This window comes from Manis javanica, chromosome X (genome assembly GCF_040802235.1).
Source record: "Manis javanica isolate MJ-LG chromosome X, MJ_LKY, whole genome shotgun sequence".
Taxonomy (NCBI): domain Eukaryota; kingdom Metazoa; phylum Chordata; class Mammalia; order Pholidota; family Manidae; genus Manis; species Manis javanica.
The window spans coordinates 111,972,999-112,033,946 of NC_133174.1; the positions used below are offsets into that span (position 1 = coordinate 111,972,999).

The 60,948-nt window shown below is 40.8% G+C and overlaps 1 protein-coding gene and 1 long non-coding RNA gene across 12 annotated transcripts; one reads left to right on the forward strand and one right to left on the reverse strand.

Moving 5' to 3' along the window:
- Positions 1-6,610: 6,610 nt before the first annotated feature.
- On the forward strand, positions 6,611-59,658 carry LOC118972139 (fibrous sheath-interacting protein 2-like). 11 transcript variants are annotated; one of them, XR_012127276.1, is made up of 14 exons: positions 6,611-6,749; positions 7,164-7,288; positions 7,588-7,650; positions 13,933-14,094; positions 15,284-15,423; positions 17,546-17,591; positions 18,725-18,816; positions 20,700-20,758; positions 24,219-24,255; positions 41,743-41,827; positions 42,911-42,957; positions 45,525-45,565; positions 48,256-48,322; positions 54,756-57,692. XR_012127276.1 is itself a non-coding variant. In XM_073227428.1 (7 exons), the coding sequence occupies exons 1-7, from the start codon at positions 20,927-20,929 to the stop codon at positions 59,570-59,572; spliced, it is 345 nt and encodes a 114-aa protein (XP_073083529.1). In that variant the 5' UTR covers positions 20,772-20,926; the 3' UTR covers positions 59,573-59,658. The 11 variants fall into 11 exon arrangements, 3 of the variants coding, with proteins under 3 accessions (XP_073083529.1, XP_073083528.1, XP_073083527.1); XR_012127275.1 differs by lacking the exons at positions 7,588-7,650; positions 20,700-20,758 and adding an exon at positions 38,597-38,658; XR_012127274.1 differs by lacking the exons at positions 7,588-7,650; positions 20,700-20,758.
- LOC140847321 (uncharacterized) lies at positions 16,234-23,564 on the reverse strand. The gene is made up of 3 exons (XR_012127282.1): positions 22,736-23,564; positions 18,738-18,837; positions 16,234-16,391 (listed from the first exon to the last, which is right to left on the reverse strand). It is a non-coding gene; the product is annotated as an uncharacterized lncRNA (long non-coding RNA).
- Positions 59,659-60,948: the final 1,290 nt, after the last annotated feature.

Here is a 60,948-nt window from a genome sequence, read left to right on the forward strand (position 1 = left end):
GATTGTCAAAGGAGGCTTGAGAGACGGTGTGTACAATGGCCCATGTGTCACAACAAGAGGCAAGGCACTCTAACTGTGTCGCTGAGTATGGAGTTATGATAATAGAGGGCACTATTCCAAAGGTTTTGACTGCCACCTTGATTCCCTTGAGGATTAAGTCCGCTATAGACTGTGGGTACCAAATCAACGTTTTTCCTGGTGAATGAGCTAAATACGCCCACAGAAGGGGTCCCTCTTGCCAGAGCACGCCTGTGGGGCTATGATTGCTGGGAAGAGTAATAAAGGAAAGAGGTTCCTGATAATTTATTCTATCCACTTGAGCAAGTTCTAAACGGGATTGGACGAGTTCCAATGCCCTTCTTGCCTGATCAGTGAGCGAGCGGGGTGATGTTAGATCTGGGTCACCTCTCAGTATAGCATAGAGAGGTCGGAGCTCTTCATCAGTAAGCTTTAGGTAGGGTCGCACCCAATTTATATCACCAAGCAGTTTCTGGAAATCATTAAGATTTTTTAGGTGATCTGTCCTTATAACTATTTTCAAGGGTCTGGCCAGGGTGCTTTCTAATCTCATTCCTAAATAACTCTTGGCACTAGTCTTCTGGATTTTTTCTGGGGCTATAGCCAGGCCCCATTTTTGGAAGTGCAACTGCAAGAAACAGAGACCTTGCTCTAGCTCCCTGCTGCTCTCATGACACAAAAGGATGTCATCCATATAATGATAGATGATCATGTTAGGAAACTTTCCTCTGACAACTGACAAAGCCTTACTCACATATAGTTGACACATAGTGGGACTATTGGCCATTCCCTGCGGTAATACTCTCCATTCATAGCGCTCATCTGGGTGGTCATGGTTAATGGCAGGTATGGTAAAGGCAAATTTGGCACAATCTTCAGGGTAAAGGGGGATAGAAAAGAAACAGTCTTTGATATCCACAACTATCATTTCCCAATCCTTAGGCAGGGCCATGGGCAGTGGCAAACCCAGTTGTATTGAGCCCATAAGCACCATCTGCTTATTTACAGCTCTAAGGTCATGTAAAAGCCTCCACTTCCCTGTTTTCTTTCTTATCACAAAAATAGGTGTGTTCCAGGGGGAGGTAGAGGCCTGAATATGTTTGGCAGCAAGCTGCTCCTGTACTAAAGTGTGGGCTGCTTCCTTCTTCTCTTTAGTAAGGGGCCACTGAGGAATCCACACAGGATTCTCAGATCGCCACTGAATCTTTATTTGCTGTTCTCCTTCAGTGGCCCCAAGGAAAAACCCAGCCCGGGCCCTCCAAATCGACTGGGCGTAATGTTAGACAAAGGAATGGGCTTTTCTCAACCCGACAAGTTCTTCCCAAGTCCACCTGTCCCGGGGTAGCCCTGTCTTTTCATAATGCAGTTAAACTGTTTGCTGTAGAAAGTTTCCGTGGTCAATTTGAGATTCATTTGGGTTAGTACATCTCTTCCCCAGAGGGACACGGGTATGTTTAGCATGAAGGGTTGAATTATCCCCTCGTGCCCTTCTTGGTCTATCCAAGACAGTGAAGCAGCACTACATAGGGGCGCTTGGGCTATCCCAAGTCCTCTTAAGGTTTGTGCAGCTCGATTTAAAGGCCATTCCTTCGGCCATTCATCTTCCTTTATGATACTACGGTCTGCTCCTGTGTCCAGCAATCCTGAGAAATGCCTACCTCTGATCTCTAAGGTGTGCATAGGCCTGGTTCCCAAATCCAATGTAAGACAAGCCAGCGGAGCCCCAGAAGACCCAAACCCTTGCTGTCCTCAAACAGCATTTTTATGAGCATACAAATCATGTTTGCTAGGAAGCATAAGAATTTGAGCAATGCGATCTCCTGGGCCAATAGCCATGATTGCTCGTGGGGAGGAGACCATAATTTTAACTATTCCTTCATAGTCTGGATCTATAACTCCTGGGTGTACTATTAACCCTGCTTTAGTAGTGGAGCTCCAGCCCAATAAGAGACCCACTACTCCTTTTGCCAAAGGTCCCTTAAAATCTGACTCTACAACTTGAACTCCCATCTCGGGGGTCAATACGAGTCTGGTGGCGGCACAGATGTCCACTCCTGCGCTTCCTGCTGTTGCTCTCCGTGATCCCTCGGTGCTGGGTGAACTCCCTGATCTGTCAAAGGGTGGTGAGTTCTGGGTATCTGTTGAATCACCCCATACATTTGCGGGCCCTGAGGTGGAGGGCCCCTCCTCCCGTTTTTTGGCTCTTGAGGGGGCAACGGTCGGCCTTCCACATCCACCACTGACCTACACTCACTGGCCCAGTGATTTCCTTTTCTACATCTCGGGCATAATCTTGGTTTGGGCCTGCTAGCAAGTTTGTTGGCTTCCTTCAACTTGGGACAATCTCTTTTCAAATGACCCATTTGTTTGCAGTAGAAACAGGCCCCAGGAGGGGTTGACCTGCCACGAGCATCTCTCAATCCCTGAGTTATGGCTGCAGCCATAACCTGTCCTTGCACCACGCTGTCATTAATGTCCCTACAAACCTTAATATAAGTACTCATATCTTTGTTCTTCCAGGGTCTTATGGCCTCCCTACACCATTTGTTGGCCTGCTCATAGGCCAGCTGCTTCACAAGGGGCATGGCAGTATCAACATCACCAAATATGTGTCCGGCTGTTTGCATCAGTCTGGCTAGAAAGTCTGCATATGGCTCATTAGATCCTTGCAACACCTTTGACAGCTGACCCTGTAGGTCACCTGTGCCTTGCAGCGTCTTCCAGGCCCTCACTGCTGCCGCGGCTATTTGCATATATACTGCTGGGGGGAATCCTACCTGATTCTGTTGACCCAAATATGGACCCGTGCCCATCAACATGTCTAAGTTCCATTGATGATTACCTGCTGCAGCATTACGCCGAGCCGTGTCCTGTGAAAATTCTTGCCAGGCTGTCTTAAATGTCAGGTACTGACCTCCAGAGAGAGCTGCTCTTGCTACATTGGCCCAATCATCCGGCGTCAGATTAAGAGAAGCTACTGACTCCACCAAAGAAACAGTGAAAGCTGCCTGGGGGCCATATGTTGTGGATGCTTCCTTCAGACTTTTAATGACCTTTAAATCTAGGGCTTGATGATACCTCTGTTGTGTATTAGGGTCTTCAAATACAGGGAAAGCGGCACTTCCTTGTTCTCTCAGCCACTCCCTCCACCCCCCTCTTTCTAGTCCTTGATTGCAATCACACGTACGATGACAGGGCTGTACGTGATACGGGGGCGGTTCTGCAAATGAAGCCAGAGGAAGAGGGGGGGCTGACGGCACCATTTTCAAGGACAGTTTCAGGGTTGTTGAGAGGGGGGTGTCCTCTGACTCCTCTTCCTCTTTCTGTTGCCTCAACTGCGTTAGGGAGGGATAACTGCGGGGGATAGGGCGTTCCTTCCTCTGGGCGATTCTAAGTCTCCTTATATGCTTTTCTAATTCCTCCCCCGATAGCTCCCCTTCCTCATCTGTAGATCCTCCTCGCTCGGACCCCCTCTCTGAGGTCCTAGCGGAGGATCTTTCCTCCCAGACATCTTCCAGAACTTCCTCCCCCTCTCCATTAGCCCTTAGGAGTGCCCGGAGTGGTTCCTCCGCCCGCATCCTAGACACCTCTGAACCCATAGTGCGGAGGAAAGGAGGTTGACTCTATTCTAAGTTGAGGTTACGTGCGCCCGCGCTCGTACCCCTGAATTGAGTCTCCTTACAGCCTGAGAGTCCTCGCTAACTGGTTTTCGTCGCTTCCCGCGAACTTTAGTCTACGTCGCTTTACCTGCAAACTTTCCACAGCGCTCTTATTCTTTCGTGAGAAAACGCAGAAACATATACAGACTAAGACAGAACAAGACAAGGAACACAAAGGCTAAACACACACACCACAATTGCTTGCATTCGCACGACCTGATGTTGCTTTCACTTTGTCCCTAACCATACTCACCACTCTCCAAAATGTCAGTCACTCGTGTAACTCTTCCAAAGGGTGTCCACTCAGATCGCCACAGGGTGAGAAGTTCCACTCCGTCCTCGGATGCCAGGTTTTCATCCTGGGTTTCGGCACCAGCTATCGCGTCCCGCCACCTAGGGTGATGGCAGGAGAACAATCACTGAAGGCCTGGTTCATTAGGAATCTTTATTATGGGCGTCCAAGCATCCATCTAGCGAAAGGCAAAAGCAAAAAACAACAACGACCTCACTTCCTCCAGGGCAGCAGCTTATATAGCATATCCCAACCAATCAGCTGACTGATCACGCGCCAGGTTCAGTCTTATTGGAAACATGTGAAAAGCATGCTATGAGCACAAGCACAGAAATGGGGACAAGCCAATCATGGAGACTTCCTTAGGCGCTGAGCTGTAGGGCCAGGAAGGGTGGTGTCTAGGAAGCAGGCGCCATCTTTAGGGCGTTGTCCAGCTAGAGTGGGGCTCAGCCTCAGCCGTAGGCCGGGCCCCCACAATTTTGCATATAGGAGGAACATGAGTCATAGGGACCAGCAGGTATTCTATACTGTTGCATTAATCACCTCCAATGAACAACACTTCTCTGTATACATGCCCTTGGTTAATCTTTCCCTATATTGACTTTGGGCTTAGCCATGTGCTTTGCTTTAGCCAGCGTGATGCAAGCAAAATCTTGAAAGTACTTGTACTTTGGGGCTTACTCTTTCTCACTGCTGGGAAACCTAAGACTACCTTATGGAGAATCATAGCCTTACCTCCTAGAGGATAAAATAAACTCAGAGAGAGAGAGCCCAATTATCCCATGCATTCCAGCTGAAGCCCCAGAATTAGCCAGGCAATGAAGGGGCATAGTCATGCAAGGCAGAGGGGACACCATGAGCAAAGGCACAGAGTCATGAACCAGCAGGCCGTATGAAGAGGACCAACTAAAACCAGCTCTGTATTACTCTAGGGTCAAGTTTGAGAGGTGGTAAACTAGTGCCTCAGAGATGTAGACAGAGATCAAGTCACAAAAACACTTTGTTTGTTTTCAGCCTTCCTGACGGTATTGGGGGCTTTTAGCAGGGGCAACACATGATCTGTTTGCAGTTTAGAAAGATAACTTTGGTGACAGAATAAAAGATGGATTGGAGAGGTAGAAGAAAGATATTAGGAGTCTGTGATGATGATGTGGACAAGAAATGATGACTGGTTCAACTGCAGCAATGGTAGAAGGAATGGCAACTGGGGGAATTATTTAGGAGGCAAAAGCTGTAGGGTGTAGGGATGGATTGAATGTCAAGGTTGCAGGTGAGACAGGGACCGTGAGTTTAGTAGGGTCCCAGAGTAGGGTGAGGGCCTCCAGAAAAAAAGCAAAGCAGGATAATTACAGTCAAAACAATGTGACAATGTGTAAATAAGTCCCTATCGAAACTCTGCATTAAGCATTATGCAAAGTCAGAGTCACACTAATTCTCTAGGGTAAAGATACCAGACTAGGAATATGGACATCTTCAGTGTGATCAGTTAAAGCTCAAAAGGCCAGCAGCAACTTGGCCTGGAATGTCTGAGTGTTCTGCAAATAAAGAAGAGTATCTCAGCATAACTTGTGACTTCACTGTATCAGTTAGATCATGACACTGTAAAATTTGCTTTAGCCTGTTAAAGGCCAAGCTTATTTTTAACTGTACCTATGTGCTGTTTTCCCTTCTTTAGTCCTAATCAAGTAACCTGCAACCTAGGCAAAAGACTAATTTGGTAAGCAATCCCAACTATAAACAGCCCAAGAAGTCAAGAAGTAAGATTCTTAACTCACTCTTTAGCAAACAGACAACAACCCAGGCCACTTTGGGGGCAGGGCAGGTGGTCTTACAACAAATCTGCACCCCCAGTCCTTTACCCCCCATTGGTGAGATTATAAAATATGTAAGCACTATGGAGAACAGTATCGACCTAAAAAAATTAAAAATAGGGTTACTATATGATCCAGCAATCCTACTTCAGGGTATTTATCCAAGGAAATTGAAGTAGGGTGTCAAAAGGGACATTTGCACAGCTATGTTTATATAGCGGCACTATTCACAATAAACAACCTAAATGTCCATCAATGGTTGAATGGATAAAGAAAATGTGGAACATACATATCATAGAACATTACTGAACCTTAAAAAGTAAATAAATCCTACCTCATGCTCTGACAGGAATGAACCTTGAAGGAATTAGGCTAAATGAAACAAGCCAATCACTAAACGACATTGCTCCTTGGGAACCAAGAAAGATTAGAATTACACCCCGCTACCCACTAACAAAACCTGATACATTGTGGTTTAGTTTAAAGGAGTGGGTGCTGGTTGCAGAGATAAAGGGAATCTCAGCTGTGGCCCTCTTACACCAAGCGTTTGGGACCACTCTCCAACTCTGAGGATTCTAAACCTCGAGTCTTGGGTACTGTGCATGCGCCCAAGGTTCTGGAAGCGAGGGCCATGGCTTCTCCTTCCCTCCCTGGAGTGCGACGCCTGGTCGGGAGACACGTGTTGAGGACGTCATCCCTCCTGCCTGCGACATAGTTGGGGGCGTGGCCTGGAGAACGCGTTACCTTGTTGACCACTGTCCTGGCGGCCCAGACTTGATCTGGGCTTAGAGCAGGAAAGGTGCGAGTGAGGAGAGAAAGGAAGACGGATTGCCGCCCCAGCCCCGGGTCCCTGGGAGCTGATGGGTGGCCATGGATCTGTATCTCGGCAACTGCCGCAAGGCTGCCAAAGCCGCCGCCACTAAGGCAGCCGCCAGCAGCCGAACTGCAGGCACGGAGCAGTGCAACAACGTGAGTGGAGCTCGTCGGCCGTCCTCCTCCTCCTCCTCCTCCTGAGCTGTGGGCGGGGTCTTGGGAGTGCGTGCCGACGGAAGGGGCGGGGACCTCAGCAGAGCTCTGGAGAAAGGCGGGGGTCCTGGGCGACCTAGCTTCTGATTCCCTGGCTCCGTTCCGATCTGACGGTAGTAGCCAGAGCTGCCTCTGACAAGGATTGGTCGTGGGGAGGCCCGGAGGTAGGGCTGGTGCCCCGGGAAAGCTGGGAGGCTTTCCGGGTTGTCGGCAGAGAGGGTTCTTTGAACCTAGAGTGTGTGATTCTTTGGTTTACTTGGAGATACGTATTAGCCCATTGAAGGGTGAGTAGACTGGTGTCAACTCAAAGGGTAATTCTAGGGGGCAAACAGACAAACTTCTAATTATATTTAACAGAGCTCGCAAAAAATCCCACTCCAGAGGTCGGAGCAGCTGATCTATTGGATCTTACTCTTGTGATCAAACTGCCTGTTATCCAAGGAAGCAATAATGTGTTCTACACTACAAATATAAGTGAAAAGGTAAACTAAGTTTTGATAGTGCCAAAATGATTTTCTTTAGCCTTTTCAGTTTCCTGTTCAACTGGAAACACTACTATGATTTTGCTTCGGAGTCAGCTTCAATTTCACACACCAAGTGAAGTTAAATGAGTTGAAGTATTTAGTGTACGAACCTCACTTTAATGACAGATGGCCCTGTGGTATGCCTCAGCCACCTAATTCAGCCTTATCTCTAACCCAGAAAGACTGGGGTCTTTTCTGCCTAGCCACACAAAATAATACTAATTCCTACTTCTGTGCCTTTGCCCATCTGGATCCAGAAACCTGGTGATGCCGGGACTCTTGTTCACGAAGCCAAAGAATGAGCTTCACAAACACTCAAGGTAGGAGAGCAAAGTACAGGCTTTTATTTGGAGATAAAGTGAAAGGCCAGAGCTCCCGGCTCACGCCAGGAGGGGACAAGAGAGTCCGTGGTGGTGTGTTGTCTAGGGGTTTTATAGGTAGTTTAGGATATTTGGGAAAGTGAAAAAAAGCTTAGGGGTGTAGACTTGTTAAGTGGTCCTTGAATATTAAAAATAGGAATTTCCTGCCTTGATTTCTTTCTGGAATACTGGCGTCTTGGTCTGGGAGCATATCAAAAGGCTGCCTGCCCAGCCCCCAAGGTGGGCTGAGGTATTGTCTATTTGCTAAAGAATCCTGCCTCTTAAACTTCCTGTGTGTTAAAATGCAATCTTTTAAGATGGAATTCTTCCTGCCTTTTACCATGTCGTCTACAGCTGGGTCTGCATGCGATGTTAGTTGCTCAGTTTGCAAATTCACCTCCTCAGATCTGAAGGAGGAAAGACAGCACGTAGGCCTGGGCCTTTTAGTATGCTAAAGTGAATCTTACACATGGTTACAAATGATTAGCATAATAAAACATGTGCTACTCTTCTTTATCTGGGGAACATTAACTGATCTCACTGAAGAATGATTCTAGAGCTTAATGTTCAACATAGAGTTTTAGTGGGGAGGAGGGGTTCTTTGCATGTAGTTACATTGCTCTGACTGCAGTTATCTAGCCCTGCCCCCTCCGGAGGCCCTCACCCTACTCTGACTACATCAAGGGGCCCTGTCTCACTGGCATGTACTCTCCTCCTCTCCTTCCTGACCTTTGGTTTGAGCCATCTCTGAAGAGCTCTTATATGAAGCCTTTCCCAAGTGTCACAACCCCCAATTATCTCATCTTCCCTTAAAATTTAATTGACCTTGGTCTGCACACTCTCACTCAGCACTGAGTCAGTACTGCTAGGGACTTAGTGTACAGCACTCATATTGTTACACATTTTAAGTACTCTACCTAACACTCCCTCCCTGTCCTTAGCTTCCAGGCCAAGCCTGAAGGAAGTGCAGAACTTTGTGGTTGTGTGCTTTGATCACTATAGCAAAGGGTTCTACAGGAATTATTCTGACATCCTTATCCTTCCACTATCTAGAGTGTCATCAAGGATGAGTAGGGGCCCCTTTAGTATTTCTGATACTTGTCTAATATATATTTTTTAAATGTTTATTGCTGGAAAACTATAAATTACCCTTTTAATGCCCGGGTTCTTGTTCATGAAGCTGAAGAATGAGCTTCACAGTCAAGGTAGGAGAGCAAGGTACAGGCTTTTATTTAGAGATAAAGTGAAAGGACAGAGCTCCAGGTGAGACAGGGACCCAGGGACCGTGGATGTAGTCAGAGTAGGGTGAGGAGGGCCTCCGGAGGGGGCAGGGCGGGATTTTTAGTCAGAGCAATGTAACTACATGCAAGGAAACCCCCCTACTAAAACTCTTATGTTAAACATTAAGCCCTAGGATCATTCTTCAGTGAGATCAGTTAATGTTCCCCAGATTAAGAATAGCAATGTTTTATTATGCTAACCATTTATAACCATGTGTAAGATTCACTTTAGCATACTAAAAGGCCCAGGCCTATGTGCTATCTTTCCTCCTTCAGATCTGATGAAGTTATTTTACAAACTGGGCAACTAATTTAGCAAGTAAGCCCGGGCATAAACAACACAGTAAAAGGCAAGAAGGATTCCACCTTAAAGATAAGATTGCATTTTAATACCCAAGAAGTTAAGATGTTAAAAACTCTTAACTTACTCTTTAGCAAACAATACCTCAGCCCACCTTGGGGTCAGGCTGAGCAGGTGGCCTTGTTTCATATGCTCCCAGACCAAGATGCTGGTATCTCAGAGAGAAATCATCAGAGGAAATTGCTTGTGTTAAGACTGCATTTTAATACCCAAGAAGTTAAGAGTTAAAAATTCTTAACTTACTCTTTAGCAAACAATACCTCAGCCCACCTTGGGGTCAGGCTGAGCAGGTGGCCTTGTTTCATATGCTCCCAGACCAAGATGCTGGTATCTCAGAGAGAAATCATCAGAGGAAGTTGCTTGTGTTAAGACTGCATTTTAATACCCAAGAAGTTAAGAGTTAAAAATTCTTAACTTACTCTTTAGCAAACAATACCTCGGCCCACCTTGGGGTCAGGCTGAGCAGGTGGCCTTGTTTCATATGCTCCCAGACCAAGATGCTGGTATCTCAGGGAGAAATCATCAGAGGAAGTTGCTTGTGTTAAGTTAATTCTCAATATTCAGAGACCACTTAACAAGTCCATACCCCTAAGTTTTTTTCATGTTCCCCAAAAATCCTCAACTGCCTATAAAACCCCCTAGACAAACGCACCACTACGGGCTCTCTTGTCCCCTCCTGGCATGAGCCAGGAGCTCTATTCTCTCACTTTATTTCTAAATAAAAGCCTGTACCTTGCTCTCCTACATTGACTGTTTGTGAAGCTCATTCTTCGGCTTCGTGAACAAGAACCCCGGCATCACCGGCTCACGCCAGGAGGGGACAAGAAAGTCCGTCGTGGTGCGTTGTCTAGGGGGTTTTATAGGCAGTTGAGGATATTTGGGAACGTGAAAAAGAGTTTAGGGGTGTGGACTTGTTAAGTGGTCCCTGAATATTGAAAATTAACATAAGGAATTTCCTGCCTTGATTTCTCTCTGGGACACCAGCGCCTTGGTCCAGGAGCACATCAAAAGGCTGCCTGCCAGCCCCCAAGGTGGGCTGAGGTATTGTCTATTTGCTAAAGAATCCTGCCTCTTAAACTTCCTGTGTGTTAAAATGCAATCTTTTAAGATGGAATTCTTCCTGCCTTTTACCATGTCGTCTACAGCTGGGTCTGCATGCTATGTTAGTTGCTCAGTTTGCAAATTCACCTCAGATCTGAAGGAGGAAAGACAGCACGTAGGCCTGGGCCTTTTAGTATGCTAAAGTGAATCTTACACATGGTTACAAATGATTAGCATAATAAAACATGTGCTACTCTTCTTTATCTGGGGAACATTAACTGATCTCACTGAAGAAAGATTCTAGAGCTTAAAGTTCAACATAGAGTTTTAGTAGGGGGGGGGGTGGTTTCTTTACCTGTAGTTACATTGCTCTGACTGCAGATATCTAGCCCTGCCCCCCCCGGAGGCCTTCACAGCTACTCTGACTACATCAGTGGTCCCTGTCTCACTGGCATGTACTCTCCTCCTCTCCTTCCTGACCTTTGGTTTGAGCCATTTCTGAAAAGCTCTTATATGAAGCCTTTCCCGAGTGTCACAACCCCCAATTATCTCATCTTCCCTTAAAATTTAATTGACCTTGGTCTGCACACTCTCACTCAGCACTGAGTCAGTACTGCTAGGGACTTAGTGTACAGCACTCATATTGTTACACATTTTGAGTGCTCTACCTAACACTCCTTCGCTGTCCTTACCTTCCAGGCCAAGCCTGAAGGAAGTGCAGAACTTTGTGGTTGTGTGCTTTGATCACAATAGCAAAGGGTTCTACAGGAATTATTCTGACATCCTTATCCTTCCACTATCTAGAGTGTCATCAAGGATGAGTAGGGGTTCCTTTAGTATTTCTGATACTTGTCTAATATATATTTTTTAAATATTTATTGCTGGAAAACAGTATAATTTATCCTTTGAAAACCAATATGTTCTGCTAAATATATGCCGACCTCACAGAAATTGACTGAGTCACACTCCCATAAAATAGCTTTCCTTAAACATACTCAAAACCTGTTCCACTGCAAGTAATAATATTCCTTAGTGTGTAACTTCAGCCCTCTCTGTTGGTTTCTTCCTCAAATATCTTCTATTTGCCATATTGCTATTCTGTTCCTCTGTTATTCATGTGTTATCTACGTACAATTTCCAGAATCTTTCCATATTTAATGACACTGATTCTATACTTTATTATATTGATTCCTCCAAAATGTATGCATTTAATCATGATCAGACACTACACTCAATTCCTTTGAAGGCTAACTTTGTGGGATCCTTTGTGTTTTAGCAGGATCTCCTCAAGGAACTAAGACTTTATATATTTTTTTTTAATTATTTTTTATTGAAGGGTAGTTGACACACAGTATTACATTAGTTTCAGGTGTACAACACAGTGATTCAACATTTATATACATGATAATTCTAGCTACCAGCTATCACCATACAAAGTTGTTACAATATTTTGACTATATTCCTTATGCTATACATTACATCCCGGTTACTTATTTATTTTACAATTGAAAGTCTGTACTTTTTTTTTTTTGAGAGGGCATCTCTCATATTTATTGATCAAATGGTTGTTAACAACAATAAAATTCTGTACAGGGGGGTCAATGCTCAATGCACAATCATTAATCCACCCGAAGCCTAATTTTCATCAGTCTCCAATCTTCTAAAGCATAGCGAAAAAGTTCTTACATGGAGAACAAATTCTTACATAGTGAATAAGTTACATGGTGAACAGTACAAGGGCAGTCATCACAGAAACTTACAGTTTTGCTCATGCATTATGAACTATAAACAATCAGTTCAAATATGAATATTCGTTTGATTTTTATACTTGATTTATATGTGGATACTACATTTCTCTATTATTATTATTTTTAATAAAATGCTGAAGTGGTAGGTAGATGCAAGATAAAGGTAGAAAACATAGTTTAGTGTTGTAAGAGAGCAAATGTAGATGATCAGGTGTGTGCCTGTAGACTATGTGTTAATCCAAGCTAGACAAGGGCAATAAAACATCCACGGATGCAGCAGATTTCTCTCAGAACAGGGGGGGTGAGGTTCTAAGCCTCACCTCTGTTGATCCCCAATTTCTCACCTGGTGGCCCCCCTGCGACTGTGCCTGTCTTAAGTTGTTCCTCCCTTGAGGAATCTTACCCGTCTCTGGCTAACCAGCCAAGACTTTATATTTATACCTTTAGTTTGTTTTTTTTTAACTCATGACTACCTTATGAGGTAAAGCCAAGGTTTATCTAAGGTCACAGGTACTCAGTACCAGAATTCAGACCAGAACCCCTGTCTCCTGACTCTTAGGCCATGCTCCTTCACCTCACCTTGCTGCTTCCTGAACTTCAGACCACTTTAGCAGAGCATATGGAAACAGGGAATTTAAAGGTCTTTCAGATTGTTTTGAAAGCAAGTGGAAGCAAAACTGTAGCATTCTATCTTATTTTCAATAATATTAAAATGTAACAAAGCTACCTGTCCTTAGCTATGCATCAGTCCAAACCTGACAACTCATCTCATACTCCAACATTTTGATATTAAACTTATTCTCAAGTAACCTATCTATAAATTAATTTGCTTGTTAGTATACCATACTTGGGTTACAACTGTTTGAAAAGCTCCTTAAATTGTTTTTAAGGTAAAGTTAATAATATATACTTTACCAATTAACTTAGACATTTTGCTTCCAAAAAAAGATAACCTGTTAGGTGTAAGGGACAATTTGCATACTTTTAAAAGTCTACCCTATGATCTTCCACTGGTGATGATATAATAGTGATAGTGATATAATAGTGATGATTAACAGAGACACTTTTCAGGTCAGGGAATCCAGTTATTTTAATTGATGATAAGAAAGCTTACCCTGGCCTTAACTAATGGGATTTTTTTTCTTACTTGATAGGTCTGGTCAAAAGTCAACATCTAAAAGGAGGAATGTAATAATCAATTCACTAATTGCTGCATTGTATCAATTGCCATCACTTTTGGTTGTTTCCTTCTAGGAAAGATATGGGCTTCCTCTCTAGTCTCACTGTAAATTAAATCATTGCCCAGAAGGATATTTTTTTTTTTTGCCTTTTTTTAAGGAAACATTGGTGGTCAGCGAGTCCAGATTCCTGAGATAGGTCCCTTGGGAGAGAGAGACAAGAGGCTGGCATCAATCAAGTGGTCAGAAACTTACAAAGGAAGCTCTTAAGTGGGAAAAGAAAGCTAGAACCCTATCATGCCCATGCTGTCTGCCCCTCTACCTACATATGAAGCATCCTACCTATCTTGTAGGAACTCTTAGGGCCACTTCTCCATGTTCAGGTATTGGGCTGAGGTTGAGGCTACCACCTCCAGCCTAAGACAGGTCTGGTTTAAAAAAGAGAGAGAGAGAGAGGAATAGAAAGGCAGTTAGACTTACCCAGATCAGTCCATTGTCTCTAATCTTTCACTTCAGATTCTGCTGGCAGGTTTTATTTTCAATGAATAACCTAATCATTTCAAAAAATTGAGGTTAAAAAGTGCGATTTCATTCAATTTTACATATGTAATACTACTGAATTTCTGTGTTGGCAGTTTTATCAACCTTCTTATGATTTTAACCTGTCTGCTCATTACTGTCGACTTTTGGAAACCAGCTATAAAAGCCTACACACTCCATGTTCAAAAACATACTGTAAGTGAAGAAACACCGTCCAGAGATGAAAGAAGTGCGGCTACACCACCAGCAGTAATAAAGTGGGTTGAATCCTATTTCCTGTTAACCAGCAAAAACCTAGGGACTTGTTAGACACTTGTTTCTTTACCTCACTGGAACCCTGTATCAACTTTAGTTGACCAATAAAGGAAACATAATCGAAAACTCAATTCTAATTAGTATTTCAGTAAAGAGAAATCAGGCAGCTGTTGTTTCTAAATAACTGTGTGTTGCCACTTGACCTTTCTGTTTTGATAACAGCAAAAGATAGGCACCATATGATTTGAGTGTGTAAAGATATAAACACGCACACATTTATTTATTTATGTATTTTTCTCCCAGCTGTCTTGTAGTGCCTTTCTTCTGGCTCTAAAAGTAATAATGTCACTGCATATGTCAAGGAATATTTCCTATACCCTTTGAGAAGACTAGAGAGAATGTGGAATCCTAGCACAATACAGCTTGATAGAATAAATCCTTTGGGAGGTTAAACATCATTGTAGTGGCGTTTTAATAACAAATTTATTGGGTAAATATAAATTCCTGATTATGATATAAACCATATTATTGAAATAATGTTATTTAGATAGAAATTTCCTGGTGGTACAGCAATGTTAGAGAGCTACTACCTTCCAAAGAGTTGCCCAAATGTGCGATTGTCACCCTTGATCACAAACTTGTTACTAAAATGAATGTTTTATGACTGTTCTCTGTAGAGTTTTACGATTGTAACAACTTTTATTTACATTTTTGTTTTTGTTATTATATGTCATCTGTACCTTGAAGGAATTAAATTAGTACAGGGAGTATCTGACCAGTTTAAAATTAGACTTTGAAAGAAACTATGTAAGAGAACAAGTAAGTTAAATACCGAAATTTGTTTTATTTGGGGCCTGTAAGAAAGTGTTTATGTAGGGTTTGGAAGAAAGGTTTGGTCCTCTGCAGAATTTTTTCTTGTAATATTTTGTCTTAGAAATATTTAGGTAACAAGATCTCTAGAGATCTGTAAGAGATAAAAATGAGACCCTTGCTTTTCATTTACAGAGAGAAATTTTCACTTATCTAAAAGGGAGCCACTCTAGACCTAAATGCAAGTTAACAGAATTAACCATTTGTAAAGTTACCATGTTTACCAGGAAGTCACTAAGCCCTCACCATAAGAAGGCATATCTGAGGACACTTGTATTTCTGGCCAAGAGTAAAACTTTAATTCTTTTTTTCTCCTCTCAGAAAACAATTGAAAAACAAGGAAATAAGTTGTTTGATAGCAAGACAGGCTATAACAATTGTGAGAATGCATATTTCCAACAATGGCTGTTACAGAAAAATAGACAGGCAGCTTCAGATCAAGAGCTGTTAACCAAGCACAGGTACGACCAAAGCTCATTTGTGGATACATTGTGGACCCCAGAAAGGTGTAAAAGGACTAGAAAAAAACTGAAAGCAGAATGGAAAAAGTATTAGACACTATTTAACCCCCTAGAGTTTTCAATGTAGAGAGAAAGGAAAGGAGATTAAGAGGTAAAGGACTGGGAACCTTGGTACCAAGGCTAAGGAGGAGAGTTTCTACCTGAAAAACTGGAGTCCACTAGGAGCCCAAGAGGTAAGCCAAACGGATATTTGAAGGAGAAATCCAAAGAAAAATCCCTGAGTTTGGATAACCCAAATCCATAATAACAGAGGGAAAGAAGGTGTGTTTTTATCATGTTTCAAACTTAAGTTTAAGGAAATGACTGCAAGGCCAAAAAGGGAGAGTGGCTATAACTTGATCTTATGCTGATATAAACAGGTGATCCTCAACCAAGTGTAATGTTCATTGAGCTTATTACTCACACACATTCAGTGTTACCATGCAGAAGTCAAGTGTATACCCTGGAGACAAAGGGATGAGTTATAGTTCTTTCTCTTTCTCCTTTACCAAGGGTGAGAGCCAGGTCCCCATCACTGGACTCTTACATTCCATGGATTAATGGCGTGATACGCCAGAATACACACTGATCTACCAGTGTCCCCGAGTGGCAGTCTGCGGACCTATCTGTACATGAGAGCTCATACAAGGACTTGGCAATTACAAAGAAGCCAGTACCCACGTACTTTTAAAGGAAGTTCAAATCTACTTCTCTTTTGAAGTCAGTCCCTTAGTTGATTTCAGCAGTCTTTGAAAACTCGTATTCCCAAAACTCCTCTGAGTTATGAACAATCTCTGTGTAAAATGCTTTTAATCACTCTGTTCCACATTTTGCCACTGCCCCGGCCACAATAACAGAGAGTCCAGTAAAACGAGTGCAGCATGGTGAGGTGGTGAATCAGGTTAGGTCCCATAAAAACTCTGCGTTTCCTGTAATTCAGAAAATAAAAAGCAACCCAGGTGGTGGTTTGGGAATATGAAAATAGATAATATCCTCATGAGGGATACACTTAGTTTACCTTCACTTATGTTTGCACTTTCACTTAGATATTTAGACTCGATTAGTAGGGAATTAAGGTTGACCACGTGACAGATGTTAAAAGTGTTAAGTGAAAGCATGGAAATGCAAGCCAACAAAGGCAGGGCAGTTGGGGGGCAGAGCCTGAAGAGACAGGCTGAAGTCAGAGCTTTCTTTATATTCTTTGCTGAAGTACGAGTTTAGCCTCTCAATAGTAGGAAGCCATTGCAGGGTTTTGAGTAGGGATGTGAAATAAGAATGATTTGGGTTTTAAAAGGATAGTCTGGTTGCAGTCTGTGAGATAGATACATAAAGAGTAGAGATTAGAGGCAAGATAGTTTTGAATCTACTGGGGCAGTCCAGATAAAAATAATAGGGGCCCAAGCTAAGGCAGTGGCAATGAGAGTGAACCAGAGGCCACAGATTTAAGATATTTCAGAGTCAGATTATGTCAAGATGTGGTGACTCAATAGATGTGTGGTTCCAGAGAGAGCAAGATGACAATGATGATTTACTTTTTGTGTATAGGTTTTCTTGAAGGGGGATGCCTTTTGTCTGTGCTCCTATAGTGTTCAGGCTTACTTCTATATCAGAACTCATTATACTGTATCATACTTGTCTTTTCTGCCAGATGATAAACTCCTTCAGGTCAGGAATTATATCTTTGATTTCAATCAATGTGCTCAGTAAGCATTAGATTAGCCTGGATTGGCCTTATCTGAAATAAATGGAACAACTCTAAGCTTTCTGGAACAGCACTGGATGGACTGTTATGCCTTTAACCAAAATATAGAAGATAAAGAAGGAGCAAATTTGGGAAGATGGGAGTACACAAGTACATGATAAACTTCATTTTGAACTACATAGTTTAGGTACCTGTGAGAGAGATCTGTCCAAGAGGTTGATGATATGTATGAGCATTGATACCAGAGTTTAGGAGAGAGGTAGGGGATGGAAGATGGGGGGTGATACTGTATTAATTTGATTGCTCTGAGTCAACAAAAGTCTGTCTTAGAAGCTTAATTACTAATGAATGTTTTTTTTTCTTGAATGTTAAACCACACAGAAAGATAAAGAAGCAACTAAAGTATTATATCCTTTAAATGATGGAGGTAAGAAAATGAGCAATATTTATAATTGTTCTGTTTTCTTTCAGTTAAATAATTATAGTTTTGCCATACAGTTTTCCAAGTTATGTTTTTTTCCTGGTTATAAAATCCATGATTATTTTGATAAAGGAAGATATAAAATAATTCATAATTGTAAAAGTTAGCATCCCACATGTTTGAGTGATTGCTGGGTGAGTAGGCCCTGTGGAATTTGCAGAGCATAGGGAAGTTAGAGGCCCTGCTATGGCTGCCTATACTAATAGGCAGAGTAAGTTCCTGGCATACTGCTTATTTGGGAGCCCCAGTGTAAAGAATTCTCCCCAGAACGATCTCAGTCTTCTAATGCTATCCTTTCTCCCCAGACATAAAAATTCATCCTGTTTCCCATCTTCCCGGGGCTGGACCAGAGATTAGCTAAGTCTGCAAAAGATTCCCATGCATATTCTACTCACACACACCCAGAGAGCTAGGATGTCCCCATCTGGGTGGCCAATGGACACCTCAAATCCAATATGCACAAAACCAAATTTATCATCTTCCAGTTGCCCCCAAACCTGTTTTCTGTTCCTCCTTTTATCCAGGCACAAAACCTAAGTCATTTTTGACTCTTTCCTGTTGCTCATATTCTACATCTAAAAGCTGATACATTTTGTCCGATCTACCTCCTGAAACTCTCTCAAAAGCTTTTCCATTGGCACCGCCCCTGCTCTTACCTACTGCAATAATTTGCCTCCAATCTCTTCTTCCTCTAATTAACCTATATTGCATTTGCTGTAAATGTAATCTTCCTGAAATACAGCTTTAAATCTATAATTCCTCTACTCAAACGTACTCAGTGGTTTCCCCCTTCCTACTGAATAAAATGCACAACAGTGCAATTCTGGGGCAGGGGGAGTGATGGGAGATTAAGCTGACAAAGTAAGTCAGGGCCAGAAGTTAGGGAGTCCAGGCTTGTCCCTGAGTGCAGTGGTGAGTCACTGGAAGTTTTTTGAGACTTCATAAAAGGCATCTTGTACTTGGAGATACTAGCCTTAACCTGCATACATAAATGCATCCTTGACTATCATAAATCTAGATATTATGGCACCCTAGGAAGGAGAACTACATCATTTTTTCACATTTCTTCTTTCTCCCAGGAATTAAATGTACCTCACTTGAAGCTCCAGGTCTTTCTGCCACACTGGAAAGTGTCATAAATCACCCTCCACAGGATATTAAGAAACAAGAGGCAAGTAACATTTCTTTTGTCCTAGATACAGACAGAAAAAATAAGGTTTGACATTATGATCAAGATTGGTATAACACAATTTCATTCATTAAGTGACAATTCAGAGCAGCCTCATTCCCTGAAATTAAACACCATATAGTAAGATTTTTGTAAAAGTTGAAATGTCAACCCACAGTAATGATCCTGTGCTACTTCAGACTTCTGACACTCAAGGCTAATCAGTCATTGGTATTGCCATACTGTGAGTGTAGGGAGTATCAGGAACAAGTTGTAAGCTCGCAAAACAAAAGTGGTGAGTCTGAGATGTCAAATGTGTTGAACAGATCCCAAATTTGAATGGAATATTTGCACTGATTATTAAGAGATTTACAAGAAGCAACTTGAGTGTTCCCACTTAGCTTTTTGGTTATAGGCTTCTTAAATGATAAGCTTCAAGAGCTTCGAGGTACATTATCTGTGGCCTGCAGAGGAAGCAACAAATTGGGCCCTTGAGAATCATTTCTTTTCCATTGCTGAGGGGTTGCTGCCTAAGCCTATTCCATTTGTGATCAGTGATGGCTCATCTGATGGTGGAAGTTGCTGCAGACATTCAGAGTGCTGCCTCTGGTCACAACATAGATTGCCTCTGTGGGTTGCCTGCCAGCTTGTCCTGTTAAGAATCAAGCACACACCCTTGGCTCCATTAGCACTCTATTAACCGGCTCAGCTGTTCTAAAGACTTAGCATGGTTTTGAAAGAGATGTCACCAAGCCAGAAATTCACCGAAATCTTCCCATTACAAATTCTATACAACTAAGGTAGAAAATGGCATTGTTTGCAATGTCCTAAGTGAAATGCATCGTAAGTGAGGGACTCAATTATATGAAACTGGTCAAATGTAGCATGTTAACTACAATATGCTTCTCTGTATAAAAAAATATTTATGAAACACCTGCTGTGTACGGGACACTGTGCTACTATGTCAACATCCATAATCAAAATGCTTAGTATATAAAAAAAGGAAACTTAACTACTTTGAGATAGTTGAGAAGTTGCATTAGTAATTACATCAGTAACTCCTTTTTCACTAGCCTTACTACAGAGCCAGCCTGGGTGAACATGGATTGCAAACTTAATACTACTTTACAAAACAAAAGTCAATAAACAAATTTACGCCATCTGTTTTTAAAGGAGGCTTTAAAATATATTGGACAATATGAGTACATTATGTGGTCACAAATACCTAATTCACTTTGAGATATAGCATGACCACTTTTATTACATAGAATACGATACTATTTTCCAACTAATTTCACCCATCTCATCAATGTCAGCAAATATACAACTGATGGCTTGTGTTTAGTCCCCAAACCTGGGGAAAAAAATAAAGTCTACTCTGCAGGATTTTCTTCTTGTATAATTACCTAAGCAGGTAAAGCTATTGGCCAAATCAAAGAGTTATATCCCATGTTGCCAGAAAACCTGCTTTCTGCATTCCAGCATTCTAAAAATATTTCCCCAGTGGTTACCTTTGTTTAAAAAGCACACATATTCTTTTTATCTGTTCAGTTAATTATTTTCCACTCTAATCAGTGCAGTTCTTAGTTAGCAAACTTTAGAATACCGATCAAATCTATAAACACTTGAATTCTGTAAGTAATATATGTAATATAAACCAAAAAGCCATATATATTTATTGCAAGTGGACTTTTAAAATCATTTCCCTAAACTTGTTTATTTTAAATATGAGATCTTTACACATTTAAAACATAGAAATTTTAATATTATTAAAATTATTATAAATCATTACAGCAAATGAGGAAATATAGAAATAATAGCTTATACTCAAGTTCTTTAAAAGCTCCTTTGAAGATTTTGTTTTTATTTTTTTGTGGCATATATAGATGACATGCTGATTTAAATGGAAGAAAGGCCAAGAACTCAAGTTTAAGCTATGATTCAGGTAAACATTAGCAGTAGTTATTAAGAACCCTGCACTCCATTAATCCTTAACCTAACTAATACTTATTGAGCTTCTGCCACATGCCAGGCACTATGCTAATTAACGAACATACAAACTAGAAAAGCCATGGTCCATACCCTGGATTTTACGTTCTAGTGGAGAACAGTCATGCCAATAATCACAACCCAGTATGGTAAGTATAATAATGGAGGTATGTATAATGTCCAGTGGAGACACAGGGAAGCCAGGAAGCTTTAACAGAAGAGGCTACAATTGAGCTGAGATGTGAAGAATGAGAAAGAATTTTCTAAACAGACAAACAGGAAGAGAACCTTCTAGGAAAAGGGAATACATTTATATTTATCAAATACAGACATGTGACCATACTGTATTTGTGGAAATACAAATGTTTTCAGAATTGCTTTAGCTAGAAGTTCAAGTCAGAGAATTGCAGAATGTGAAGCTTGACAGGCAGAGAAGGGCTGGGTCATTAAAATTCTGGTAGGCCATAGCAAGAAATCTACCTATAATCTATAATAGGATAAAACTATCATCAAAGGGCAACTCTTGAAGAGTATTGGCAGAGGCATAGTATCAGAATTTGCCTTTTCTAAAAAAAGAGAAAGCAGAATTAGAGGTGAAGAGACTGGAAGCAGTAAGAAAATTAAAATAACAGCATTTATTGAACACTTGCCTTATGCCAGGTACTATGCTGAACTCTGTATTCTCTCATTTAACCCTCCCACCAATTTAATGAGGTCAGAGCTATTTTTATCTACCATTTTACATATAAGTAAGCTAAGTCTCAGAGTGGTAAATTATCTTGCCCAAGGTTTCATATAGTATGTGGCAAAGGCAGGGTTTTAACCCAGGTCTGTCTGCTCAGTAAATCCACAATACCATGCTGTCTCTTATGACAATTAAAGAGGCTATTCTAATAGTCAAGGCTAGAAACAAATCCTGAAAAAAGTCATTGGCAGTGAGGATGAAGAGCTGGGCACAGATTTGACTCAAACTAAGGAGGCTGAATGGATGAGATTTGGTTACTGATTAATATGGGAGATGACGTAGCTGATGACAACTCCCAGATTTCTAGACTGGGCAACCAAATGGATAGTGAATAGCGTTGCCATTCAGTAGATAGGCAATACAGAAAGATGAACAAGTTTGGAAGCGAGAAAATCAGTTCTGCTTTGAACATATTGAGTTTGAGGTGCCTGTAGGTATCCAGGTGGGACGTGTAAGACGAACAGTCAAGCAGTCAGTTATAGATTCTCATGGAAGAGGCAATGAAAAGAACACCTTTTATCAGAACTTACAGGAAATAACAAAAGCTATTCCCACAGGTTTTGATAGTGTTCTTTTTTTAGCTAGATTATACTTTCTCATTTTAATTCCTTCTTTGATCTAAGAGCTATCCATAAGAATATTTCTTAATCATCAAGAAATTAATATTTTGGGTCACATTTTAAAAATTAGGTTCACAGAATATAGCCTGTAAATCTTTAACACATTGAAATTGTTAAGGATTTCTTTGTGACCAAATATGTGATTGATAGAAAGTGTTTCATGGACATATCAAAAATATTCTCTATTCGAAGGATATAGACTCTAAAATGAATATTAAATTACATTTATTGATTATATTATTCAATTTTTATGTCTTTACTGATTTTTTTTGTCTACTGGACTCTTTTCTTACTGCCTTCTAAATGTGCTCAGCCATCAAAGAGGTGTATTGAAATTCTACATTACAGTTGTACTTGTATCAAATTCCCACTGCATTTCTAATAGGCTTTACACAGTTAGGCTCTTGAGGATATTTAATCCACCATATTGCTAGGAAAGAAACAAGAGTTCTTTATTTTTTTAACAGTTGTCTATGAGTTATCAATTAATTAATAATAATTAGTTATCCATTCCTGAGGAACAAATCACTGCAAAACTTGGCATCTTAAAAAAAACATTATTACTTACCAGTTTCTGTGGTTAGCAATATAGGAGCAACTTAGCTGGGTAGTTGTGACTCAGGGTGTCTCATGAGGTTATGGTCAAGGTGTTAGCCAGGGCTGCTGCAGTCATCCAAACGCTTGACTGGGACAGGAGGATTCATTTCCAAGGTGGCTCACTCATAATGGCTGTTGGCAGGATATCTTAGTTTCTCACCATATGGGCCTCTCCGTAGGGCTTCTTGAGTATCTTCATGATATGGCATCTGGCTTTGCCCAGAGTGAGTGCTCCGAGAGAGGGACTGAAGCCACAATATATTTTATAACCTAGTCTCAGAAGTTGGGCACCTTCACTTCCACCATATACTTTGCATTAGAAGTAAGTCACTAATTCCAATCCACACTCAAGGAGAAGAGAATTACCTTCCACCTCTTGGGGGGGAGTATTCTCAAAGAATTTGTAGACATATTTCAAAACTACCCCCACCGTATTATCTTTACACTTAATTTTTCAGGTTTGTGCACTATTAATTCCAGCTCCTTCCTTTCCAAAACTGTACACACGCAAAAACATACTCATACACAATAATCTCAAGACGGTACATAGAATTCAAGTAAAACTTTTTAAGTAGATCATTGGAATTTATTGGTTACTCTTCACTTCACATTTATTGGGAGAAAAATAAATAGCAATTCACCTTGACTTTGAACCAGCCCTAATTTGTAATAGTACCTTCTATTATGCAGAACATTCTGTTGTCCTAAGACTGTTGAGTCATGTATGTGCATAATTTAATAACACCATCCCAGTATTCCTGTGGACATACTCTACATGAAGACCTGCTTTAGTATAATTATCCAGAAATATTTACCAAAACCCACTTATGGAACTTTTCTAGGTGACATACAGAGCATGTTGGACAGTATTTGCTTGGGAATAGATTAATGACAGGCAGACTAATGAGCAAGCATTGAGCCGACACACATGTTAAAGAATTAATTCAACAAATAAATGTTATTGCATGTTGACTATATGCCAGGCACTGTAAGCTAGTAATCACAGCACATCATAGAAAGTCCTAGAATGGAAGGATGTCTAGAGTGCTCTGGGAGCATTATGGAGGATGCCTGTGTACATAGGCAGATTTCAAGGAAGGCTCTCTGAAGGAGGTGACATGAGCTGAGTTGAGTCCTAAAGGATGAGAAATCTAAAAGAGGGACACTAAAGTTACAAAGGAAATAGTAAGGGAGAGAGGCAAAGGGAATTGCATGGTGTTCACTATCTCTAGAACACAGAATATATGTGAAATGGTGACCAGAGGTAAAGCTGTGAAGTAAGCAGTGATCCCAGATCTTAAGGTCTCCCAAGGAGTCCCTGGAAGGTTTAAACAGAGCAGTGACAGCAGGAAATAAAGACCTATTAAGGTCTGTTAATTATCATTTTACCTGTAGCTTGTGTAGGATACCGACAACTAATAATTTTCTTTTTCTCTCTGAAAATCCACCCGTAGCTCTTGGAATCTTCCCTTCTCATGATTCGCCAATTAAGTAAGTATCTAAGAACACTTCATAAACCAATGTTATTTTTAATTAACATTTCCATAATGACCCAGGAGTGCTGCATGAAGGCCAATTCTGTGCAATCCTCCATCCTTGTAGTTCTAGTTGTATGTAGTGAAACTCTCATCTTTCGCAACCTCTTGGGACTGAGCTCAAATTGTGAAGTAGGCAGTTAGTCATCCGTGCTCTACCTCCTCCTCTCTTTATTCTCCCTTTTGTTCTATGCTCCCCTGATATGCAGGACCTTCACTCCCCTTTCAGGTAGTACTACGTCTCTCCTCCAGGTGGCTCTCTGGGAGCTGGATCTATTCTTTTCTCCTTTCCCCATTCAAACATCCATTACTTGTGCCTCTTGAGGTTATTGTTTCCTAATGGTGACAAATTAGTTTTCTGTGTAGTATTAATGACAATATGTTACCCCATCCTAAGGATATTTGCACTGTGATCCAAAGTAATCAGTCTGTACTGATGCAAAATCAAGGCCAGTGGAGAAGATTTTATTTGGCCTAGGGACCTTTCAGCCCTCAAACCTTGGTGGCCACCTATTCTGCTGATGTCCTGTTCCCCTCAAACTTGAGTAATATTTCATGCATATAAAATAACTCCTAATGAAACACACATACCCAACACCGTCATTTTTAAACACTAAATGAGGTTCATGATAGGTTTTGTAAATCCCAAACTGATGAAAATGGTTGGGTAAAGTGAAGCAGTGTGTGGTGGTAAATGGTGTCGGCGGTCAAACCAAGCTTCCTAGGAGGATTTTGAGCTTAAGAGTGATAGAAGTCAGTTTGTCTGAGTTACTGAGTGCTAATAGGATACAAAGATACTGAAGGAAGGAAACTGACTAGGCCAGTATTAGAACAGTTTAAAGAAACAAAGGTGAGAGAATAATGATTATGTGTAGTTTTATAGAGCATTTATTACTGCCTCCCTCTTTCTCCTGTCCCCCAGTCTAGACTACAGACCTACAGAATCACTTGAGTCTTTCCAGTACAAATGCTCTGGATACCTTTTTACTAAAAATCTTGGCTCAGCTAAAATGAAGAACTCCACGCATGACCTGGAGCTTCTCCCCCATTCCTCTCAAATACACAGGATTAGAAAACATTTAAGTATACCTAGGACAGTTCCAGACCAGAGCACAACAAAACATAGCTAACAGCATTGTCTGGTCTGGCTCAGCTCATTGTACCCATGAAACATTCTCTTAACCTTACAGAGAACACAGGTTCAAGGCCTTTGACTAAATCCTCTTGTTCTGACAGAGTTCCTTGCTTCCCAAGGCTCAACTGTGGATGCATCACACCTGTTCTACCATTTACGCCCTCTCTCTTCTCTTTCTTCAACTCCTTAAGTTCTGTTTTTTTCTAATGCTAACACAAAGGACATTCACAGTAAGCTTAATGAAATAGAATTAGGAACCAAAGAAATCAGAACAATAGGAAGCAAATGTGACAAGACAGTAGTGGGGTAAACACTTGTAATAATTAAGCTTTGCATTTAGATGCTCAAGTATGTTCTTATGGTTGGGATGGAAGATGAAAAGAGAAACAGAGTAAAGAAGGTAGTGAGTCTGTTGTCCAAAAGACTGTGTTCAGAAGTTTGTATTTCATTCATTGCCTGACAGTCTAATGGTTTTGAGGAGGGATGTGATATTGTCAAATCAATAACTCTGCTGAACATCTCTGATGGCAGCATGTAAGACAAATTGAAAACAGTTAGTTACTGGTTGCTGAAGTCCATTAATTGCTTATGGCCTGCACAATGGCCTTCATTTTGGAGTAGAGAACAATATGCATAGATTTAAAACATGTTAAATGGGAACATGTTTCATATTTCTTGAGTACCTACTATGTCCGAAGTATGGTGCTCGGTATTCAGGGGACACCAATGTGAATGAAGCAGGGTCCCTGACTTCAGCTGTTCTTCAAAGAGCATCAGGAGAGAAGACCGGAGACAGGAGGAATGTTGAAGGTGAACTGAGGACAGAGCAGTGGATAAAATGTGAGGTATAGGGAGGGCCACCTGTGGAACTACCCAGTCCTTAGCTCTCATATTGGAACACTGATGTTAGGAGAGAGGTGCTGCTTTTCAATCCCTTTCAGCCACTAGAATGAGCAGATGGATTTGGCCATAGAATGGACTATGTGTATGGATGATCAGGAGATATCATGCATCACCCCCAAAGCTATAGGCCTGAGGTACAAGTAAAAGACCCCCAATTGGATTGAAAATTAGATGGTTAGAAGAGTTAAGCAGGCAGACTAAAATTTAGTCTCATCCTATTTATCTTCAAGGGTTAGTCGGCCAGCCATGGGAAGATACCTCTCAGGTATCTTGTGGTCTGAAGTGAGGTTATATGAAAGAGAAGGTCAGTAGCTGAAAGTTGTATGTAGGTTTTATGACATGGCACATTAAACTGAAAAACCGTGCCGTCTCTTTTGGGCCTTTTGGGGCTCTGAATTAATTGTCATCAATATTACTATCCCTTTTATTTAAGAAATAGGGAGTTGGTAGAACAAATGACCTAAACCTTAAACACTTACCTCTAGTAGCATCACTCTATCAGGGAAAACCACCTAAGACTAGGGAAAAGTGGACGCACTATCTTATCACAACTAGAATTGTGGTGCAACTTCTGAATATAACAGTGAGTTCATTTGCATGTTTCTGCTCAGTTGGCTTCCAAAAGAATCTGATAATTCATTGCAAATTGCAGATTGTATGTGATATTACAACTAGTTTCTAGTCATCTAATATGAGGCTTTTCTCATTTATTTGATTAGCTCTGTTCTCAGGTTTTTGCTTTTCCTTTTATCTAAGTGCATGCCTTTGGGACAGAAAGCCTCTGGGGACAGGTAGCAACAAAGACACAGGACTCACTGGGTTCCACTTGCTGCCTGTGGTATCAAATAGAGAGAGCAGAGAAAGGAATTGGGGTGCATTAGATTGTAGAGGACCTACAAGAAAGAAATTGTGCTGAGTTGGCCTAAGAACCTAGGTCTTAGAAAAAATAAATGAATCCTAAGGAGAGGAACTGTATCACTGAAGTTGGCACTCAGGTCCAGGTTTCATATTGCAAAAAGGTACTAGTCTGAGGATGAGGTATTGCTGCGTAACCCTAGCTGACACCTTAAGGTATTCTTTTCCTACTAGTGTTAGGAAAGAAGGAACTCAGCTCGGTGTCACAGGGAAGTCAGATATAGTGAGATGAGAACCCAAAGTCAAGAAAGCCAAGTCAGTTTTCCTGCACTCTGCAGAGAGTAACAGACCGGTTCTGCCTAAAGTGAGCCTCATTCTGAGGATTCTTTTATGAAGTTTTGACTGGGCAGAGAGGTACTTGACTGACAGCTCTTAGCTCTCTAGGGTTTGTTCTGGTTGGTGAAATGGGGACAGGGGATGTGCTGTGCCTGTGCTTCTGATGTTTCGTCCCTGGGTGGACCCTGCACATTTCTTGGGCCACTCTTGGACCCTGTGGCTTCATCTGATTAACTCTGAGTCATTTCTGGCTCTCTGGTTCTATCTGATCCACTCTCTGAGTCATTTTTAAGGGGCACTCTCTCCTTTTCATCCTGCTCATTTCTGTCTTTCTACCTAACACTAGGAGTGAGGTTGTAAATTCAGTCTAGCTGTAATTCTCAAAATTGAATTGTAGGACTTGGGGAGAAAAGTAAATTCGATAACATTAAGGGCATAAAATGAAGATAGAGTGCCATTTTCCTTTAAGAATGTCAGGAAGAAAACAAGCAAAAGATCTATGTAGGTAGAAAAACTTGAAAATAAATCACAATTACAGTTTTAGGCCTTGTCTTTGTTTGATGTTTTATTACTCAATAATGTACATGACTGTATTATTCTCTTGCTACAATTTAGTAAAATATGTTTCAGTTGCATGTAGTAGGTGATAATAAAAACTGATCGGAAGATAGAATACCATGATACCTAAAAAAAGGCCATATCGAATTTGGTATTGCATATGATCAGAAACCTATTATTTTAATCCATCATCAATAATCATCCATAGATCTCTTCCTACTGTGAGGTGATGGGAGACTAGAAGTTCTGAGGTGGTGGGGAGGAAATGACTTATCAGAAAGCTCTGAACAAGCAGAGCAGGCGAAAGGACTAGCTTATCTCCTCTCTCTCCAGACCCATGCTCTTCCCAACTCACTGTAAAATAAACATGGCTAAAGTGGATCAAGAGTAGTAATAGCAGATGGATGCTAGTTTATGTAGCAGCTGTTGTTCTGTTTATGCAGCAGTTATTCTACTCCTCTAAGTAATAGAGCATGTCCTCTACCCAGAGGCATTAAGTAGAAGCTAAATGGGATTAGACCAAAAAATAACACTTTTTCTCCTTTGTGAATTGCTGGGGAGAAAAAAACTCTCAAGCACAAAGGATAATCAGATTCGAAGATTAGGAATTTGGGAGAAGTTATATAAATTATTAACCATAAGTAATAAAATCCATCTCTCTTTACTTTTCAGACAACAAAACCACTATCAAATTCCCTGTCAACAACAAGTATGTACAATGAAATTCACTGATAAAGCAACATATTATGGATAATTTCTAATGTTACTAGAGAAAAATGTGTGAATCAGCAACGAGCAAAATCATCTGTTGACATTAGTCAGTTTCCCTCTTTGCCTTTCTCACTTCTGTGACTTTCACTCTCAGTTAATCTGGAATTCTGCAAAGGTCTAATGTTATTGTTAAAAGAGGTCGAAAGTTACTGTTATTGGCACTTTGGGCAGGGGGGCGCAGGAGGGTAGACTGGGGGAGGCTTAGGAGGTTTAGACATCATGAGAAATGCATCAACTATCACAATCCCACTCCACAGTAGGAAGTCGGTAAAGGAAAGGGAGATGCCTTTGTAGACTAGCATCTGGCCAAGAGCTGAGCATCCTGCCCCTCAGGCAAGTGAGCAGGACGCATAGACCTGTCTCTTCATTTTCCTGGGACTAAGAAGAATCTTAGGTTGGCTACTCCATCCAAAGGAGGGGCCTGGTCACCTGCAAGCTGCAACTTGGACTAGACAAAGATAAGAGGGTGAATAGATGAGCCCCCAGCTGTGGGGCTAGACAGAGGAATCATGAACCAGAGAGGAGTTTAGGGGAGTAGCGCACTCACACGTTCCTCCACACACACACCTGCTCATTTCAAAGAACATGCAACAGTCACAAAGACCTAGACATACTGGCATCAAAAGGATATTTCTTGGTTCAATAGTATAGTGAAATTAAGGTGAAAAATCATATTCTCCTTATCACACTTCACTTCATTGTAAACTTTAGGAATGCCCCTATTTTATATATCAAGGTTGGAAATGCTTCTTCTCAGCTGCCCTAGGAGTAATAATGTAAGTCTGCTGTACATTATCTCTGGTAATAATAAAATAATAGCTATTGAAATTCTTAGCTCATGTGTATTGGAACAGATTTAGATCAAGAAGGTAAGTAACTTACTTATTAGTGCTTAGATGTCATTATTAGAAGTGTTTGATTTAGGACATACTTATATAAAACAAGTGGTTTTCAACCATATGCTGTCAATCCCAAAATATGTTTTTCAAACTCAATAGCCATTTTCTAGTTTGAGCACTAGATGAGAAACATGCAGTAAGAGAAATAGATTGTGGTGATGTTTACATGACATTGTAAGTGTACTTAATGTCACTGCACTGTATACACTTTAAAATGGTAAATTTTATATTATGTGTACTTTATCACAATAAAAAATGCATTAAGAGATTTGGGAATTGGAGTGGAATAAAATGGCTTTTCCGTGAAATGGCCCTCAAGTCTTTTCTAATGAGTCAGGAGAAACTATACTATATACAAGGTGTTAACTTTTCTTTGAATGTTGGCCTAAAACTGAACAACCTGGGAGCTAACTTTGGAGATAATCGGGAGGCAACAACCACATTCTAAGGACTCTGTTGCTTGAATGCCAGGATATCAGGCAATGCATAGCCAGAATGCCAGGTGTCCAGCCTTTGCTGCCACTGACTTGTCCCTACAGCCTTGAGAAACATAATTCCTGTGGAAGGTGCACACTCTTGGTCTAGCTGTCTTGAGGGTGTCAACAACTTAAATACAATTTTCTTATAGGCAAGAGGATTTTTATGCCCCCAAGATATATCTGCAATAAGCAGAAGCACATAAGTAGGAGTGGAGTTTTACAGGTACACTTTGCGTGTGCCCCTGGCCCATTCTAACCTGTGACAGTGATAGTCGTTCAAGTCTGGTCCCTGGGTTTATACTTCAGCTCATACTGAAGGAGGCCCCAACTTCCCCCTACTGCTCAGCCTTCTGGTTCTTTCAGCCCCAGTTCTAGCTCAGCCCTTTTTTTCTACCTAAATTAATACATTTCTTTACTTCGTGAGCTGTCCTCTGCCTCCCTATCCAAGACAGTTTGCACTGATAATCTTTTGTTGGATCCAGAGCCTGTTCATTCACCCTAAATCATCAGTGCTAATCGTTGCACCATAAAACCTTAACAAGTAGCTGCAGTCGTTTGCATATATAAACACAGTTCCTTGACAGAGGAGGGCAGTAACAGGAAGGCACAGAGCCCGTAGGCTGACCCCTCCATTGTGGGGCTTTACTTCTCACAGTCACCTTCTAGCTAAACAGATGCCCAGGTTAAAAGGAGACTATCTCCATGAAGACACATAAATGTTTAGACTGCAAAATTGTTTCATGAAATAGTTTGTTAGAGGTAATCTGGTTTGTATTTTTTTTAATTTAACAAACTATATTTATTTGAATCAGTATGTACAAAATATTGTCATTTCAACATATTTTCAATAGGACAAAAAATCATTAATGAAATAGTCTATATTCATTTTTTTCTTTTTTGTACTAATCTTAGAAATCTGGTGGGTGTTTTGTACTTAGAGCACATCCCAGTTTGGACCAGCCACATTTCAACTGCTCAGTGGCAACAGGAGGTTCATGGCCCCAAACTGGACAACCCAGGTTTAGGGATGCATGCTCAGGTGATTAAGCTGTAAAACAACAGAAGATATTCCTTTAAAGTCAGGATGCAGACTTCTTTTGGGGGGGTTGGCTTGTAGTGGGGACGAGGTACAGGGAGGGGTTTCTGCAAGGCTGATGCCAGCCGATTTGATAACCCAGGTGTGATCATAAGATCAAGGATGCTTACTTTATAATGATTCATTAATCTATACCTTTGTGTGCTTTTGAGTATCTGTGGTTTATTTATTTATTTTTATTTTGGTATCACTAATGTACAATTACTTTAACAACATTATGGTTACTAGACTCCCCCTATTATCAAGTCCCCTCCACATACCCCATTACAGTCACTGTCCATCAGTGTAATAAGATGCTATAGTATCATTACTTGTCTTCTCTGTGTTACACTGCCTTTCCCGTGTCCCCCCCCCGCCCACCCCACATTATCTGTGCTGATCGTAATGCCCCTTTTTCCCCTGTATCCCTCCTTTCCCACCCATCCTCCCCAGTCCCTTTCCCTTTGGCAACTCTTAGTCCATTCTTGGGTTCTGTGAGTCTGCTGCTGTTTTGTTCCTTCAGTTTTTTCTTTGTTCTTATACTCCACAGATGAGTTAAATCGTTTGATACTTGTCTTTCTCCAGCTGGCTTTGGTTTGTATTTTTAAGAAATATTGCTTGGATCATAAGCACAGTCATACTTCTTACCAGAGCATTTGTTTTTTATGAGCCTAGATACCCATTTGGCTGTTCTGTTCTGTTTTCTTTTGTTTTCTTAACCAAGAATCCATTTATCCTCAGCAATAATGCTGAAAATAAAAGTTACAAGGGATTTTGAATCAAAGGGAGTCTTATTCAAAGAATAGATTGTAAGTAGATAGAATATACCCACTTGAAATTAATCTGATGCTCTAAATAGATCCTTGCCTATGTTCTCTCTATACCCCATGGCTGGCTTTGAGCTATGCATTGTTTTATTTATTTATTTATTTTTATTTTTATTAAGGTATGAAGGATTCACATGAAAAAACAATGTGGTTGCTTCATTTACCCATATTATCAAGTCCCCACCCACACCCCAATGCAGTCACTGTCCATCAGTGTAGTAAGATGCTACAGATCCACTATGTGCCTTCTCTGTGCTACACTGTTCTCCCTATGATCCCCCACACCATGTGTTCTAAACATAATACCCCTCATTCCCCTTCTCCCTCCTTCCTCACCCGCCCCCCACACCTCTCCCCTTTGGTAACCACTAGTTCATTCTTGCAGTCTCTGAGTCTGATGCTGTTTTCTTCGTTCAGTTTTGCTTCATTGTTATACTCCACAAATGAGGGAAATCATCTGGCATTTGTCTTTCTCCACCTGGCTTATTTCACTGACCATAATGTCCTCCAGCTCTATCCATGTTGTTGCAAATGGTAGGATTTGTTTCTTATGGCAGAATAGTATTCCATTGAGTATATGTACCACTTCTTCTTTATCCATTCATCTACTGATGGACACTTAGGTTGCTTCCATATATTGGCTATTGTAAAAAGTGCTGCGATAAACAAAGGGGTGCATGTATCTTTTTGAATCTGCAAAGGTGTATTCTTTGGGTAAATTCCAAGGAGTGGGATTCTCGGGTCAAATGGTATTTCTATTTTTAGTTTTTTGAGGAACCTCCATACTGCTTACCACAATGGTTGAACTAGCTTACATTTCCCACCAGCAGTGTAGGAGGGTTCCCCTTTCTCCACATCCTCACCAGCATTTGTTTTCCTACTTTTTCCGATGCTGGCCATCCTTACCGGTGTGAGGTGATATCTCATTGTGGTTTTACTTTGCATTTCTCTGATGAATAGTGATGTAGAGCATCTTTTCATGTGTCTGTTGGCCATCTGAATTTCTTCTTTGGAGTACTGTCTCTTCATATCCTCTGCCCATTTGTTAATTGGGTTATTTGCTTTTTGGGTGTTGAGGCGTGTACGTTCTGTATATATTTTGGATGTTAACCCCTTGTCGGATATGTCATTTACAAATATATTGTCCCATTGTGTAGGATGCCTTTTTCTTCTGTTGATGGTGTCCTTTGCCGTACAGAAACTCTTTATTTTGATGTAGTCCCATGAGTTCACTTTTGCTTTTGTTTCCCTTGCTCGTGGAGATGTGTTCAGGAAGAAGTTGCTCATGCTTATATTCAGGAGATATTTGCGTATGTTGTCTTCTAAGAGTTTTATGGTTTCATGACTTACATTCAAGTCTTTAATCCATTTCGAGTTTACTTTTCTGTATGGGATTAAACAATAATCCAGTTTCATTCTCTTGCATGTAGCTGTCCAGTTTTGCCAACACGAGCTGTTGAAGAGGCTGTCATTTCCCCATTGTATATCCATGTCTCCTTTATCGTACCTTAATTGACCGTATATGTTTGGGTGAATATCTGAACTCTATATTCTGTTCCACTGGTCTGGGGTCTGTTGTGCCAGTTCCAAATTGTCTTGATTACTGTGGCATCGTAGTAGAGCTTGAAGTTGGGGAGCATGATGCCCCCAGCTTTATTCTTCCTTCTCAGGATCGCTTTAGCTATTCAGGGTCTTTTGTGGTTCCATATCAATTTTAGAACTATTTGTTCCAGTTCATTGAAGAATGCACTGTTGGTACTTTGATAGGGATTGCATTGAATCTGTAGATTGCTTTGGGCAGGATGGCCATTTTGACAACATTACTTCTTCCTAGCCAAGAGCATGGGATGAATTTCCATTTATTAGTGTCCTCTTTAATTTCTCTTAAGAGTGTCTTGTAGTTTTCAGGGTATAGGGCTTTCACTTCCTTGGTTAGGTTCATTCCCAGGTATTTTATTCTTTTAGATGCAATTGCAAATGGAATTGTTTTCCTGATTTCTCTTTCTGCTAGTTCATCATTAATGTACAGGAATGCAACAGATTTCTGGGTATTAATTTTGTATCCTACAACTTTCCTGAATTCAGATATTATTTATAGTACTTTTGGAGTGGAGTCTTTAGGGTTTTTTGGGTACAATATCATGTCATCTACAAATAGTCATAGTTTGACTTATTCCTTACCAATCTCGGTGCCTTGTATTTCTTGTCTGATTGCTGTGGCTAGGACCTCCAGCACTATGTTGCATAAAAGTGGGGAGAGTGGGCATCCTTGTCTTGTTCCAATCTTAAGTGAAAAGCTTTCAGCTTCTTGCTGTTAAGTATGATGTTGGCTGTGGGTTTGTCATATATGGCCTTTATTATGTTGAGATACTGCCCTCCTTACCCATTTGTTGAGAGTTTTTATCATGAATGGATGTTGAATTTTGTTGAATGTTTTTCAGCATCTATGGAGATGATCATGTGGTTTTTGTCCTTTTTGTTGATGTGGTGGATGATGTTGATGGATTTTCGAATGTTGTACCATCCTTGCAGCCCTGAGATGAATCACACTTGATCATGGTGTATGACCCTCTTGATGTATTTTTGAATTTGGTTTGCTAATATTTTGTTGAGTATTTTTGCATCTATGTTCATCAGAGATATTGGTCTGTCATTTTCTTTTTTGGGGGGTCTTTGCCTGGTTTTGGTATTAGAGTGATGCTGGCCTCATAGAATGAGTTTGGGAGTATTCCCTCCTCTTCTATTTTTTTGGAAAACTTTTAGGAGAATGGGTATTATGTCTTCTCTATATGTCTGATAAAATTCAGTGCTGAATCTGTCTGGCCCGCGGGTTTTGTTCTTGGGTAGTTTTTTGATTACCGATTCAATTTCGTTCCTGGTAATTTGTCTGTTTAGATTTTCTGTTTCTTCCTTGGTCAGTCTTGGAAGGTTGTATTTTTCTATGAAGCTGTCCATTTCTTCTAGATTTTCCAGCTTGTTAGCATATAGATTTTTATAGTATTCTCTAATAATTCTTTGTATTTCTCTGGTGTCCATTGTGATTTTTCTTTTCTCATTTCTGAATCTGTTTATGTGCATAGATTCCCTTTTTCTCTTAATAAGTCTGGCCAGGAGTTTATCTATGTTTATTTTCTCAAAGAACCAGCTCTTGGTTTCATTGATTTTTTTCTATTGTTTTATTCTTCTCAATTTAATTTATTTCTTCTCTGATCTTTATTATGTCCCTCCCTCTGGTGACTTTGGGCAGCATTTGTTCTTCTTTTTCCAGTTGCAGTAATTGTGACATTAGACTATTCATTTGGGATTGTTCTTCCTTCTTTAAATTGGTGTGGATTGCTATACACTTCCCTCTTACAACTGCCTTCACTGTGTCCCACAGACTTGGGGCATTGTGCTGTTGTCATTTGTCTCCATATATTGCTTTATCTCTGTTTTAATTTGGTCATTGATCCATTGATAATTTAGTATTTTGTTAAGCCTCCATGTGTTTGTGAGCCTTTTTGCTTTCTTTGTACAATTTATTTCTAGTTTTATACCTTTGTGATCTGAGAAATTCGTTGGTAGAACTTCAATCTTTTTTAATTTACTGAGACTCTTTTTGTGGCCTAGTATGTGCTCTGTGCTCTATTCTGCAAAGTGTTCCATGTGCACTTGAGAATTATGTGTATCCTAATGATTTTGGGTGTAAGAGTTCTATAGATGTCTGTTAGGTCCATCTGTTCTAGTGTGTTGTTCAGTGCCTCTGCATCCTTACTTATTTTCTGTCTGGTTGATCTGTCCTTTGGAGTGAGTGCTCTGTTGAAGTCTCCTAAAATGAATGCATTGCATTCTATTTCCTACTTTAATTCTGTTAGTATTTGTTTCACATCTGTGTTGGGTGCATATATATTTAGAATGGTTATATCCTCTTGTTAGACTGCCCCCTTTATCATTATGTAATCTCCTTTATCTCTTGTTACTTTCTTTGTTTTGAAGTCTATTTTGTCTTATACAAGTACTGCAATACCTGCTTTTTTCTCCCTATTGTTTGCATGAATATCTTTTTCCATCCCTTCACTTTTAGTCTGTGTATGTCTTTGGGTTTAAGGTGAGTTTCTTGTAAGCAGCATATAGATGGGTGTTGCTTTTTTTATCTATTCTCTTACTCTGTGTCTTTTGATTGGTGCATTCACTCCATTTATATTTATGGTGATTATCGATAGATATGTACTTACTGCCATTGCAGGCTTTGGATTCGTGGTTACCAAAGGTTCATGGGTAGTGTCTTTACTATCTACCCGTCTAACTTTAACTCACTTATTATGCTGCTATATACACACTCTGATGATTCTTTATTTCTCTCTCCCTTCTTATTCTTCCTCCTCCACTCTTTATATGTTAGGTGTTTTATTCTGTACTCTTTTGCATTTCCCTTGACTACGTTTGAGCTAGCTCATTTTATTTTTTACCTTTAGTTAGTATTTGGTTGAACTGCTTTCTTTGCTGTGATTTTATTTTCTCTGGTGACATCTATTTAGCCTTAGGAGTACTTCCATCCAGAGCAGTCCCTTTAAAATACCCTGTAGAGGTGGTTTGTGTGAGGCAAATTCTCTCAACATTTGCTTATCTGGAAATTATTTAATGTCTCCTTCAAATTTAAATGATAGTCTTCCTGGATACAGTATTCTTGGTTCAAGGCCCTTCTGTTTCATTGCATTGAATATATCATGCCATTCTCTTCTGGCCTGTAAGTTTTCTGTTGAGAAGTCTGATGATAGCCTGATGGGTTTTCCTTTGTAGGTGATCTTTTTTCTCTCTCTGGCTGCCTTTAATACCATGTCCTTGTCTTTGATTTTTGCCATTTTAATTATTATATGTCTTGGTGTTGTCCTCCTTCGTCCCTTCTGTTGGGAGATCTTTGGGCTTCCATAGTCTGAGAGACTATTTCCTTCCCCATATTGGGGAAGTTTTCAGCAGTTATTTCTTTGAAGACACTTTCTATCCCTTTTTCTCTCTTTTCTTCTTCTGCTACCCCTATTATGCAAATATTGTTCCGTTTGGATTGTTCACACAGTTCTCTTAATATTCTTTCATTCCTGGAGATCCTTTATCTCGCTCTGCCTCAGCTTGTCTGTATTCCTGTTCTATGATTTCTATTCCCTTAACAGTCTCTTGTACTTCATCCAGTCTGCTCTTAAGTCCTTCTATTGATTGTTTCATTTCTGTTATCTCCCTCCGGACTTCATCCCTTAGTTCTTGCATATTTCTCTGCTGTTCCATCAGCATGGTTATGACTTTTGTTTTGAATTCTTTTTCAGGAAGATTGGTTATATCTATCTCGCCAGGCCCTCTCTCTGGCCTTGTTTGGGTGATTTTTGACTGGACCAGCCTCTTCTGCCATTCCATGGTGATAGAAGTGATCGCTGGCAAGTGGCGTGTGTGGCAGCTGGGAAAACAACATCCCTTCCTCCTTGCTGTTCACCTTGCCCTTCTCTGCTTCCTGTGCCAGTTACCCACAAACAGTTAGCAGTCTTTGGGTTAATCCACTGAGCTGCCGTGTGTGGGGCAGCCCTCGGGATGGCCTAGGACACTTCCAGGGGTCGCAGAGTAGTGACGTATGTTCTCCTGTGAGAATGGTGCCCCTTCGTGACCTCCAGACTTTTCCCCGGCTTCCTCTGCATGTGCCGGGCAGCTGCATGCTGGCAGCAGCCTCTGGGTCTGTCCTGGTTAGCTGCATGCTGGGAGAAGACTTGTGTGGTTGCTGTGGTGGTCTGCTCCCTGGCTGCTCTGCAGCAGTGGCCAGTCAGCCAGTTTGCTTGCAGTGTTAGCACGGGGAAATGAATGGCAGGCTGCTTATCACCGTGAGGGTCTGCAGAGCTGTGTTACCACCCAGGGGGTTAGGGTGCCTGAAGTTCCTTAAGATTCCCAGCCTGCTGGGCTGAGTGTGCTGGGATGATTTTGTCCACCTGTTAAGCCCTTGTCCCTTTAAGACTTTTAAAGCACACGCTTTTCTTTTGTCCCTGGAACATCCAAAGAACTTTGTGATAACATGAAAGGCACAAACAACTTCTTCATTAAAAGGTTGCTTCTTTAATTATCAAGAAAGTTTCAAATTGTCCATTAGAAACAATTAGCCCAAAAGATTCATGTGCTGATCTCTTTGGTGACCTCTGGACATTGGTCAAATTGTTGAAAAATCACATGAGTATGCTATTAAAATGGAGCTTGATCTACCACAAGAGTTAAGTCAAGATTTAACTGAAGAGGAACTTCCAGTTAAAATAATTCCTCACCGTGGGAAACAACCAATCAATTTCAATCCAGACATTGTTGCAGACCACTTAGGAGTCATTTCTACAAAAACACAGCCTCTTAAGAAACGGCAGTTACACTGTTTAGCTAGAACTGGACACAGCATCAAAGCACTAAGAAGAGCATCAATAAGTGGGAGGGCTTACCCAACAGAGACACTTGTTGCAGGAAAGAGAAAAAAAGAGAAAGGCGTCTCATTGGATAATGCAGGACGACTGAATGTAATTGAGGTAAGTGCAAAAGGCAGTCGTGAAAAGAAATGAGCAGTTAGTGAGACTTGGTTGTCATTCTGTGATTTACTTCGTCAAGGAGGTCTTTGGGGATGCATTTGTAAAAATCTAGTCAGCTTTCTCTTGCCCAGCCCAGTAGAATTGGACACTGATTCATACAACTCCGCTTTAGTGGGACTTAACCATCAGTGGTGAGCTCCGTGTAAAGGTGGCAGGCTAGTTTCCATTAGCCAGACTAAACTGCCATTTCTTTCTTTTTTATGCTTATCTAACAAAAGGCCCATTTTTAAGAAACTTGTAATTGTGAAATAGTTTCAGACTCATAGAAACACTGCACAAAGTGTCCCCATATGCCTTTCACCCAGGTTCCCCTAAACCTCTGAACTATATAGTCATAGTACATCCCATATACAATTATTGAAACAAGGAACTTAACATTAATACAGTGCTATTAGCTGATCGGCCGACCTCTCAGATTCCGCCAATTGTCCCTTCCACTGTCCTTTTTCTGTAAAGTGCCATTTCTTAAAGAATGGAGATACAGAGAAATACCTTTAAAAGCAAACAGGACTGACTGGAATTGTGATTCTCATTTTGCAACTCAGAAGAAACACAATTTTTATAATCCTAACAGTTCTTTCTCATGGACACACATTATCATAGTACTGTCTGGTCCAAAAGGGCCAGCTAGAAAGTCAGCTAAACCAGCTTCTGTTAGAGATTGAAATCCTCAAACTTCAGACTCCACAGTAGTATTGTTTCTATGTAGCAACAATTGTCAACAAACATTAGACTGCAAGCTCATTAGAGAGTTCATTCCTTTCTTGTTATTTCACTTTAACTACTTAACACTTTCCCACTACCCCACACACTTACATCCTCAGGATGTACTCAGTTTCTTTTCTATTCTACCCTTCTAGACCCTGTTGTGTTTGTGCTGCTATATTTATGAACTAGTTTCCCTGCAGTCCCATATTTGGGCTCCTAATATACTTAAATAATGGGGACTTGAATGCCATAGCACTGTCCTTGGTACAATGTAACTATTGAAAAGTAGTTCTGTTTACTGATCTTAGGGCACCAGGGCATAGGGATGGTCTTGCCAGGAGATGGAGTTACACTGATCCAACCCCACATTCCATTTAATACCAAAGTCCCTCGATATAAATGAGCTTCTTGCACCAACAGTGTGCACTCCCACGAGGGATGTAGCTTGTGGCTTACAAACTGAGCAGAGTTCTACAGAACCCACCTGCCTGGAGCATAAGCCTAGGAGCTTGTTTTCCTTAGTATTTTCCAACCCATTGAACTAAGTCTCAGAGCTGGTGAATACATTGACAGGCACTTTTTTTAACCTTAAATACTGAGTTTGTCATAGACATTGATGAAATCTCCTTGGTCCTTAGTTTCTTAAACTAGAGATCAAGGTCCTTTCCAACTCTAAAATGTACTTTTCTCTCTGTGTTCTCAAAATTACATTAGTGTTTCCTCAGTAGTCTTCCTTAATATATATGTAGTTCCTTGGGCACAAGATCTGCATATGTAAACTGTACAATATTACCCCCAAGTCATTCTTCTATCATCTAGGCAAATATCTCTGGTTCGTCTTGGTGGCCTGATTTCTTCTTACATCCTTTGTCAGTGCTTTAGCTATCTCTTCATAGCCCAGAGGGAGTTGGGAGAGAATAGCTAATCCAAAACAACTACTGGTACTCTGAAGGGGAGCAAAAGCTGTGATAAAGAATGTAAACAAACATAGATAGCTCAGCTCAGACAGACGCTTTGCAGCTATGTGGACAGCAGTACTGTTCATCCCCAACATGCAAAGTGGGTTGCAGAAAGAACACATCAGTTTAGGGAAGCAAGGCAACTCCCAGGCTATTCCTCAGTCAGAAATGTTATGCCAAATCTGATGTAAGTACAACAAATATTGAAACATCATGAACTCAGTGGACAGAATCTGAAGACATACAAAGAAGAATTGTTTCCAACGCTGATGTGACTACCTCAAAATTCAGGACTCATACATACTCCTCTGCCTGGGAGAGAAAGACACAACTAAATGTAAGTGAGAAATGTAACATCACTGACCAGGTTTCTGTAGAAAGGATAGAGAGCTGCACAAACTTAGTTCAAGTAATGTGCATTCGGTAGGAAGGAAAGGGCATAAACTGGATCTAGACAGTCTCTCCTAACTCTGATAATATTTACAATAAAAAGGAAATGATTAACAGGAGCCTCGGTTGAAGGAAAACAACACATGGAAAGAGTCCTAGGTTAGTTAGAAGGACAAGAAAAACAAAATGGAAACCAGTTAGGAGAAATGCAGGCTAATTATTTAAAATAATATATTTCATTTTTTTGGACTCCGACCTGTAAATACTCGTTCGTTTTATGCACAGAATCTCCATGCCAGTGGGCACTACCAGATGAGATGGAGGCAAGTGAAAAGGTTCATGCAAACTCAGCCTATCTGGGCTTGAATTCTGGCATTGCCACTTAGTAGCTATATGACCTTTGGGGACATTATCTAACCAACTTTTTTTCTTAAAAATTACTTAACCAACTTATTGAAAAATATCAAGTTAAGTCAAAGTATGTGGAATATTCCTCCTGCAAACAGCCCATAAACCCTTTTTGACACACGGATCCTGTCCTTGGTTCTGTATCCTAGGATGGTCTGCGTCTCATTCACCTCCTGGGTTGACCCTACCCAAAAAATTGTACCATACCATGTGTTTAGAGAATACATATGATGTAGGATGTCCTGGTGGGACAATTCTCTAGATTATCCATTTGCAGTAATTTTCAGGCTAACCCAGAAGCTATAGTGAACCAGACAAACCAGAACACAGAGATACAACTCTACCCAAATCAGGAGCTCACCAGGTTAATAGCCTTAATGCAAACCTTGATCTCTGTATTGGGATGTATTTCTTGGGAAGCCATGTGAGATTTCATGATTAAATATACTATGCCTATCAGAAGTGCTAACTACATAAATAACTAAGGAAAGGTTATGGTATATTTTACTTCTTTTATTGCAAACTCTATTTTGTGTAATACTGACTTGTACTTTCCCAGGGAAAAAAATTGAAACCCAGTAATGAACCAACACATTACTTCATACATAGAATTACGACGAAGAGGACCTGCCTTCATTTTCTAGGTACCGTCAGTTCAAGTAATACAAGTTAGTTTAGAAAATGGAAATGAAAATTATGTTGATGGGAAGAATAGGCCCCTTGAATAAACCTTAGAAAATGCCAGAATTCAATCCCTCAACTTCCCCTTCCCCTAGTTTCCTCTGTGGTTACTTCCTGGGCCTCCCCATCCCCTGTTCTCTCCCATTCCTATTTATCTGGTCACTATTTCCTTCTCCCGGGGCCTGCTTTCTAGTATACTGATCTAGTTGGTATAGTTAGATTATGTCTTTAATGTATTGGGTTCTTGAACCTGGGTCAACAATAGTCCTTGCACTAATGACCCACCTCAAGGGGTTCCTACTTAGTTCCTTTATGTCCTAAATACTCAATAGTGTGGCACTGACTGTCAGGAATCCCAAGAATGGAGGGGGCGATACAAGTTGGAGCATTCGAGAAAGAATCCCAAAAGTAATGGAGTTTGAGTCAGACCTTAAAAGATGGATAAGATTTAGATAAGACCATCCAAGTTGGGGAAGACTGTAAGAGAAAGGCTGGACTATGCAGTTTTTATAGGAGACAGGGAGGAATAAAGTACACTGTAGACTTTAAGTCTGATGAATACTTTCTCTAGAAGAGCCGTAATGTGCCTAAAATTGCACTTATAAGAATATTCACAAACTGGGAAGAGTAGCACTTTGTATCATGGGAGAAATAGGGCATAAGGAGAAAAATCTACCTGGTTGTAACTATACTCTTTTCTAGCTGGCCCTATGAAATCAAGGTTTCTTTTTAATCTTGTGCCTATTTAGGATATTCAGTCTTGGCTCACCATTGACCTTATCTTCCCTTATGATTATTTTAACATACATAATTAGTAATGCAGGCAACTCTTGATTATTTGTATCACTGGAGAAGAGAAGAGGGTGAATATAAAACCCAATAAAAGTCAATGTAGCAATCATTTTCATTTGCCTTGAGAACTCAAAGGTATACCATTCCAGGTTTGCTTCTAGATGAATGACTTTGCTAGGTTGTTCCTTTACCTTAACAGTATTCCTTCATATATTAAATACACAGAAAATGAAATATCTTTCTTCTTTTTTTAGTGATAATGATGATCATCTTCCAGATACAAGTGCTAAAATGACAGAAGGTTGGATTGATATTTTTTCTTAATTTATATTAGATAGTATTTAAAAGGAGACTTTTAAACCTGTTCATTGATGAGTTTTCCTGTTATCAAACCTGAAGTTAATATTGAGTTTTTTAGGTGACTCACCACTAATAAGATTTCATCAGTAATTTTGGTATAAAGTATGTGGTGTGATATTGTAAGTTTATGATTATCGTACTCCTGTGGGAAATATCCAGGAAATAAGAATTTGTCACTTCTGTATGTGGACTATGCTTCTAGGATTTAGCCATCTCTTTTAAGATTGTATGCCTGCTTCTAGCTTAGCCCTAGTGAAATCCAGAAAAAAGCTTTCAAAGCTAAAAATTAAACCTAAGTATATTTGCTTATGTTAAAACCTGGCTAGAGTGGACCCCACTTTATTTTTTGTCTCTTTTAATACTGACTCATTAAAATATCTATGAGTTGAGTTTTGGTCTTCGGTTCTTTTAAGCCTCAAAGGATCACTGTGGTTCAAACAATGACAGCACTGGCCTAGAGGTAGGAGTGTCATGTTTTCTGAAAAGGTGGCTTGAAACTCAAACTACAGGGCTGGAATTGACCTTGATTATTTCAAGCCTGCAGTCTACTCAAAAAGTTACTCAAGAAAGCTATCCTCTATTTATTCATTAGAAGGTGAACCACAGAGTAGAGGTAATTTGCCAGTATTACATGAACAGGTCATAGTCAGATGTTATATAACTGGTGTGTTTCCAGCAGAAAGGATTCATCAGGAAAGTGGAATGAGGTGGGATTAGAGAGATAGCTGGGGGCCAGATCACGTTAGGGCCTATTGTAGACCATAGAAAGGAATGTGGATTACTTTTCTGGTTGCAGTAGGAAGCCTATGAAGGATTTTAAGCAGAGACGTGACAATCTAATTTATGAATTTAAAAAAAATCACTCTGGCTGTTGTTTGAAGAATGAGCTCAGTAGGGATAGCTTTAAAGCAGGGAGACTAGTTAGGAGGCTTCCACAATAATCTAGCCAATAAATAATGGTGGCTTGGACTAGCGGGTTAGCAGTGTAGATGGTAAGAAGTGAACAAATTCAGGTTGTATTTTGAATGTAGAATCAGTAGGACCTGCTAATGGACTAGATGTTGGGAGTGAAGAAAATAGAAAAGTCAAGGATGATTCCTACAATTTTGGCTTGAGCAACCAAGTAGTGCCATTTAGTGTGACAGGGAGAGGAACAAAGGTGGGGAGGGGAGGGGGAACAAGAATTCTGTTTGGGCTGTGTGAGACTGAGAGGCCATTAGACATTTCAGTGGAGAAATCTTATAAGTAGTTGGATAGTTAAGTCCAGAATTCATGAGGAGGTCAGGGTTAGTGATACAAATTTATAGTTTCACAGAATAGACAATAAATTGTCAACTTGATTCTGATTATCTGGAGCTCTGAAATACCTGGAATTTTTCTGTGCCCTCTTCATCAAAATAGCTTCCTAGATATATCCAGAAGGGTTGCTATGCATTTAGCTTAGACACTTAAAAACTGATAATGGAATGATGGCCCTGCTAAAGCCAAATGGTCCCAGTCGTCAAAAACATCAGTTCAAATATGTGCAGTATACAAGATGTCCTCAGGTAGCAAAGTACATACAGACACTTTAGAACAACTAGCAACTGATAAAAAAAATTTAGGGGATATTCTGGTTAACCAGTGCCATCAGATAATTCAACTAAAAGGGATCTCCCTCATGTTCAAAGTAACTGAGGTTTTACTACATTTTTTCTAGAACCCTTGGCCCAAAGGGTAATCCAGAGAAAGTCCTCTCACCTTGGTCCTTTTTCATTATGCACGTACAAAATGTATGTCAAACACATTCACATTATTCCATTTGGTCCTCCTGTGAGAAAATACTCACATCCCCATTGTACATATGAAGAGACAGAGTCAGAGAAGTTAGGAGTAACTTGCCAGTGTTCACTGGGCTCTAAATAGTGAAGCTAAGACCCGAACAGTTTTTCTGAGTCCAAGCAAATCCAGTGCTCTTTTTACTCTTAGCTGCCTTCTGTGAGTCTTCTTGAAACTTCTCTCTTGGTACCATTTCAACCTCTTTAGGCCAAATTTCAATCACTGATATCTCCTGGAACTCAGGGTAATGCCTCAGCCCACTCCTGATTTGCACAGGAAGTAACTGTTTCCCAAGACCAGCTCCTTCCTTCCTAGCATTCCTTTAGCTGGCAGCCTCATTTGAATTTTTTTAAATCTACAAACAAAGAGCTATAGAGGTCATTTTACACATGAGCAAAGAGGCCCACAGTTTGAATAGTTATGCAAACATGCATAGCTAGTTGGAGAGCCTGCCTCTCCTGGTGCTCTGGCCAGTGCTCCTTCCACCATGTCACACTCCACTTTCCCATTTTCTGAGTAGAGTCAAGACCTGTGCCCAGAACTGTAGGGATCTCACCTCTTTCAACTTTTTCTGTTTGCCTGATTTCTATGATTCCTCAATGAAATTACTGAGATTATTTTTGTGCCAAAGTTTGTAGTTTGTATATGTCTCAGAAATAACTGCTTTCCAATTTTGTGTTTGGATCACAGAAAGCATTGATCCAGATTTGGAGAATGCAAGCAGCATTGAGGTAAATATTTTGTAGTGGCCCGTCACTGTGAGCCAGTGAAATACTGATAGAAATAAGGGGCTGCCTGTGTGGTGTGCTTTGAGGGGCATCAGGAAGCGTTCTGACCTTGTTCACACCTTCCCACACCCAAATCTCTCCCAGCTGGTAACAGCTCCTGGTGCCTGAAAACCCCTTCATCAAAATCCTCATGTTTGGATTAAGCATTGTCCTTGTGTAGGTGCACAGAGTAAGCCACAGAGCAGCAACCTTAGCACCCTAGGACAATACCACTCGTTAATTCCTGTAGCCTCTGGAGGAAAGCTGGACACGGGGAGTCAGAGTACACTCCCAGGAAGACCCAGGAAAAGGAACTGGTGGGGGGCAGAGATGCTTCAAAGAGGAAGGGGCACTGCTTGAGGGAAATGAGTGTTGATTCCAACTACTTCCTAATGTCCCTGAGACCGACCCTTTACAGGCAGTTTTCTAAAAGAATGGCCAGCTCCTCAATGTGATCTCAGGAAATTCCCCTCCCTTAAGGCCCTCTTGGGAAGTCTCTATGGACGGCCAAAGCTATAAATGCTCCTGGATCTGCCTGTTTTTGTACCACCTTTGCTTTCTTCTTCATTCACTTTAAGCCTCCCCCAGGATACACACAGACACACACACAGCCCATCAATTTGCAGACACCTTTTATTTTTCAGTATTATCTATTTGACAACTTTAAGCTTCACATAGAGACCATGGTTTCCAAATAAAATATTAAGAGAAAAGGTAGAATCTCCAGTTTGGAAACCTGTCAGGCTTTTCCTTTTGCCAAGCTGATTCCCTGACATACCTGGATTCTTTTGGTGATTTTCCTCCTCATTTGCTGAGGTTTTTTTCATTGTAAAACTACTTAAAGGTATGATTCACTAAGACATTAAGCATCCCTTATTGAGTAGCACAGAAATCCCTGCTTACATTCAGCTCCAGGGAATAGTAGTCTCTGTATACATGAATACATATAGTCTCCAGTGTCAGATACAGAAAAAGAAGCCTTCACATTTCCCATAATGCCAAACTTTACCATACACTACAGGGCCCACTTACTGTGCCTCTAACATGCCAACCATGCTCCCACCTCAGGGCCTCTGCACTTGCTTTTCCTCTGCCGGGAACACTCATATACCCAGATAGCTGTGTGAGTCTTACTGCCCTACTGCCTTCTGATCTTTGCTTAAAAGTCACCTCTCTGTGAGGCCTTTGCTGACCACCCCGTGTAAAATAGAAATACACAAGCACATATACACTATCCCCCTTATCTTGCTTTATTTTTCTGCATAGCACTTAAGTCACCATTCAATCATTCATTCATTCAAAAATTTTTATCAAGTTCCTACTATGTGCCAGGTACTGGAGATTCAACAGTAAACAAAGGAGACAAATATTCCTGCCTTCATCTTCTGGTAGACTATATAGTCACTTGACTATATGCTTCATAATGGCAAGAGCTTTGTCTGTTTTGTTCCTAACTCTACGCCCAGCACCTAACAAGATCTGAAATATAGTAGATACCCAACAAACATTTGTCCAAAGAACAGCCTTAGCCATCAGAGCCAAATTCAGTCTCCACATCAGGAGTTCCCAGCTCCTTTGTCCAAGAGTCTGATATACAGCCGTATTTGGGAACTACTATAAAGAGCAGAGGTTCTCAACCCTGGCTGTACTTTGGAGTCACCTGAACAACTTAGCAATTAGACCAGCACTTGCCCCACCCACATTCAGGGATTTCTGTTAAATTGGGATGGGGCCCAGCATCCCCATTTTTAATATTTCTCCAGATGGTTCTATTGTGCATTCAATGTTAGAAACAAGTTTTAGATTGTCCTTGTCCTAGTTTATCACTTCTAGTATCCTATTTTGCAATCTCTTAATCCATAAAATGCCTCAAATCCTCTTAGAAGAATTAGAATCAAACTTTTACTATAATACTCTGCTCTCCACACCATCAACATAAAACAGACTTCTCTCGTCTCACATGCATTTATACCTTACTTCATTGATTTGTCACTTCCTTTTTAACTGCCCTCACCATGGGGTAGCTACCCTGTAGCCCAGCCACCTTCCTGAGCCTCTTTTCGAGCCTACTTTCTCAGATCATGTTGCTTCTGCATTTCAGGAGGAGAGCAAAGCCAGCATCTGACCCACTATCCCTGCCCTACCACCTCCATGTTACTGCCACCCCACACCCACTACTTACTTGCTCCAGACCTCACAATTATTAAGAATTATTTTAAAAGAGATTGGGGTAGTAAAATGAACCTTGCCTCCTTCTACCCACCATCTCCCCTTAAGACCTCGCCATCATTATCTTCTCTTAGAGAAGGATCTAAAATGTTTTATTGATTCCAAGGATCAGGAGGGCGGGGGCTGGCATGGCTGACATATATTGCAACCTGGGACACGTGAGCCCTTCAAATTACTCTTCAGGGGCAGCCTACATCCAAGTCTGGGGCCAGTCCTGGGTATCATAATTGGCAAGAAATATGAGAAGTCCTGCCTAGGAACAGCTAAAGTCCCAGAGAATGACTGAGACTGCAAAGCCTTGAGATTACTGTATATGATGCCAACGTGGTGGTGCTCTGTCCCTTGAGGGTTTCTAGGTATTTCCAGTGTTCACTGTCCAACAAAGGGCAAAGACTTAAGCTAATATTTCACCTTTACCTTGGCAGTTTGTTACCCTCTGTCAACATGAAAGTGCACTGACCAGCCTGTATTCTTCAAATGATGACATTTCAGGTACAGCATGTTTATCATTTTATAATAAAGCTCTCAACTATGTCATTTTTTTTTGCAGTTGCCCAGTTAATTTTTTTTTCTTGGTATCATTAATCTACAATTACATGAAGAACATTATGTTTACTAGGCTCCCCCCTTCACCAATTTCCCCCACATACCCCTTCACAGTCACTGTCCATCTGCATAGTAAGATGCTGTAAAATCACTACTTGTCTTCGCTGTGTTGCACAGCCCTCCCCGTATCCCTCACTCACTATACATGCTAATCGTAATGCCCTCTTGCTTTTTCCCCACCCTTATCCCTCCTTTCCCTCCCATCCTCCCCAGTCCCTTTCCCTTTGGTAACTATTAGTCCATTCTTGAGTTCTGTGATTCTGCTGCTGTTATGTTCCTTCAGTTTTCCTTTGTTCTTATACTCCACAGATGAGTGAAATCATTTGGTACTTGTCTTTCTCCACCTGGCTTATTTCACTGAGCATAATACCCTCTAGATTTATCCATGTTGTTGCAAATGGTAGGATTTGTTTTCTTCTTATGGACGAATAATATTCCATTGTGTGTATGTACCACCTCTTCTTTATCCATTCATCTACTGATAGACACTTAGGTTGCTTCCATTTCTTGGCTATTGTAAATAGTGCTTCAATAAACATAGGGGTGCATCTGTCTTTTTCAAACTGGAGTGCTGCATTCTTAGGGTAAATTCCTAGAAGTGGAATTCCTGGGTCAAATGGTATTTCTATTTTGAGCATTCTGAGGAACCTCCATACGGCTTTCCACAATGGTTGAACTAATTTACATTCCCACCAGCAGTGTAGGAGGGTTCCCCTTTCTTCACAACCTCACCAACATTTGTTGTTGTTTGTCTTTTTGATGATGGCCATCCTTACTGGTGTGAGGTGATATCTCATTGTGGTTTTAATTTGCATTTCTCTGATGATTAGCGATGTGGAACATCTTTTCATGTGCCTGTTGGCCATCTGGATTTCTTCTTTAGACAACTGTCTATTCAGCTCCTGCCCATTTTTTAATTGGATTATTTGCTTTTTGTTTGTTGAGGCGCATGAGCTCTTTATATATTTTGGATGTCAATCCTTTATCGGATCTGTCATTTATGAATATGTTCTCCCATACTGTAGGATGCCTTTTTGTTCTATTGATGGTGTCCTTTGCTGTACAGAAGCTTTTCAGCTTGATATAGTCCCACTTGTTCATTTTTGCCTTTGTTTCCCTTGCCCAGGGAGATATGTTCATGAAGAAGTCACTCATGTTTATGTCCATGAGATTTTTGCCTATGTTTTTTTCTAAGAGTTTTATGGTTTCATGACTTACATTTAGGTCTTTGATCCATTTGGAGTTTACTTTTGTGTATGGGGTTAGACAGTGATCCAGTTTCATTCTCTTACATGTAGCTGTCCAGTTTTGCCAGCACCATCTGTTGAAGAGACTGTCATTTCCCCATTGTATGTCCATGGCTCCTTTATCGTATATTAATTGGCCATATATGTTTGGGTTAATGTCTGGAGTCTCTGTTCTGTTCCACTGGTCTGTGGCTCTGCTCTTGTGCTAGTATCAAATTGTCTTGATTATTTTGGCTTTGTAGTAGAGCTTGAAGTTGGGTAGCGAGATCCCCCCCACTTTATTCTTCCTTCTCAGGATTGCTTTGGCTATTCGGGGTCTTTGACGGTTCCATATGAATTTTTGAACTATTTGTTCCAGTTCATTGAAGAATGCTGTTGGTAATTTGATAGGGATTGCATCGAATCTGTATATTGCTTTGGGCAGGATGGCCATTTTGACGATATTAATTCTTCCTAGCCAGGAGCATGGAATGAGTTTCCATTTGTTAGTGACCTCTTTAATTTCTCTGAAGAGTGTCTGGTAGTCTTCACTTCCTTGGTTAGGTTTTTTCATAGGTATTTTATTCTTTTTGATGCTATTGTGAATGGAATTGTTTTCCTGATTTCTCTTTCTATTAGTTCATTGTTAGTGTATAGGAAAGCTACAGATTTCTGTGTGTTAATTTTGTATCCTGCAACTTTGCTGAATTCCAATATTAGTTCTAGTAGTTTTGCAGTGGAGTCTTTAGGGTTTTTTATCTACAATATCATGTCATCTTACCATTCGCAACAACATGGATGGAGCTAGAGGGTATTATGCTCAGTGAAATAAGCCAAGCGGAGAAGGACAAGTACCAAGTGATTTCACTCATATATGGAGTATAAGAACAAAGGAAAACTGAAGGAACAAAACAGCAGCAGAATCACAGAACCCAAGAATGGACTAATAGTTACCAAAGGGAAAGGGACTGGGGACAATGGGTGGGAAGGGAGGGATAAGGGTGGGGAAAAAGAGGGCATTACGATTAGCATGTATAGTGTGTGGGGGGCACGGGGAGGGCTGCGCAACACAGAGAAGACAAGTAGTGATTTTACAGCATCTTACTACGCAGATGGACAGTAACTCTGAAGGGGTATGTGGGGGGGACTTGCTGAAGGGGGGAACCTAGTAAACATAATGTTCTTTCTGTAATTGTAGATTAATGATACCAAAATTTAAAAAAATATCATGTCATCTGCAAATAGTGACAGTTTGACTTCTTTGCCAATCTGGTTTCCTTGTATTTCTTTGTTTTGTCTGATTGCCGTGGTTAGGACCTCCAGTACCACACTGAATAATAGTGGGGAGAGTGGGCATCCCTGTCTTGTTCCTGATCTCAAAGGAAAAGGTTTCAGCCTCTCGCTGTTCAGTATGATGTTAGCTGTGGGTTTATCATATATGGCCTTTATTATGTTGAGGTACTTGCCCTCTATGCCCATTTTGTTGAGAGTTTTTATCATGAATGGATGTTGAATTTTATCAAATGCTTTTTCAGCATCTATGGAGATGATCATGTGGTTTTTGTCTTTCTTTTTGTTGATGTGGTGGATGATGTTGATGGATTTTCGAATGTTGTGCCATCCTTGCATCCCTGCAATGAATCCCACTTGGTCATGGTGTATGATCCTCTTGATGTATTTTTGAATTTGGTTTGCTAATATTTTGTTGAGTATTTTTGCATCTACGTTCATCAGGGATATTGGTCTGTAGTTTTCTATTTTGGTGGGGTCTTTGCCTGGTTTTGGTATTTAGGGTGATGTTGGCTTCATAGAATGAGTTTGGGAGTATTCCCTCCTCTTCTATTTTTTGGAAAACTTTAAGGAGAATGGGTCTTATGTCTTCCCTGTATGTCTGATAAAATTCTGAGGTAAATCCATCTGGCCCAGGGGTTTTGTTCTTGGGTAGTTTTTTGATTACCGATTCAATTTCTTTGCTGGTAATTGGTCTGTTTAGATTTTCTGTTTCTTTCTGGGTCAGTCTTGGAAGGTTGTATTTTTCTAGGAAGTTGTCCATTTCTACTATGTTTTCCAGCTTGTTAGCATATAGGTTTTCATAGTATTCTCTAATAATTCTTTGTATTTCTGTGGGGTCCGTCATAATTTTTCCTTTCTCGTTTCTGATTCTGTTGATGTGTGTTGACTCTCTTTTTCTCTTAATAAGTCTAGCTAGAGGCTTATCTATTTTGTTTATTTTCTCAAAGAACCAGCTCTTGGTTTCATTGATTTTTTTATTGTTTTATTCTTCTCGATTTCATTTATTTTTTTCTCTGATCTTTATTATGTCCCTCCGTCTGCTGACCTTAGGCCTCAATTGTTCTTCTTTTTCCAATTTCGATAATTGTGACATTAGACTTTTCATTTGGGATTGTTCTTTCTTCTTTAAATATGCCTGGATTGCTATATACTTTCCTCTTAAGATTGCTTTTGCTGCGTCCCACAGAGGTTGGGGCTTTGTTCAACTATGTCATTTTGAATATGGAAGTTTTGATTATTCATCCCCCTGCAGTGTGGCTCCTGCCTTGCAGCTCCCCACCCACCACCAATATGGGTGTGAAATAATATTACGTGTGTAGCTTGTGATTTGTACCTTATTATGCAGTTCTCTGACTTGAGCCCCACTGCAAAGGGGTTACAGATACTGGAAGCAACATCATTAGGCTATGTACCAAGCATTCAGCTAAGTGATGCTCTCACATCCACCCTGTGAAGCATCATCTCCATTACACTGTCAAGGAAACAGAGTCACTGAAGAGAAATGGCTTTCTACATTGTGCTCCCTCTGCAAGTCTTAAAGTCCTATTTTACAGATGAGAAAATGGAGGCAAATGATCAGCTTCAGGTTGCACAGCCAGCAAGTAGCACAGCCAGGGCTCAAGCCTCATAGATCTTGTGGCTTCCATCCCACATTCTTTCTTCTTGTCAGCAAGTGGGTGCTATACCTAGTTGCCACTGCATCTCAAAATTGGGAGGTTACCAAGGACAGCCTGCAAAGTCCAGTGGCAAGCACAGAGGATCCCATCTAGGTTTTCAACTGCATGTCCAATAGAACAGTAAAATCACATTCTTCTGTACCTTCAGTTTGACAGGGACACCTCCCAATCCTTACATTCTGCACATTACAGGAACTCACTGGCCAGAAGTTATAAATTCAGGTAACATATTTTTGCTCTGATAAGTTTTTGGAGGAAGAAATGCACAAGTGTCCAAACTTGTGCTAAGATGCTCAAAAAGTCCCACAAAAGAGACCCTACAAGAAATTACAATGATGCCCATTTATGAAAGCCCACAAGAAAAAGGGGACTTCTGGAACAACATATGCCCATGACAGCTTGTAGAGTATTTTTTTAAAATAGAGCTTTATTGGGAATTTCAATCAGTTCATGATGTAAGGTCTCATTCTATAGCACTTTGTTGCCCATTCACTTTGGCCTAAACACCCCAGGCATGTCTGTCTCTTCGCAGTGACCAGTGCCAAATAGGTGAGTCCCACTGAGCTGCCCACACGTTGATCAAAGCAGCATCAGAGTATCTGGAAAGAGAGTTGGTCTCACCAAGCTGGCTTCATTTTGCCATATCTAACTCCTACTTCCAGTGTACCGTGAATGCCATGCTCACTGCTTGATTTTTCTTTTCGGCATCTTGCTTGAAAGGAGTGGGAATTATTAGCCAAAGGGTTCATTGTGCTCCCAGGAATGAGCTTCATATGTGCTGTTATTCTAGCCAGTGTCAATCTTGCACGATATGCCGAATCTACTAATGACTGCAAGTTAGGGGCAGTGTCTCGAAGTGTCATTCAGGGACGACTTGCATCAGGATCACCCAGGATGCTTAAAAATGCAGAATTCTTTCTGGTCCCTCCCCAGACCTACCCGGTCAGTATCTCTGGGAAATGGTGTCCAGGCATCTGCATTTTTAACAAGATCCTCAAATTGCAAAAACAACTTCATTTTACCACTCCAGTGAGATTTTCATTATATGGCCTTGTAACACTTGCCTCAATCCTGTAACAAAATGTCTTTGTCTTGCTTTTTCAGACTGTTGATCTCTCCATTTGAGCCTCTGTGTTTGCCTCTGCAGATTTTGGCCTTTTCCTTATTAACTTATAGGTTGTTCTTTTTTTTTTTTTTTTAAGTACCAGTATATTCCAGTACTGCTTTGTTAATTTGAGAAACTAAAGTTTTCCTCCTTTATTTGGGGGTGATTTTCTGTCTACTACCTTAGTTTTAATCACAGATTCTTGAGGTTCCCAAGGTTGTATTTCTGAAGAAGATAAAAACTAGGTAACTGCATGAGGTATAGGAGAAATTGGCATTTTGCTGGAAAAAAGAAAGTATGTGCTTTATTGCCCTGTGCCTTTTCATAAGATCCCGTCATGATGCATCAACTCAAGAGATAAATGCTCATTTCTGTCCTTACAGATGCAATAGTCATTTTGTTAACATAAACTATGATATGCTTTAAGAGCCCTTTGCACACAAATGGTGCAGGAAAACAGGTCCAAATGGACATTCTTACTGGCTTCACAGTCCTTTATAGCCTACAGAAAAAACAGATCACTTGGGGTCAGTCAACTGAAAATTTACCCAGAGTGAGACAGAAATGATAGCCCTTTCTAATGCACTGTTGCTTTTACCTGGACATTCTGAAATGGACATGCCACTGTTGACAGCTAAAAGTTATCTGTTCATGTACCTCATCAGGCTCTTCTGAACAGTTATCCACTGGTCTGAGGGAAGCAGGAACTGCTGAGTTGGCTCCAGAAGCTTCAGGGTGCAGGGAGTACAGAGCTGGTCTGTGCATCTGAAAGTATGGGCCCTAGTGCCAATGGCCAGTAGGTCACTTCCTACCATGTGATCTTAAGATGAAGCATCTCACTTCACTGAATTTCTCATGCTTCCTTCCCAGGGGTGTCAGTACAAATACAGATTCTTTGTGGAAGTACTTTAAAAACCAAAATGCTTCTTTCTGAATCCTAAGTTATCAATGGCCTAGCCTGACAGCCTCAATTGGAAAGCCCAGTAAATGATCATATCAATCTTTTGGTTTGTTCACAGATGTTGATAAACCCAGTACTTCCAAACAGGGATCTGAAATGATGAGGAAGGTATCACCAGGTCTGTCTAAAGTGTTTTCAAGATTTAATGCCAGTGTTCCCAAATCTTCCTCACCCTCACCCCCTCACCTGGACAGAAGCTAAGGTTCCTACACCTGGCATCAATAAGTATGCTGATCTTCCTCAAAAAAATTAATGGTTTTGGAGCATGACATTGTGATATGCCATGCTTATTCTTATAAGTACTGAAAACAGGGACAAAGAAAGTTCAAAAAGGCAGCTGGAGAAAAGGAGGGTTTGATAAATGCTTCTGAAAGACATTCTGGTATGAGAAGAGGGGCTGTGCCTCATGTATCGATGCATGTACCAGGCAGCGTAAGATCTAAGCTCTACTCTTGAGGGCCCCACAGCCTTGCTGGGAAGACTAACTTAGAAATATAAGCATGACACCAGTAAGATAGTTAGTCTTCACGTATTCTGGGTGCTGTAGGGGTTCAAAAAAGGGAGTAATCACTGTGTGCTGGAGTGGTTAGGATAACTTTCCTGAAGGAACTGAATTCAGGCAGTCCTCAAAGGACAGGTAGGACTAGGTACTGGCCTAGAACGCACCAGGAAGGCTTTTACCTTGGGTCACAACAGCCGCCTACACTGATGCCATGCCTGAACTGTCTAGTTCAGCACTGCCTGGTAGGACCTCCTGCAGTGATGGAAAGTCGATATATGCTCAGTCCAGTACAGTAGCCAGTAGCTCAACGTGGGTGACTGGTGAGATTGAGAAACTATATATTTTGTTTTGATTTATAAATAGCCACATGGGGCTAATGGCTCCCTTATTGACAAGTGCAAGTCTAGTTAGTACATGGCCTCATGGGTACTGGTCAGTTCAGATATGGTTGAGGGGTTGTCTGAAAGTTAATTTCCAAAGTCTATCCCCAAAACCTAGAAAGTGCCGAGAAGCGGCATCCTCTTGGCCACTTCCAGAGACATGAACCATCAATGTGGCCCAGGGGAGCTCATGCTTCCCAGTCAAACCTGTACTCTTATACCTGCCAGATGGCTACACAGTACTTGGCTAGAAACTGCTTATATGGGACAGAAACACCACTCTGGTACTGAAACCACCATTTTGACCTCCCTCTACTCAGTAAACAGATCACTCAACCAGTCATTTTAATAGCCCAGCTTGATCCAAGAAGTTAGGTCAAAGGAAGTTCCCAGCTTTATCCAACACTCCCTGGGGAAATATTTCTGGGCAAGTGTATTTCCTTTATGCTGTACCTACAGTCTATAAATGTTATGTTAACTGAACTTTAGCAGATAGACTGGCACGCAGTTCTGCCCAAATTCCACCCACACCCAAATTTGGCTGCCTTCATCCACTCACTCCTACCCTTACATACTGAGTTCATCACATGCAGCAGCATTTTAAAGTTGTTTTTTAAAGGTTCACAATAACGACAAACCCCGAACTTACATATGGCTTTAATTTGTTTTTATTAGGTAATATAAATCCAGTTCAAAATTCAAAAATACAAAAGATACAGTGAAAAGTAAGCCCCTTTCCCTCTTTTCTCCCAGCTGCTACCTGGTTCTCCTCTCCAGAAGCAATCGCTTTTACCACCAGATCGAGTACATACCCTTCCTGAGATACTCTATGGATAACAAGTGTATTAACATATGACTTTAGAAAAAGTCTAATTGAATATCCTCCCTCAAAAAGGCAGAGAACAGGAAGAGAGGTGAGAATGGAAGAGAGAGTGAGAATGCAAGCACGTTACTTGACAGTTATTTCCTAGTGCTGCTGCTTTGGTCTGTTTCTATGACTGCATTTGTAGCTCCAAATAAAGTCAGTCCTCATTTTTAAAAATGCTTTTTGTCTAAGGAACTAAATACCAAAAGGTAAGCACCAGAACTGGAGGAAAGGTACCTACCATAGCTGTTAAAAGCCTGCTGACCAAAATACACCAAAACTATATGAGCTAGTATCTACAGTCCACCATTTAATATAAAGAAGTAGATGAAAGCACGAAAAGCAAAAATGCATGGCCTCACTTTCAATGAAAGAAAATGCAAATTAGAATAACGTGAAGGTATCACAATGTACCTTTCAGAGAGGAAAAGGAATAAATGATAAAAGTCAGTATGTAGGAAAAGTCCAGAATGTAGGAAAAGAATTACATTTGAACTCTACATTGCTGATCATTCCATAAATTTGATCTTTCTAAAAAGCAATCTAACAATAGACAAGCTATGGTTCTAGCTGTGCTTTTGGACCTGGTAGCTCCTTTGGAGAATGTGGTACAAGGGAATAATACAAAAGGAAAAACATTTTTAAAGCCTCTGTATAAAAATATTCGTAGCAGTACTATTACTAATTGTGATGAAAACTTAAAACAATCCACGTGAGGGACTGGTGTAGTGTAGTAACAGGAAAGAACACTACACAGCTACTGAAAATGACAAAGATAGTGACCATATAAACACACAGAAATGCACATATGAAATAAATAAAATCAGTTCATAAAATATGACATGTTCTCTGATAACCGAAAAGTACACTTTGTGATTTAGCAATCATATGGTATACTAATAAAAATCCAAAGAGATTTAAATGAATAATCATGAAGATTTTGTTGCTGTTGTTCGCTGCTTACTAATAAATGCCTTTCCTTGAAGCAACATCTCATAATCATCACCAACATCACTTCTTAAAGCTATTTCTAACCCTAACCTAAGGTGAATGGAATAGTATCAAATGCCTTAGCTTCTTATGAGGCATGGGAAAAAGGAAAGCATTCATTCAGACTTTTTTAAACATCTTCTTTAGAGAGGCTAGGTCATCTTCAGTCACCCCCAAAGTATTCTTCTAAATTCTAAGGTGGCAAAAGGTTACCAAATTTTTGACTGATTATAGAGAATATGTTGGCCTTAAATTCAATAATCACAGCAGCATTCATATGAATATATCATCACATTCAACATATAATCACAATATGTATGTGTCACAAGCATACACTTTAGAATATTTTAATGACCATGTGCCATATGGCTTTGCCCCTATATAGGACCTGGCACATAATTTCAGTTATTTTTAATGATTCATCTAGGGACCAGTGTATCTTTGATGACATACTATTGGTCATACTTAATTTACAGAATACCAAATGATTATCAGAAATGTAATTGTTACTTCCTACTGAAAAATATGACCTGTTCTTAATCTATTTTATGATGCAGTTTGCTGACGCACCTGCAGAAATCAGGGGCCACTTATTTAGTAAAGCAAGAACACTAGGTTAACTGTCCTAGTGCAAATAATCACATCCCAAATTATGTCTTCTAAATTTACATTATCAGATAAAATAAAAGATATCACGAAACATTTAGCTTTTTCCTTTGGTCCTAACAGTGCAGTGCAGAGCATTTTATACTTCACTTGAATACCATTTGGACAATGACCAGGTTGTTCCTTTCAAAGAGCTTCAAAACATGTTTACAAAAGGGATGTCCTGTACCAGATAAGGATTATTTCCAATTTAGGACTTAGTGAGTCCATAAACTGCCAAGACAGACACTTGGTTAAGTACATGCCCCAGTAAGTTAGTGGAAGCAAAAAGAAAGACAGCAACCCCGACTACGGTGTTAATTAGGCCCTGTGAAAGAAATGTAGATATGTCAAAAACTAAAAAACATTCTTAATGAGCACTTCATTCAATGTGGCTATTAGCTCTGAGGCCACTGGGACTTTGTTCACCAATGAATTCCAGCTGTCTTCTGTGAAGTGAACCCATGAAAAGAACAAGTAAATATTTAAATGTTCACTGTTCCCAAAGAGCAACTAAAACCAATGGCTAGCTCGTCGTTTCAGGCTTGGCCTAGTACAGGGTGTATGTGTGCCTTTATGGTCTCTGACTGTAGAGGGCTTAAGTGACCAATGGCCACAGCTGCTGAGCTCTGAAATGCAGTGCTGCTGCCAATGACACCCACTATCACTGCACCTGCACCAGGGCCAAATCTGCCATGGGCTTCTCTCAGCCAATGACTGAGTGTGGCAGAGACAGGAAGACAAGCCATTCCCGTGAGACACAGGACTCTCCTAACAAGGGACTGGGGTCAGGGATGCCTTCAGGGAAGAACTCCAACCTCACAAAGGATAGCAAGGAGTAGACCTGATACTACTACACAGATATAGAAAGTACAGTGAGACTTAATAGATTAGAAGTTTTTTTACAACACAGCCAACAGCATGAGAATCAGGATAGTTTTGCTAGCCTCCCTGCTCCAAGTCCCACAGGGCAATGCAATGGGCTCAGACAGATGCTACCCACACAGTGGGTCACACCACAGCTGAGGAGCAGGATCAAGGACCCATGATTTTTTTCCCCTGGGAAGCAAGCAGCAAAATGATAGTCACACTGGTCACCTTGCCCTATAGGAACAGCCTAGCATCAGGAGACAGATATGCCTCTAAAGGCCCTCACCAAGAATGGACAGAGAAACTCAGAACCCATGGTGAACTGCCTCTCCTAACAGACATGTTTCCTTTGCCAAAATGTTCTCCGAACTACACCTCATAGTCTAAGACTTTGCCTACCCACCTTTCCTCCCTCTCTCCCCCACAGGGTTGACCTACATCTAGTCTGTCCGGCAGCTCTCCTTAACTGCTCGGGCTCCCTCCCCATTTTCCCTCATAGGCATCTTCTCTAATAAATCTCTTATGTCTGATCCCATTTTGGCGTCTGCTTTTCAGAGAATCCAAACCACCATAAATGGTGCCAATGGTCATTCAAGAAAACAGGCTATAAGATCGGGCTCTGAGAGCGCTGCAGTCATTGCCTGGGAGGCAAAACTGATGCTGTCCTGAGGGAGGTGTGGGGCCTGGAGAGTCCCAGGCAGCAGCTGGCAGTCTGCTAGATTCCTCCGGCGGTAACCTCAGAAAACTGGGAGAATGGCCTTACAGACAGAGTGATTCAGACTTGAAAAATACAGGAGAAATAACACCTACAAAGACAGAGGACATTGTTAAGTTGTACTGATGCCCTGCAGCAGGGTAATGACAAAAGGATGACTATTAATAAGTAGCTAAGCACTAAGTGTGAGAGCCAGAGGGCTTCCATGTTGCTTACAAAGAAGGGAATGGACACAGCTGAGCAACAAAGAGAGGACATGCCAGAGCTGTAGCACTCCATGGAGATTAAATAGTTGATATTTAATACATGGCAGCTCTGTACTGCTGAAGATAGGGCCACATGACTTCATGTGGTTGGAAAATCCTGGGTCCCTGAAACATGGGATGGGGAACATCTGGCAGACACCTATGAGGGTACTGGCTCTGCACACCCTCACCCAGCCCTCAGTCTGCAGAGGGCACTACTCTTCCCTAGTAAGAGCTAGCACTTCCCCTGTGCTGGAAGATGCTGTAGAGGCTGCTCCCTCAACTAGATACTGATGGCCCACTCTAAGGAGCTGGCAGAGGCCCTAAACCACCAAGCAGACAAAATGACTCCCCATGTGTACAGGCCTTCATCAGTGGCCACCACAACTGGCAGAATGCACACATAAGCAAAGTGGCCACAATGTCAGATGGAGGCCCAATAGTAAGGACTCCTGCTTACCAAGGCAGGTCTAGTGGGAGTCATCTGACAGGTAACTTTGGCTCAAGGACCCACCACTAGTCTTGCAAAAAATGTTCTTAGAACTCCACAGCAGTCTAAGAATTTTCCTATCCAACCTTCCTTTCCTACCCTCTTTTTTTCCAGAGGTTAGACCTGTATCATAGTCTTACAGCTTTCCCAGACTCCTCCAGCTGCCTCCCCACTTTCCTTCAAGGTATTTTCCCTCAAAAACTCTCTTGCAAATGTAATCTAGGACCCAAACTAACACAGGTAAACTGAGTGTGCTATTAAAGCTCTAGTTTACAGGGTTAGATAAATAATTTTAATAATTCAGAAGTGGTAATAAGGTTCTATAAACCACTTACTACCAAACTCATAAGGGACTGACCGGTAAAATAGATTCTCAGTATGAGAAAGAACTGCCAAGCAGACCAGACAGATATGCAATGGAGCTGACAAAGTGTTCCCATCATTAAGAGAAACCACGTTAACAGGAGACTAAGCCCAGGAGTGGCCTGATACATCTGGAAAATGGAGAGGGAACTGGCTAGCCAAAAAGTAGAATCAATCCAAAGGTCC

Bases quoted from the DNA above. Each gene is read 5' to 3' on its own strand.
- LOC118972139 (XM_073227426.1), top strand. From the start codon at position 20,927: ATGCCAATAATCACAACCCAGTATG. The intron at 20,952-24,218 runs GTAAGTATAATA...ATCCACCCGTAG, and splicing joins AATAATCACAACCCAGTATG to CTCTTGGAATCTTCCCTTCT. The intron at 48,323-54,755 runs GTACAGCATGTT...GTTTGTTCACAG, and splicing joins TTCAAATGATGACATTTCAG to ATGTTGATAAACCCAGTACT.